The following is a 72,089-nucleotide window of genomic DNA, read 5'->3' as shown; positions in this document are numbered from 1 at the left end:
CACTCTTCAAAGAACAATCACAATCTTTGGAGACTTGACTCATGCCATCCAAGTAGGCACTTAAGTGAAGCACCTAAATTAAGCTTTCTCTGGGGCCATTGCAATCATTTAAAAAAGCCAGAAGGAAAGCCCAGGTGCATATGAACCTCAGCCACATCTGGAATTAAAATTTTACCATGTTTTTCCAGATGGATGAGACCTTATTCTTCCACCTTGTGCGTGACAAAGGTTTCATGTTCAAAGTAATTTTAACAAAATTAACATTTTTGTAAGAACAGGAATAGAATTTTCTAACTATAACCTCTTATCTGCATCAGTCTGGACCTTTCTGAATAAAAGACTTCTAGATGCTTGGATCTTTCATTTCTCTGGCAGCTCTTTTGTAGACCGCCCTTCCAACTGTGAAGCCTTCTGCATCAGAACTTGCAGTCACAATCCTGCTACTGAAACAACACGCCAAGAGAAATCTAGAATAACATCCCATGCTTCTCTTCAGGCATAACAAGCTGGGCAGCAATAAGAAGGGAATTTCGGCTTAAGGCATGTAAGACTGAGTTTGCCATTTGGGAGGAAAGTCTGGAGAACACCTAAAGGCACTCTGTGGGCCAGCATTTGCCCAGCTGTGGTTCAGAGGCATACACAAAGGAAAGCTTTTACTAAACCAGTAACTCCTCCTTCACTGATGGGTTCACTCCACATCCTCCCTTTTCTCTTCTCAGTCCCCTAGAGCTCAGTTTGGAGAACACAACTTTCCTTACATCATTAGTCAAGGAGTGGGCACGGCGTTGGAATACATTTATTCTTCTCTTTCAGCAAGTAAAACCTGGTTCCAGCCCTGGATTCTGATCAGCATGGCTAAAATTCACTGTAGTTGAGCCTTTGTGTGCACTAATGTTTGCAAAGAGGTGAATATCCTATTTTCCTGCAGGGACATTTGCAGTGATTTTTTCCTTCATATGTGAGACATGTTAGTTAATATAGCCTGAATATTTTTATTATTACTTCCATGGGAAAGCATTAACTGATTTATCTGAATAAAATTTGAGGTGGCAGCAATAAATAAACAAAATGCTCAATAAAGTCTTGTTAATTGTGACACTTGTTTCTTTTGTTCGTTTTAAAGCATTCCTTGACACTGTGTAATGTCACTGCAAGTAACACAAGCTTTGTTGTTTTTTTTTTTAATTACTGCTTAGTTAAGAAATAAGTTAGTTTGTCCCATACCTAGCAAGTTTCTTTCAGTATTATTCCACAAGAGCTGCAGAGGTCTCTAAACACCACCCATGGTCATTAGGTCACTTTTTTTCCACAGCTTTTCAGGTAGTTACTCACAAACTGATAATTGCTACCAAATAGATGCACTGCAGTGCTGGCCTGTCATTTGTTAGTACTTCCCTTCAGCTTATAGCCCTGTGGCCCTCTCTCAGGCTCTGTCTACATGCCAGTGTGCTGTAATGATAAATAACATTATCGACCTATAGGTATGCATAAAACATAAGATGGATCGCATGTTTTCCGGACTGCTCAATTTTCATGAACTGCATTTCAAGTTATTTTGGTCAGGTCCCTTAGCTCTGACACCATAGTTTTGGAGTGGGTAGAGGGGTAACATGGGCAGAAATAATTCGACAAAACTCAATAAAAATATATATTATCTCTTCTCATTACAAACTGATCAGTTACTTCAACTAATTTCCTAGACAGACAGTAGAAAACTGAATTTAAAAATTTGTCATTAAAAAACACTGTATATTGATAAGTTAAAATGTAATTTTCTTCCCTCCTCATTTCATTAAACAGGTACAGTCAGAGCACTTAAGTTTAATAATAGAAGACTTTAATTTTAAATATTTTCGACTTGATTAAACCTATTCAACTTGATTAAACCGATGCAAACCTTTCAGTTTGAAGGGGTTTGGTTTGTTTTTCCAAAATTCATAAATGATTTTAGGAGGCTAAATTCAATTTTCATTGGTAACCCAGCATTCAGAATTCTAAATCCCTTGTATTTCAAATGTAATGAGACTTCTAAGCGTGAAAGACACAAATGAAAGTTAAATTATCCCCCAGTGTCTTTAAGCACCTGGGGTTTCTTTATACATATAGCTTCTTTGCACCTAAAATATGTTTGTTTTCTGTCATACCATGGGCACATGTGTATTTACCTGTATGGGTTTATATAAGACAAGTAAATGTAAGGGTCTGCGGGTCTAAATTTATGATAGTGAAAAATATTTTTCATTTTATTATTTTCATAAGGAAAAAATGTAAATTATACCTCAATTTTACAGAAGGGGGAAAATTTAATAGAGAAAAAAATGTCCAATTTATTTTTTTCTAGTTGCAACTCAAATTAATTCCTCTCATACACAAAGCAAAAATCATTCAAAGTGTAATGATTCAGGATCAGGCCCTAATTTCTTCCCAGAATAGTTACTGACATTAATGAAATGAGAGGAAGAGAAATAACAAAAGGAGATAAAATAGATGACAAATCTTTAGATGAAATAACTGCCAAACAAGAAGAATAATTTATGTTAGAGGAGTGGGAGGTCATCTGGCCCAACTCTTCACTCACAGCAGGACCTTAACACAATATGAGTTCAATATGACATGAGGTCAGTAACACAGTTTTATATTAATTCTTTTAGAAAAATAAATTAGATGGGTCTAGGAAAGAGGTATGGACAGTCCAAGTCTTGTGTTTCTAACCACAGAGAGATAAACTGAGCCTTAAACTAACATTCAAAAGTTAACCTAAAATCTTGTACATTTTTCATTCCTTACACAAATAATTAGATTAAAAAATTATGGCCAATGCCCAAGGAAAATATATTGTTAAGAGATAATTAAAATGAAGAACAGACACATAATCTGTTATTTAAAATTTCAGCACCAACCCCAACAATATCTTCCTTGAGTATGAATAGAAAAAGTGTTGTTCATTACAAATTCATTAAGAAACTTGCACTCAGCCATTCATTCTTTGAAGATATAGTCCCTGCCCCTCATTCAGTAAAGGAATTAAAACTTCTAACAGTTTTAAAACTCAGGAAGTGTTTTGTGGAGAATTTTAGCCTTTCTTCCCTAGTCAAAAGAATCTTTTTCAATTGTTTTTTTTTTCCTGAAATCAGGGAAATTTTGTAGCTAATGTCAAATTTGGAATTCATTCAGATACTACCTTATTCCTCTCTGCAAAATCTTTGCTAATTAAAAAAAACTATGACTCCCTTTCAGCTGAAGAATCCATTAAATTTTATATACACATATATATATAAATAAATATATATATATATGTATTTATATATTTACATATCACTTTTTTATATTTTTATATATGGATATATATATTCAAGGATGAATGAATGAAAGGAGACTTGCATCTCATATTAGTCTATTAGGTAAATAGGAGCAAATGTTGTTTTTTAGCTGGGTTGCTTTCCTTCTCTTCCTCTCTCTATTTTACTGCCAAAGCCCCAGTAGAGTATGAATGCAGAATATCAGCCCATCTTCTAATATATGCAGCATAATCTTCTTAAAATGAGTTTTCACTTCAAGGAACAGAAGGGCTTAGAGATGAGCAGCATGGCTTTTTTGTATTTGGCATCTCATTATACTTAGTACCATTTTTTCCTTCTTAGAACAATTGAATATCATTAGTGAAGGAAAATTCTCCCTATATATATTATTAGGACTTTTTGTTTTGTTTTGGTTTGTTTCTTTGTTTCTTTGTTTTCTCACTTTCATGAGGCATGGAGAAGGGAGTGAGAGGAAAAATAAGGTTTTTTATTAATTCATGGAGAAAAAGAAGAAGCTTTTATATTTCACATTTCTTCATCACAACTTAATGTTTTTCCACTTTCTGGACAATTCCATCTCAGCTTAACATTAACATTAACATTAACAAATGGGAATTTACATTAATTCAGGATTTGGAATCAGGAAAGTAAAATATTGTGCATTTATTATTTTAATTTTTTTTTAATAAAATAGCCTGAAATGTCATTTGAGGAACTGAGAAATTCTTCAGCATGTTTGAATATAGATTTAATTTATCGTGGCTTCTTGGCCAAACTCAAACACAACATCAGCTTGAAATCCAGCATCCTCCCTTGGGAAACCTCAGCTGAGTTCTTTACTGATTAAAGCCAATGAAGCTGGACCAGCAGACAATTTTCCCAAATATCCATTTGCATGGATAGTTTGTACTACATTAGTGTCTAGTGGAAATACAGTGATTTAAAATGTCTGTTACATGTTTAATTACTTCTTTTAAATAGGTTGGTTGGAGAAGGTAGGAAGTGTACTCATGTCCAGCATGATATTATTAGATTACAAATATTATAAATGTAAGGATTCGATGCTGGTGAACCAATAATCAATTCTTTTGTCCTATCAAATATACAGCATCCATAATCTATGTCATGAGCTTTCCAGACCATTGACCGTCACTTAACTTGTGTCATACCCAAAAAAGACAGGAAGAAAAAGGAATAGAAAATAATAGAGGAATACTTAGGAAAAAAGCTAATTCTCAAATCCAAGGCTGTAACTCTGTGTTACAAACAGTAAGAATGGCCACACAGATTGTCTCACTTTTTGGTGGTGTCTCTGATAAAGATGAAATTAAGACACAAAGCTGTAAGACTTTAGTACCAACAACTTTTATAAATAAGAGGACACTGAAGAGAATAAGACCACTGTAGAGATCAGCACAGAAAGATCTCCTTGGCAACAGAGATTTAGCTGGTGGGACACACTATTTTTGTGCTTAATCCCTTCAACCCAATGCATAGCCTTCCTGTACTTTGGAGATCTACAAGCTGTGTGAGACCTCCTGCCATAAACCATCACCAGATGCTAAGTTATGCTAGGTTCCAGTTCAGCCCAGCTTGATTCAAATGGACAGCTGGCCCAGCAATGGCCTCAGCTTCATTTCAGAGCCTTGAACTGCTGTAATCGCTGGTCTTGGCACCCACTTTTCTGTCAGCTAGAACACATTCAGAGGGCAATAGAAACCATCCTCAAACTAACCATTTTCTGTTTAGTCCTTGTGTTTTTCATAGCCACTACAACCTGTGCCCATCCTTCCAAAATGTAAACATCTCTCAAGTTTGCTAAACTTCCTAGAGAGCATCATCTCCAGGAAATGATTCTTTAATCTGTTTTAATTCACCATTGAAAGTTGTGTATATTCCTCAGTGATCATAAATGTGGCATGCTTCCTCAGAGAAGCGAAATTCAAGTCACAGCATAAATTAAGTCACTGCATAATTTCCTACATGTGAACTAGAGTTTTCAGAGGAGCTCTAAATAATACATTTAGTACATTTAGTAGAGCTTGCTTTAGTTTATAAAACACAGGTCATTGAAACAACCATGATGCCCTAAGAGGCTTTTGTATGGACTCCAACTAAAGGTATCCCACAACTTCACATATCTGTCAGACCCATGTGGATACCTCTGAAACCCTAACACATCTCAGGTGCTACTGGGCACAATATTGTGGTTAAATGAAATTTTTGCCTGCAATGAAATTGAAATTAGCTCCCTGGAATTGTTAGAGGCCAGGATGGATGGAGCTCTGAGCAAACTGGTCTAGTGGAAGGTGTCCCTACTCACGGAACAGGATTATCTTTAAGGTACCTTGTGGTCCAAGCTATTCTATGATAGCCATGAATCCAGGGACTGTAACAAAAAACTCAGACACCTGCTGTTTCTGTAGAAAACTGAGCAAAATTTAGTCTGGAAACCCAGCCTCACTCTGAAGAACTCATGAAGGGTTTGTGTTTTTTTCCCAATGAAAGATAAATCTTACTTGAGAAACAAATTTTAATCATTTCTTCCGAGTCTTGCATTATTTACAAGGCCAGAACAACCATGCAAAAGCTTCTCATCTCTTTACCTCGTGCGCTAAATAAATATCATTAGAAAAATACTGCAGTGCTGGAGTCAGAGATTATTTTATGTGATTTAATCCAGTCAACTGTGGGACCCCATGTCCATCAGTGGGGCTGCTGCACTGGGCAGAAAGGGAGAGGTCAGCTTCTCTCTCATTGGGGAGCAGGAGAAAGCTGCAGAGGTTGATTTCTGAAGTGTAGAATAAAGAAGATAAAGTTTTTTAAAATGTGCTTCTGTCTCCAAGAATTCTCTGCATGCAGCAGAAAGGAGGAAATTGTGTTCAGGAGCTGTCAGTTGGATTGCAGTAAAAACTCTGGTAATGATGCCCTGTCCATGGAAGCTTTACCAGCCTTTCCTGTAATTGAAAGTTCTGACCTTCTCAAGCCCTTTTCTATAAAATAAATAAAACAAAATAAATACATAATCCTTCCATTTTGACTTTAGGAACAAACTGAGAATTATATCAGTTAAAATAAAATAGGCTTCATTTAAACAATACAGTAATTGCAGAATATTTCTGTCATGCCAGGAAAATAAGCTGCATGAAAATAAGCAATAGAAAAGAACAAAAAGAGAAAACAAAATACAGCATGAAACTCACTTTTAACTATTTTTTTTTTTCTTCAGTGAAATTCTGGGGATAAGAGAACTCACAACTTTTGTGGGATTAATTTAGGGAACTGCACACTAAAAATTGGTATTTGGCAGTTTTCATAAGAGGCTACAAAGATAGCAAATTAAATGGAGTCAGAGAGAGAACTAAAAAGAAGAGTAAAGAGTGAGGAGCAGAGCAATTCATGTCTGTAACTTGTATAAAATCTTCTTGGACTTATTTCAGTAGTTGCTTTATACAGTAAAGAAACAACTTCAAAGCAGTGGCCTGAAATCACAATAAAAAAAAATATATATATATATATATACATCTGAAAGGTAAGAATATAAGATGAGAATATTGGGATTTTTTTTTTATGAAAAATACCACCATTTCCACATATTCTTACTTGTTTCAGATTAGTAAAAAAGCCCCATTTTTGCTTATTTTTCCTACAATTAGCTTCAAACACATTTAGTCGTCAACCAAACTGAATGCTGTGTTTTGAGAAAGGCATATAGGGTCTTTCTGTTTAACTTTTCTTTTTCAGTGAATAACAAAAATAAAATAAAATAAATTAAAACAAACCAAATTTTTAATATAATTTTTTTTGAGTTCTTCAAACATTGCATCATCACATCACATCCTTCTGACTTTTTTTGTTTAGATGTCAATTGAGATTTTTGTGTGAGAAAACCACACTGTATTAATTTTTAGTGCCTGTGTGCTGAGATATAAAAACATTTTCTTGCTAATGAAAGACAAAACCCAAACGATGTGGATATCAGCAGAGATCTAGCACTGCTTCAACAATATCTAGTTATTTCAGGCAGGAGCCATTCCAGCAGTTAATAGATTTACATGCAGTGAGCCTATTCTCACCTCAGTCTCTATAAGTCACATGCAGTTTTAAGAGGCCAGCAATGTCAATTTATTCTACTAAATGGACTTTGTGGAGGGTTTAACTGTCACCCAGTGACACTGCTCTCTGCATTTGTTGAATGGGTAGTCTGAAACTAATGTCTGTACTGCAGGTACACCTGTAGAAAGGTTTGGTGAAGCTAAGGAAGGTCCCCAAGGTGAATTTAGATGGGTATCCAGGACCCTCATCCTGTTTGTATGTCAGTCCTGGCAAAAAATTAGTTTCCCTCAAGTGCTAAAGCTGCTCATAGGACAAGCAAAGGTGAGTGCTAAAATAAACAACAAGTTCTCAACATCACCCTCCATTAAATGGTCTGGGAAGTTTATTGCACTTTCTCTGGCTTAAAAAAACAAAGAAAATGTGGCTGAAGTCTCATTTCTTAATTTCTTATTAAGTACAGAGCTGTGCTCCTGGGTTTGAAGACTGTATTATGGGAAGAAAATCTCTGCTTTCTTCTTGGTGGTTCCAAAGGTCTTCAAAGCAGGTGTGAGAATATTGTCATTTCCTGTACATCTTTTAATAGTCCTAATTTGCTTTCTTTGCCTATTTCTGTTGGGTTTTTGTTTGTTGGTTTGGGGGGGAGGGAAGATATTTTTCTTTTTTCTTTTTCTTTTCTTTTCTTTTCTTTTCTTTTCTTTTCTTTTCTTTTCTTTTCTTTTCTTTTCTTTTCTTTTCTTTTCTTTTCTTTTCTTTTTCTTTTCTTTTCTTTTCTTTTCTTTTCTTTTCTTTTCTTTTCTTTTTTCTTTTCTTCTTTTCTTTTCTTTTCTTTCCTTTCCTTTCCTTTCCTTTCCTTTTCTTTTCTTTTCTTTTCTTCTTTTCTTTTCTTTTCTTTTCTTTTCTTTTCTTTTCTTTTCTTTCCTTTTCTTTTCTTTTCTTTTCTTTTCTTTTTCTTTTCTTTTCTTTTCTTTTCTTTTCTTTTCTTTTCTTTTCTTTTCTTTTCTTTTCTTTTCTTTTCATTTCTTTTCTTTTTTTTTCTTTTCTTTTCTTTTTTCTTTTTTTCTCCTCTCCTCTCCTCCCCTTGAGTCTCCTCGAGTCTCCTCGAGTCTCCTCTTCTCTCTCTTCTCTCTATTCTCTTCTTTCTTTCCCTTTTCTCTTTTTTTTTTTCCCCTTCCCTATGCAGACCATAAAGTTTTCAGAACAAGCACTGCATTTCTAAGCATCCTTCTAGACTTGTAGCATAATGGAGCCTCTGGGGCTTACAATAGAATGAACAATAATTGCTTTAATTCATTGTGCAAATAGAAAAGAGCTTCTCAAAATGGCTGTCAGAATAGGTTGAAGTCTATTATGTGTATTTATTTCTGTTAAGATTTGTAAATATTTAATAGGTTTGAGTTTTATCTGGGTAAAATTTAGTTATCAATTACTATGGTTTATGTGCAAAATAATGTCCACAATAAGTGTGCAGGGCAGTATTAGTCATTGTTATGAAGAATGTAAGCAAAGTAGCTGAAATAAAAGATAAGCACGAGTAAAACTTATTTTGCTTTTATTTTCCTGTACTATATGATGTAGGATTTCTCCAGCTATATAGTTCTCAAATGGGACTGTGACCCAATGTTGATACTATTTTAGAGACACTGCTTTTGGAATATGAACAAATTAGTTTGGCTAATAAGAAAAATAATTCATATTGCCTGTCCTCAGACAAATACATTTGATAACAATGGATTGTTTTTTTAATTTTTATTTTCAAAATATGCTTATTTTGTTGAGGAACCCTTATATGAAACTTATCTTTCAAAAAAAGTTATTAAAAATAGGAAAACAATAATGAAACCTTAAGTCTACAGGAGAAAAGAATAAAAAAAGTATTTTTTTTTATTTTTCTAAAAATCCCATTGTGAACTATTACAAGAATTGTTGGATATTTGTAAACGTAGCAATTCTAATGTCATTAAGATTTTAATGGGTGCAAAAATAATATTCATACTAAAATTTAGAGTTTTCCTTAAAGATTCAATTTTCTGATTTCTAAGTTACACAATGAATTCACTCAGTTAAATAATTATACTTATTTTTAAATTTTCTTATTTTACAAATTATTTAAAGGGATTTTTACTTTGTTTTAAGGTCATTTAACTATCTGAGATTTATTTCAGCATGATGCATGCACTGCGTGTATAAAGCTGTTCATTTATCCAGTGTTCATTAAGGGGAAATTAAAGATTATTTTAGAATGTGATATAGTTAAGGTTTATCCTGAACATTCCAAATGTCTTTTCATAATTTTATAACAATTTAATTTATCTATTCTTAAAAATCAATAGTATTAATCAGCAGAGATTTTATGTAGGTTTGTGGATTCAATCTCAACTTTTTTAATAAAGAAGATAGATTGAAATTGTAAAAACCTAAGTTTCAGAAAGAAATGGGTAGAGAAGGTTGAAGCAGCTTAATTTGTATTTTTTTTTCTTTGAAGCAAGATGTTTTGGCAGATTAAAATGAAACATTGAATGAAAACATTGATTTGAAATGAAAGGTTTCATTTTGAAAAGTTGATGTGAAACTTACATTTTGCATCAAATTAGTATCATGAATTGAAATGCCACACAAATTCTGCTTTAATTCAAATTCCAATTCAAAAGAAAAGGGTTAAATTGGAACTCAGCTTTTAAAAGAAACATTTTATTCTGTTCCAAACTACTGCTTTCAAAATCAGAAAGATCATCAGAATGGACAGTCCCTACATACAAGTTTGAATATAATGAAAGCTCATTTTTCAAAGGAAAAACATGCAAACAAATATTTTTCATCAGACCAGCTTAGGTCTAGCCTGATTCCTTACATATCCATCTTGGATGTGTCGGAACGAGGTTCTGTGGAGCAGAGACACATTTTTACCAGGGTTCATAAGATAATAGCGCTCCAGAGAGATGGGTTTCATAGGCAGCTACCTTGTTAAGGAGATTGTTCTTAGGGTGTCACAAAAAAGGTGAGACACCTTAGTACCAGGAGAAGTGAAAAGAAAAAAAGCCCCCAAAACCAAAAAGAAAGAAAAAACAAAACAAAACAAAGAACAGAATAAAACCAAACCAAAGCAAACAAAAACAAAAAACAAAAACAAAACCAACAAAAACCAAAATGAAAACCAAACCAAAACAAAAACCCACTAAAACAAACAACCTCTCCATACAAACAATAAACAAACAAACAGAAGATCCATGCAATAAACAACTGAAAAAAAGTGTTAGAAATTGTTCAGGTGTTGTAAAAAAAAAAGGAGTCTTTTGTAAAAAAAATGTTCAAGAATGCAAAAGAAGAATTATCAGGCTAAGTGTCTATAGAGCACCCTGCATACAGAATCAGGAATAATTGGTCTGTATTTTAGTTATCATTATTTATGTAGAATAATCTTAGATATTCCAGAAACATCATTGTACACTAAACATTTAACTAAACAAAATCATGGATGTTATTTGTATCAGATTATTCCTATTTTTATGAACATTTGCCAAGAAGGAAAAGGAAATAATGACAGACTAGGTCTGGGAGTTCCTGTGTGTTGTTATTTTAAGATATTTTGATTTGTTCTATGGTTTCAAACATGTAAGAGCTGTTTCCTGCGGAAATGTTCTCAGTAAGACATACAGCCATTTTTTTAGAAGCTACACATATCATAAGAAATATCTGTGCTTTTCTAAGTCTTTCTCTGATTGATTATAATTATAATTTCCAGACTTGTTTGAAATGAAGTTTAAAAAATAAAATATGTCAAAATAAAAGAAAAAAGTAGGCAAAACAAATAAAAGAAAAATAAACTAAAGCAAAATAAACCAAAAAACTCCACCAAAACTAAAAAAGTAAAAATAAAAATAAAAATAAATAAAAATAAAAATAATAAAAATAAATAAATAAAGATAATTATAATAATAGTAATAATAATAATAATAATAATAATAATAATAATAATAATAATAATAATAATAATAATAATAATAATAAATACCAGCCCTTTCTGCCATAACATCACAGATAACATTTAACCAATCTTTTTTCTCTAAGTTTTGTGATGTTATGATAATTAGGAAATGTAGTATAATGAAGAGGAAAATGTGATTAGTAAAGGCTGATATATTAGTCTACAGCCCACATAACAATTTTTCTAATATGTAGTACTATGCCTTTATGTTGTCCAGTTATGCCTGAGGTTGTTAGGCATAAATAAAAAGAAATTTCTTTGCCTAAAAGGAACCTGGTTTCAGAGAGTTCTCCTTCCAGATTAACTTAAATCTGTTCTGCTTTCAAATAAAATTATGGGGAAAATGCAGGAGAAATGACTTAGCCATCACTAGCCCTCTTGCAAAATGAGTTAGATGAATGGTGGTGGGCATAAATGTGGGAACAAGGCAGAAAACCTCTTTCTATGATAGCTGAGCATTTAATGACTGTAACAGGTACATTTTCCCAGGCACCTCACAGAAAGAGTGTTAGAAGTAAAAAATTACTTGATCTTAGGGATCCACCTGGAAATCAACACAGAACCTGTAGCTATTAAATTTATATTAAAAGTTATTTTTATTTTGTCCTGAGGGCACTTCTGGTCATGATTTTCAACATGGAAATCAAGAATTTGTTTGGGTTTTGGTTGTTTTCCTTTTTTTTTATTATTTCTTTTCTTCTTTTACTTTTTTCTTTGCTTTTGCTTTTATTTTAGCTAGAAGATAAGAATTTAATCTCCAAATACTTGTGTGTTGTATCCTAAAAGGAACAACTCTCACATGCTGATATACAGGAGATAGGTTTAAACTACACAATCCAAGCAGTAATGATAATACAGTCACAAAGCCATGGAAATGCTTGGCCTGAACACATTTATCTTCACTTGAGTTCCTGGCTGCATTTTGACAGTCTGCACTGAAACCTTGGCTCCTATGGGTTACTTTTCCAAAGTAATTAACTGAGAAGTACTTTGACTGTGTCTTTGCAACCTTCTGCTGCAAATTAGTGGGGCTCTTGTTGAAGATGAGTGTTTTCTATGCACTGAATTTAGCCTCTATTTATTTGCAAGAATCCTCTGTTCTCAAATGTGAGAAAAGTAGAGAAGAAATTCCACACCATGAAAGACAGGAATCCATTAATCACTCTATACTGATAGTTGCCAAGAAGAAAATTCATCTAAGGCATTCTCTTTTGCATACTGGAAAGAAAGAATGAGAGCAAGAGAAGCAAGAAGAGAAACAGAACAACTTGAAATACTAATAGAAATACACAAGCAACTTTTAAAATATTAGTGGAGAGACGAAAATTTTAAATACTAAAATATTAAAATTGATTGAGGTTGTGAAATAAGTGTATTAGTTAGTCCTCTGTGCATTAAAATTAATTTTTCATCTTCTTATCTAAGCATCCTCTCTATTGGCTTTTGCTGAACATTCTTAATATTTCATATGCTTAAGGGAAAAAAGCTGTACTCTGACATCTTAACATCTCTGAGAATGTTTAACTTTATTTCTTTTTCTTCTATGGAAAAGATTTTCAAATCACACATGAACAGGGGGAAAGAAAAAAAAAAAAAAACAAAAACAAACCAGCACAGTTTTGCTGCACCATTCTGGGCTTTATTTCCCCCATGATTGTGTATGCAAGTGCTAAGAGCTCTATTCTTCTCTACATTATTATTTTTCTCTTCTTTGTTTCCCACTATCTCACTCATGTGGCTTGCATCATGCAGTAGCCCTAGCAATGTTGAGAACATCAATAATTTGATTGTAACTGAACAATAATAAACGATGAAGCAACTTCATCTGAGCTGGAAGATCTGGCCTTAACCTCTCTCTATTTACAGCTCTGGAAGCCTTGTATTCAGGAGAATTTAAATCAGCAGAGACATGCCAGTCCCCATGTAGTGCAGCGCTGACATAAACATAGCTAAACTGCTGCTATTAGGAGATAAGTTCTTATTTTGTAGCCCCACAAACAAAAGGTTTTAGTATATCATCATTGGTGCTAAAAGCAGCATAGGCAAATGGCCCTGGATAAGGCAAACAAGTGCTTAAATCACTACAGCTTGGTCTCTGCCAGGAAATTAAATATGTAAAACCTTCAATATTACGGTCCTTATATTCACATGCTGAGGCTGTACCATGTGATACAGCAGAGTTTTATGCCCTAAGGGCCACTCTCAGCACAGCAGTTCTACCAGTGGAGCTGTAATTTTGTACCTTTCAGCATAAACTTATATGCAGATCTGTGTGTCCTCCTGAAATTGTCCTATTCCCAGTGCCCTGGTCTTGCCTTTGGACTGGTGTGGCTGAATCATGGATACAGGCAATTTCAGCTGGACCTTCAGACATTTGTGCATAGTCTTTATTGCGAGTATTAGAAGTCTTGACTCTTACGGCATTGATTTGATATGATATTGATTGATATTGAAATAATGTTGCCTGCTCCCATCCCAGAGGGAAAAGCCCAAACCCAATGAAAAAAAAACAAACCCAAAACAACCAACCAAATAAACAAAACAAAACAACAATAAAAAGTAGAAACAAACAAGCAAGCAAAAAAAACCCCCACAAAAATCACAAACAAACAAAAAACCCAAATCAAATACACCAAGACCCCTGAATAATGAATATTTAACTTGCCCATTTGTCCTTTCATTGCCAGCAATTCCTTCATGGAAGCACCCACTACTATGTGTGAAACCCAGACTTCCTGGAAGAAGTGGCAAGGTGAACTGAGCTTAGGAGAGATCATTTTGATAGAACTAGGTTTATACGAAAAAAGGCTTGGATACTTCTCACTTGATTTTACCTGTAGAATTTAGTATTTATGGAAAAGAAATTGACATCTTAACCTCCCTCTGCAATTGATGGAGAGAGATGAACATCTCCATATCTTTGGAGCCATAGGCCACTGCTTAAAAGCAGGTGAATCCAGCCTCTCTGTCCATTGAGATTTTTCCTTTTTTGTACAATTACTCCACAAGATTTGCACACATTCCCCCAACTCTCCTGCTTCCTTTTCCCCTTCTCCCCACATCAGAATTTTACTATACCATGGACAATTTCATATTAGATATTTTGCTATATTCTTCTCCTTGACCAACAGTCAACAGTGACAATCTTTTCCTGTGGGCATTTCATCTGAAGTAATCTGTGTCATACCACAGTTACAGGATAGCAGGATTTTTAGGAGGAATGGGGACTCTTCTAGTCTGTTTTTAAATATGCCCAGAAGACACTGGACACATCTTACTGAAGTTCTTGACAGTTCAAATTCAGATTGCTTCTATACACTTCTAAAAAACAACACCATACTAAATTCAGCCCATGCTTAGGATTGAATGCTACCTGGATTTGGAAGTACAAATCTACCACAGCTGCTGTACATAAAAGGGCTATCTTTACAATTCAATTGGGAAAAGCCAAACATGTAATATGACATACACCAAAATACTGTGAAATCTATTTTTATATAACACATGAGATCTCTAAATCTACCCTCACAAGCTCAAAAAACTTACAAAAGTCTGTTTTTTTTAGCCTAAATATTATCAGACTCCTACTCCTTTAGCCTAAATATTATCAGATTCCTACTCCTCTGTATGGCCTATGCACATGTGTAGAGGAGGAATGGTTTCTTTCTCCTCTTAAATTATGTCTCTCAGACTGTGGCTCAAGCACAGTACTTCATAGTTAGAATCTCTTGATTTTAGAAACTAAGTTACAGTTAGATTCATCATGATCTAACAATTTTTATAACATGTGAGAATTAGTCAGTTTAAAGAGACCAGAGTTCCAGAAAGGATCTAGATTAAAGTTTACTGTAAACTGGTGTCTAAAAAAGCAAGTTTCTCGCCAATGATGACAGAGTACACTAGGGAGATCAACCTCATCTATGGATGAATTATAAAACTCAAGACTGGTGGAAAATGCAGGGGTTTTATCCATATTCTAACTCTCTAAACCCTGTGAATTGAGCAGCCTGCTTCATTTCAGGTTCTGTTTACATTTTGTCTTCCTTTTCTTTCATTGTTTATAAGGCACACATTTTGATTAACCCAATTTTTAAGAGCTTCTTTTGAAGGCATCTACACTCAATCTCTATATCTGTGAAGAAGGAAAGAAATGAATGGTACAGAATAAACATATTTTTATTTTCCTCTGTTTTACGCCTGTTCCAGACAACATTGGATCTTTCAATGCTGGAAATACTGCTGAATTGTTTAAAACTGAAAGGGTCTGTGGAACTGTGTGAGTTTTTTAGATGGTCTCCATTAGATCCCAAATAAATCCTGAAACTGCAGCATGAAATGTAGAGGGTATAGAAGCCTCAGTGAGCACATCATGCAAACAAACACACCAGCCACAACATGCCTCTACCTATGGTTACTTGATGGGTAAACTAATTTTTCCCCAGAGTCTTTCTGGGCTGCATTGATTGTATCACTTTCAATATCTCTTCCTTGGTTGCAGATGACTCCAGAGATTTCTCTCTCTAAGTTGCCTAGCTTTGTCAATTCCTATTTATCTAGGTATTCTTTTACCTTTTTCCTGGACAGCAAAGGTTTGTGATTGATAGTAAGTCACATAAAAGACCCAGAAACTATTGCTAACCCTTCTTCCTTGTGTTACCAATGCCTCCCTTGGGTCCACAGAGGAGTGCTATCAAACAGCTTGACTAGTTGGCAGGTACCATCTATACCCACCAATTACTTAGCATTCTCATTTCCTTCCTAGAAGAGGCTTTATTTAGAGTATAGCTCCTTTATCTTTGTTTCTTCCTGCAACTTATCCCCTTTATGTATCAGGGGAAATTGAAAAGCCTCTCTTAGTGTCTAGGGAACAGAACAGTGGCAATTTAACCATTGGAGGCTACCTTGCTTTTCATATTCTTGGAAATTCATATATGAACCCTGCCTGTTGCACCCATTTGGTTCCAACACCTTTCATTTTCTGACTTTTACACTGCAATACTCAAAAATCCTACGCAGGATCAACAGATAAAGTATCCCTTAATTTCAGTCAAAGTTTAGAGTTGTTGCTAGCAGATCTTTTCATTAGCCATGTTTATGTTTAATCCTCTGGTGCATTCAATCATTCCAAAAAATTCCAATTTTGGATCAGGTCTAATAATAATAAGCCAGTAAAATATTAACAAAAAAAATAATAAAAAAAAGGAACTTCTTGTGGTATACACAAAATTTCAACTAAACAGCTCAAACTCATTCTGCAAAATTTGATTATCTAGAAGACATAGAAAATCACAGACCATAGTATAAGCTGAGGTGGAAGCAGTGCATGAGGGTCATTGAATCCAGCTCCTGGACACCATAAGAGTCACACCATGTCCCTGAGTATACTGCCCAAACTCTTCTTGAACTCTATCAGCGCTGTGACCATTGTGACCACTGCTCTGGAGAACCTGTTCCAGGGCCACCCACCCTCTGGGTGGGAAAACTTTTTCCAATATCCAGTCTAGACCTCCCCTGACACAGCTTCAGGACATTCCCTGGGGTCTTCTCACGGGGTACCACAGGGAAGAGATCTGTGCCTGCTCCCTTCCCTTCCCTTCCCTTCCCTTCCCTTCCCTTCCCTTCCCTTCCCTTCCCTTCCCTTCCCTTCCCTTCCCTTCCCTTCCCTTCCCTTCCCTTCCCTTCCCTTCCCTTCCCTTCCCTTCCCTTCCCTTCCCTTCCCTTCCCTTCCCTTCCCTTCCCTTCCCGCACCTTCCCCTCCCTTCCCGCACCTTCCCTTCCCTTCCCCTCCCGCCCCCCTCCCCTCCCTTCCCTTCCCTTCCCTTCCCTTCCCTTCCCTTCCCTTCCCTTCCCTTCCCTTCCCTTCCCTTCCCTTCCCTTCCCTTCCCTTCCCTTCCCTTCCCTTCCCTTCCCTTCCCTTCCCTTCCCTTCCCTTCCCGCACCTTCCCTTCCCGCACCTTCCCTTCCCGCACCTTCCCTTCCCGCACCTTCCCTTCCCGCACCTTCCCTTCCCTTCCCTTCCCTTCCCGCACCTTCCCTTCCCTTCCCGCACCTCCCCTTCCCGCACCTTCCCTTCCCGCACCTTCCCTCACCTTCCCTTCCCCTCCCTTCCCTTCTCTTCCCTTCCCTTCCCGCACCTTCCCTTCCCTTCCCTTCCTTCCCTTCCCTTCCCTTCCCTTCCCTTCCCTTCCCTTCCCTTCCTTCCCTTCCTTCCCCTTCCCTTCCCTTCCCTTCCCTTCCTTCCCCTTCCCTTCCCTTCCCTTCCCCTTCCTTCCCTTCCCTTCCCTTCCCTTCCCTTCCCTTTCCCTTCCCTTCCCTTCCCTTCCCTTCCCCTTCCCTTCCCTTCCCTTCCCTTCCCTTCCCTTCCCTTCCCCTTCCTTCCCTTCCCTTCGCTTCCCTTCCCCTTCCCTTCCCTTCCCTTCCCTTCCCTTCCCTTCCCTAACCTTACCTTTCCTTTCCTTCCCGCACCTTCCCGCACCTTCCCGCACCTTCTCTTCCCTTCCCTTCCAGCACCTTCCCTTCCCGCACCTTCCCTTCCCCTACCTTCCCTTCGCCCCCCTTCCCTTCCCGTCCCATCCCTTCCCTTCACTTCCCTTCCCTTCCCTTCCCTTCCCTAACCTTCCGTTTCCTTCCCTTCCCTTCCCTTCCCTTCCCTTCCCTTCCTTCCCTTCCCTTCCCTTCCCTTCCCTTCCCTTCCCCTTCCCTTCCCTTCCCTTCCCTTCCCTTCCCCTTTCCCTTCCCTTCCCTTCCCTTCCCTTCCCTTCCCTTCCCTTCCCTTCCCCTTTCCCTTCCCTTCCCTTCCCTTCCCCTTCCCTTCCCTTCCCTTCCCTTCCCTTCCCTTCCCTTCCCTTCCCTGCCCTTCCCTGCCCTTCCCTGCCCTTCCCTGCCCTTCCCTGCCCTTCCCTGCCCTTCCCTGCCCTTCCCTGCCCTTCCCTTCCCTTCCCTGCCCTTCCCTGCCCTTCCCTTCCCTGCCCTGCCCTGCCCTGCCCCATTTCCCCTCCCCCTTTCTCCTTTCCCCTTTCCCCTTTCTGCCTGCCCTGACCTTCTTCCTCTTTTTCTACCATACAGTGAAGACATAAACAAAATATCCAGGATAACTTATTGGGTACTTCTCATCACTGGCAAGCTGTCCAGTGAAACATGAATTTGTGACAGAGAAAAAACTGTCGATCACTAACCAGCTACTGCTGTCACTCAACAAGTCTTCAATACTTTGAATCCTATTGACCTCTGAGAACCCTGTGCATGAAATAATGCCGTAGATTGGATTTGATTAGATTATTTCCCCCCATCAAATTTCACTCAAGACCCAAATCTAAAATATATTCTTCCTCCTGAAACAAAAGAACAGATTTATTAAGAGCAAGAGGAATGGTATGCTCAAAATATGATATTGTACCTTCACTGGCTGAACTGTGTATATGCATCTGAGCTTCTGGTAGTCTGAACATTTGTGATAGAACAAAATAGACAGAATAGAATAAGTAGGTAGAATAAAATAATGGAATCATCAAGGCTGGAAAAGACTTCCAGGATCATAAAGTCCACCCTGTGACAAAATATGACCTTCTTCAACAAAACTATAGTACTGAGTGCTATGACCAGCATTTCTTAAACAAGTTCAGGGGTGGTGTCTCCGTCAGTTTCCTGGGAAGCCCATTCCAATTCTTCACCACCTTTCAGTGAAAAAATTCTTCCTGATGTCAAACTTGAACCTCCCCTGATCCAGAGTGAGTCTATGTCCTCTTGCCTTCTCTCTGGTTATTCCTTCAGATAGTTGAAAAGAGTGATATGCTGCCTCTGAGCCCCCTTTTCCCCAGGCTGAACAACCCCAGGTCCCTCAGCCACACTTTTTATTATGATATATTTATTATGATATAGGTCCTGTTTTTGACACATCACATTAAGCACAGTTCCAAACTGAGGGTTCTTGCCTTTCCATTAATAAAATGAAGCTGGATCTGATGCACATTGTTGTTGACTTTTAAGAAATCAGCATCATTGATGTGATGTTTATACAAACAGTTCTGTCTCCAGATGCAAAAAGCAAGAGAAAATCCACCTTGAGGACCCTATCATGGTTTAGGCAGGATCTAAATATCAGAATGTTTCACAAAGTAAATCATAACCTTGTTTTGTTGTGGTAGATAGGTGCAGCAAACAATACTATCTAAGCCCATGAAATTCAAATCAGAAAATACAGCTATTGGTCTTTTAGAATCCCCAGTAAAAGCTCAACATTAGTGCCTACCTGAGGTACACCTGGGACATTGCTCTCAGTCTTAGTAAGCTTTTGATAGAAATGCAAGTGCATGAGGAATAATCAGTGGTAAACAGTTTGGAGGAGGGGTGACAATGCAACACAAGATTATGATTTACAGGAAAAGAATTTTTTTACTTCTCTGATTGAAGGATGTCTATTTGCATTTGTGTTTTGATATAAATTTATTGTGATAGCTGGAAGTGGAGATAATAGAAAAATATTTTTTCTAGTTTGTTAACTAATGAAAAACACAATTCAGGATAAAGATAGTTCATTGTAATCTTTGATGAACCAGGAGTGTCTCTATTTCTCTCCTTCCTTTCTTCCTTCCTTCCGTCTGCACTTCCTTCCACACTTCGTTCCACACTTCCTTCCGCACTTCCTTCCTTCCTTTTTGTTTAAATTTCAGAAACAAGAGGAACAGACTAGAAGGGGGTTTGCATCCAGCTCTTTTAGAGCTGTTCTTGACAGAACCAGAGGACATAACCTCAAGCTGCACCAGGGGAAGTTCATATTGGACATCAGGAAGAATTTTGTCACTGAAAGGGTGGTCAGGGATTGGAATGGGCTGCCCAGGGAAGTAATGGAGTCACCACCCCTCATTTTGTTCAAGTAACAACTGGGTGTGGCACTCAGTGCTATGTTTTCATTGACAAAGTGATCAGACACAGGTTAGACTCCAGGATCCTGGAGGTCCTTGCCAGCCTAAATGACTCTGTGATTCCACAATTCTGTGGCACATTGCTCTGTTTCATCCAGCTCTCTAACATGTAATTGAGGTGCCCAAGAGCCTTTACGAATCAGGGCCACAGCTGAATAAGGAGTACTGAAAAACTTGTTCTTCAGAGCACAGAGCACTGTGTTCTGGTACAGCCGTTTGCAAGGATTTCTACAGCAACTCCAAATTTGTTACACCATTTCTAAAATTTAAGGATTGCATCTGGAAAAGCATGCTCAAGGAACTTATCTAGGGCATCATAATCTTAAAAGTTAACTTTACTGTGTCCAATGAATGAAATACTGAACAGCAGGCATATTATTTTTAAAAGGGACATAAAACAATAGCGAAGCACTGCCTGATTATATTACAGCATCTATCTTCTCATGTATCAGCAAAAAACTAGCACTGAAGTATACCTAATTATCATATTTACAGTGGTACAGGTAGTAAAACAGTTATGTTTTGCATTGCTCAGGATGTTCAGGTCTGAAATAGATAAACTATGTGGGAGATTAGTAATAGGTAATTATTCTCTACTTACATATTCAGCTTCATATTTCTAAATTAAGGTAAGTGGAAAAAGCTTATAAAATATTCAGGGCTCTTTTATCTTTCCTCCTCCCTCTTATTAGAAACTGTGCATGAATTTGCATAGAATAAACTGAGCCCATAAATCATAGCAGAAACTGCAAGAATGCTCTTTGTAAGTTATAATTTAAGGTTAACTGTAGCACATTTTGCTTACTGTATTATTAATGACTTTAGTTCACTCATGACAAGATTACATATTAAAAATTGTTGGTAGACAAAACTCCAGTTCATAATCAATTTGCTTCTTAATCTTAGAAAGCCACTCACCATGTTTTCATACTTCCAAAGGAGAAACCATCAGGAGTAAAACCTACCAAGCAACGTTACATTGGCCCTGTTCTTCAGTAGCTCTGATGTATTGGTCAAGAAGTTTAGGTTCAGAGCCTCACATGGAGCTTGAATTGTGTGCCTGTGACACATCGCAGATTGGAAATAACCTACTGTCTCTGTGGGCTGCAACTTATGGCAGTGCCCACATGGAAAATTCCAGCATAAACACCTGGAGAACTTCAGAATAGGGTGTTTAATATGCTACTTCTGTTTGTCATCCTAATCGTCTCTGCTGAAAAGGCATTAACCAGATATTCTCAGGACCACATTCATGTACATTACAGGTATTCTCACTCTAAGTTCTCTTCTACCTGCTAAGAGAAATCACTGCTACCTAGACAAAATAATTCAATATTCACTACTATCTTACCACTAAATGTCCTGCTGAAATCTAGGAAGTATTGTGTTCAATGCTTCTTGTGCTTGAACATTATTGATGATTGTCAGATATTTACAAGACTTGGACCACCCCAAACATGCATCTGAGACTAAAGCCTACATAAGAGCCCTCTTTTCCTTTCATACATTGTGGAACCATGTTAAAGGAATTTTGTAGCATTAATTTGCTACTTTAGGTTCTTCTTGGTTTTCATTAGCTGCTTACTTTTGCTTACAACTGATGACTAAAATTTCTGTATTTGACCTTCAGGGAATCAAAGAGGTAATTGCTAATGATTATATCCATCTTTTTCCTAGATCAAATGAAATAGCAGTCTACAAATAGACTAAAATAAAAAATATAATGAACACAAAAAATAGTTTCATACCTATATAATCTTGTTATTCTTATATAGGACTAACTTTCAGTTAATAGGATCTTTGACATAGGATAATTTGTCTCACATTTTGTGTAGGGTTTATTATTGTTGTTCTTTTATTATGTTACTGTCGTGTGGTTGTTATTTACTATGCCTTGTTAAGTAAACCATTTACAGTGACTTAATACTTCAGTCATGACAATAGCCTAACCAAGCTTTTAGCAACGCCATGATTTGTCCTTGATACCATCCAAAATAAGAGCTTCCTGACATTAATCAAAATGCTATTCTTGTCCTTTGAATTTACCGGAACTATTCACTTTGTTCAGTAAACCTGAAAGCAAAGGAAAAATTCCATTTTTCCTTTGAACAGAGTTTCAATATCAAATTAATATTAACACTTTATGTCCTAGAAATCAAATAGTCTTCTTGTCACTTTAATATCAGAGGCTTGTCTTAGGAAAATGCACACTCTAATAATAATGATATTTATCATAACATTTATGTATACAGTCCTAAAAAAATAGGAATGGGTGCTTAAACTTCCTCTCATTATTTTGATTCTCTTTTTCTTCTTTTTTAGTAAAGAACCAGTTATTTAGGTGAAATTTCTTTCCCAAGTACATTTTTGAAAACAAATGTTTCAAAGATTGCATTTTGATATTGCCAAACTGAAAATTTCCTACAAGAAATTGTTTTTATTCAAAATCAGGTGAAATATTGCAGAGCACTACTGAAGGTCAAGACAAAATATTAATGCGTAAATTGATAGACATAGGACCTTTTTGTCTGTATATCTTAAATTGGGATAAGACCTCTCAAAATGCTGACTTCTTAACGTTACTCAAGACAGGAAATATTTCAATATTTTTCTGTTTTTCTTTTTTTTTTTTAATATAACTCAATAAATATAGAACATCTATTATTTATCCAGACTAATCCTTCCTTACAAAAATCAGTTTATATAATTTAGTTGGTTGAGTTTTCCAATGGCTTTAATCATTTATTCCCACAAAATTTCTTTATTTTCTGATATCAAGAAACAAAGTAACCTAATCATATGTCAGTTGTCTTCCAAATTCATAGTCCTTTAAAGCAAACATAAGATTTTCAGTCATACACTGAAGTTTCAATAAAATAAATAAATAAAGAAGTGAAAGCTTTCATCAATTACACAGGAAAACATAATATAACATCCCACTAAAATAAAATCATCACTGACCTGCAGACAAGTTGTTTAATGTTTGTAACACAGAAACCGGACATCAAAGAATCAATTACACTGCAAGAAGATTGGAAATTTTAATATCTTTAATGTCGACATTCAGAGGCAATAAAATGGTCTCGTGAATAAGATGTGTTCTTCATACTATACAAATTGAGTTGCAAGATTTTTTTATTTTTTTTAGTTACCCTTTTTTCCAGAAAACAGATTTATTTGACAGGCATGTGCTTGGTTTGCTTAATAAGATAACATATTTCTATATCTTTTTTTTTTTTTTTTAACACCGAAAGTGTGATGAAAGGTGAAATTCCAAAGCGTCCTGATGGTAAATCATCATTATTTTTGCAAAGTGATAAATTTTACTTGTTCCTGATTAGCCCTCATTGCACCTCACATTAATGGTAACCTCTCTGCAATCACTGTTCTGTAAAGTCAAGACAGATAAACAATCTTTCATAGTACTAATTAGAATGAGGTATTTTTAAAATATTCTAGCTCTAATATACAGGCAAACACTGGTGCATCTTGAATTGCACATTAACCCCAGGATGTGGTGGGTTGTTTTCAGAGAGATGCTGTCTTTTGAGGTAGAATGTGAACAAAATTAACATAAAATGGGAATAAGGCAAACTGCATTCTTTCACATACAAAGTATAACTCATTTCTAAAGAGTAAACTGAGATAGGATTGCGTTTATGATGGAATATGTGCATAAGAGTAATGTTGATCTATGTCAAATAAAAACACAGAAAATGGTAGAAATTTGCTTTCCAGACCTATTTATTAAATTGCTCCATAAACTAAACTCTCTTGCATCTGTTGCAAGATTGCAAGATTATTAAAGAAGAAATACATTGCTAAAGCTTTCTTAGTACTGTGAGGAATGAAAGATTTCCTTCTTTTTTTCCCCTTTCCTGCCCATAGAAAAATTCCCACCTTGGTCAAAATTTCAGTATTTTAATTATAAATCTAAAAGTAATTATATAATGTCGTTTTCTATGATCTTGCAGCTCTTTAAAATACAAATATATGTTTAAGATATTTTTACTGAAAAATATTGATAAGATGTTAATAAAAAATAGTTTCTAACATAAAAATAATATTTTTAAATAAGTCTATCAGAACTTCATTTCTCTCTATTCCACACTAATGTCACTATGATTAATTGTGTGATAATAATGCGTAATAATATAAGCACAAATCACACAGTGTATAATAAAGGTCCTATATTATTGAATAGTTCATCTGAACACTTACAGTCTGGAGAAAAAGAAAGATCTGCGTTCTCTTTTCTTTAATAAAGTGTTCAATGATCGAGGTTTTGGGCTCAAACCTAGGCAGAGAGATATGCAGAATGAACTGACTGACTGAATGAACTTCAGCAGTCCAAAAAGGCCACACTGTTTTATTCTTGCATTAATAATTGATCCACAAGCTCACCTGTGACTTAATAAGCTGAGGAAACTTTGGAAATAGGCATAGCTAAAGTGGTTGGTTAATATAAGAAATATTTCAAGCTTTCTTCCAGCACTGAATGCAGCTTGCAATCAATCTTTAGTTTCTGAGGTGTGTCTTCCCATTACTTTCATGAATATGGGCCTCTGAGGGTTCTTGTTTACTAGGAAAAAAATCCAAAAACCTGAAATGTGATAACAGAGCCAGTTGTCAGGAATCTTACCAGGATGAATGACACATTGCCAATCACACTTTTTGGAAAGTCCATGGCAGAACCCTAATGGGCTATACACATACCAGCGGTTTCCCTATATATGGGGAATATTTATTAAATCTATATTTCATGCATATACACTCGCCTCCTTGTTTGTCAAAGTGGATTTACGAGTGATGGTTTATTCATTCTGGAGAATTTAGGCTTTGGAGAGGAAAATGAGTTGAAAAACCTCTTTAGCATTACAGGAAAATATAAATTTAAGACCTTCAGAGCAGTTGCAGTGGTATATATCCTGCCTTTGGTCTTCTTTTCTCAAGTGAATTTACTGTGGCCCATTACGTGACAGTTGTAGCAACCAAATTACAGTAGCTCTCCATTAAACAACAAAGCTATGATTGGTAGTGTACTTTACATTCTCAAGGCAGTTTTCTGACCCCCTAAGTGGATAATTGTCAGTTATTGCTTTTAAACTGTGAGCCTTGCATGACTTTATTAAAAGTTTCTGAGATTCAAAGCCCTATGACGCTAACAGCAATATATACAGGAGGGGTGTGTGCACCACTCCATTATAGGGAGGAACAAAACATAGGGAAGGTTGGGAACATGTGTCAGTCTTTTGATAAAGTCATACATGTTCCTTCTTCCTCAAGTACCTCAGCCACCAGATATCTGTGGAAGGGGCAAAATTTTGCCTGGAAAATCTTGTTGATATTATTCCTCTTTTTCCTCCAAAAATTTTGCCAACCAGCAAGTAACACTTGCCTATTCTTAAGCAGCTGGTTTGAATTGTGCATACATATAATTAACTGGGACATAAGAGATCTGAAGATGGAAACAAGGGAGACAATTTATCAGATAACTTCATCCTGAGAAGATAAAATATCAGTGATATGTCCGCAAATATAATTATAAATAGAAATTGGTGAAATGCAGGAACATCTTATGCTGTAAACTGATTCTAGGCCAGTTACTAGCTTTGACTATATAGCCCACTGTGTGATCTCCAAATCCATTGAGTGAATGAGTATTTTCCAGTAGTCATGAAGGAGTTCTTGTGCTTCTCCTTTTTCTTATTTAAGATGTTAACTAAAATACACTCATTTTCTGTTTAATTTATCTTTCTTTCTTTGCTATATGTTACTATTGTTTCTGTGCTAGAAACAATTCACTTTGCAGTCCCTTTTTGTGCTCTCTTTTCTTCCTTTTGCAATATTTTACTGCCAGGTGCCTTGGCCATTGCAACTATTTTACAAAGAAGCTTTCCAAACCATGGTCCCTTACGAGAAGAGAGCTGACATTGTTGTAGGTGTTTGCCATTCAGGACTTCAGCAAAACCAGAAAGACAACTTGCTGATGTAAAGTTCCCAACTGAGACTGAAGGAGATTTCATATGGACTATTCATGTCCTGGCCACTCTAAGCTATCCCACTGTGAATTACAAAATCCCAGAGTGGGTCAGGTTGAAAAGGATGGCAGTAGGTCATCTGGTCCCTCTTCCCTGTTTAAGCAGGGTCATCCTAGAACACAGGGCACAGGGTTCTGCCCAGAGGATTCTGGAATACCCCCGGTGAGGGATATTCCCTCTCTGGACACCCTGCTCAAGTGACCTGAACAGTAAAGAAGTCCTTCCTCATGCTTGGGTGGATCTTCTTGTGTATCAATTTCTGCTGTTCCCTTTTGTCCCATTGCTGAGCCCCACAGAGCAGAGCCTGGTCCATTGTCTAACACCTTCCTGAAGACCCTGATAGACGTGGATGAGGTTCCTTCTCAGTCTTCTCGAGGCTGAACAGCCCCAGCTCCCTCAGCCTTTCCTCCTAAGAGGGATGCTCCAGCCCCTTCATTATCTTTGTTACCCTCCAGTGGACCCATTCCAAGAGTTCCACCTCTGTCTTGTCCCAGGGAGCCTGGGACTAGACACAGTGTTATGAGTTTTAACACACTCATTTGAATAAAACAAGCTGGTTTTCCCTCAATCCCTTTCAGGGCTCTCTTTGAAATCAATGTTGAATTCTAATTATCCAAGTGTATGCTTTTCTTCTCCCAGATGTAATGAGAAGATGGGGTCATCTTCATTCCTCTCACTTTTTCTTTTTTTTTTTTTTGTAAGAAACATCTTTTATACATCATATAAATCATTATTCTTCAACTACAAGAAACTGTCAACCCCTGCTGTTACCTAAGAATATGTGGAACTCATTTACTGCTCAGCTGTGGTCAGAAGTTGCATCAGGGAGACATGCACAATCATAAAATTATACAATCATGGAGCTTGGAGATTACCTGAGCAGTTCAGCTCAAGGCAAGCACAGTTAAAACAGAATATTCCAGGAACTGTTTGTCAAAGTTTTAAGTATCTAGATGGACATAGCTCAGCAGACATTTCTTTTAAGCATGGGGTTAGAATTTATCCTTGCATCTACTCAGAATTTTCTATGCTCCAGCTCCTCTCCATTGCCTTTCCACCTTCCCATGTGGTCGTGCACCTTCAAGGACAGTCTGGCTCCATTTTCTTTATAGCCTCCCACCATGCAGTTGTGGATGACCATGTCTACAGATCTCCCTTTAACCTTCTCTTAAGCCTGAGAAACCACAGGTCTACAAAACTTCCATCCTCATAGGTAACTATTATCAATAAAATTGGAATAGACATAATAGCAGGGAGTCAGCAAGAGAGGCAGAAGAAAGGCTATTTTTTTTTTTTTTTAATCCAAGTTTCTTCCATCTAATATAGTCCTTAAAAGAAGAGACAATATATAGTGTTTGGGTTGTAGGGCTTTAATCAATACTTGACTGCACAGGAATGTGATGAAAAAAAAATGCAATTATTTTTGAGTGCTATATAACAAATTTGAACAGTATGACTGCTTTTACTATTGAAATATCCTGTGTACCAGAAATTTTTATTCAATAGAACTGTTTTGGCATGGTGAGATCATATAATGTTAGACATAGATCCAGAAACAGTGACTTTAGAATATCCAGTTTCAGAAACTACTTTTTACAGACTTGCAAGGAACATGTTACATTTCAGGAAAACAGCAGGCCTATTGAACTGATAGAGAATTCAATTCTCTCTGAAAATTACTATCTTATCTTTTAAAAGTCCAGACTTTGTCAGTGTTTATTTGGCGAATCTTCTGGAGAAAGATATTTTTGTATATAGGTATTTTGAAAGTTATTTGCGTGACAGCTGAAAGAACATAAAGACAGAATAAAAAGAAGATGTAAATATTGTCATGTAGGCAATCAGGAAATAATGATTCAGTATTTCACACAATGTAAAAATGAACCAATGAAACCATTATGAAGCCAACTGAAAACAATTTTTAAAAGCATGTCATTCTGTTATGAAATTCACTGCCATGTTATGGGGTGGTAGCTAAAGCCAAAAATATATACAAAAATTTGTGAAAAATAAAGACATTACTGCCTATTAATTTAGTCTGCTTGGGAAGCTTGTCAGAAGAATGCTAGAAACTGAAATGCTATAGCAGGAAAATATTAGTTCTGTACTTGCCCTGTCTTCAGCATTCTTTTTATTTTGACTTTTTTCTGCTGGTCATTTTCAGAGACCTGATACCAGGCAAGAAGGGCCCTCAACGTCATGCAGGGATGACAATAAGTCCATAATAATACCTCTGATATGACTAATTGAAAGACTGCCACCTCTGGAATTTGCTAGGACAATATTGTAGTCTGGCTTGCAGTCTGCAACCATGCAGGCCATTTGCTGTCCTGCAGACTCCTCGGGAAGGGTGAGGCATGGTGATAAACAGCAATGTATACTTGAAGGAAACACCACACCACAGCAGTATTCTACTAACAACCACTTACAGACTTGGACAAGCCTGTGCCATATTCTCTCCCAGTCATCATGACATTAAGGGAATTCTTCCCTCGAACACCCTTAGATAACAGTGAAAAGCACTGAAAAATATTCTGTGGTGTGGGATTTTTATGTCCAGATTAAGACAGGGGAAAAAGGAGGGAAAATGCAGAGCTCACCTTATATTGACATCAGAAAACTGGGACTTCATTTACTCATTTAACTCATGCGGCTTGGTGTGTATCGCTCACTGATTCTGAATCGTATGCATGTATAAAACACTTGCACATTTAGAACCCTGGTAAGTCTGATGAAAAAATGCAGAAAACCCAGGAAAGTCAAATTTTTGAGCGAAAACGTGGTGCTGACAATATGTTCTAACCCAGGTCACAGACCCAATCCCCTTAAAGGCCACTTACTTAAAATTTGGTCATTATGGGTCCCTTACAACTCATGAATATTCTGTGGAGTCCAGGAAGTTTCTATCCCTGTTAGCCACAAAAAAATGTGGCCTCAGTTCTCTTCATAGCAGGCAAGATCAAAATAAGTACTACGTGGATTTGAATGCTATGGGTTTCCTATCTAAAATGTGGATTTTAAAAAAGAAAATTAACCTTGCCAAGCATCATTACATGACAGAGTTACCAAGAAACTCTCCAGAGTCCAACATTCATGATTTATGAACCTATCTGAGTTCAGACACCTGGAAAATAAAAAGCATCGTGGTTAGGTCTTGTACAGTTTGCTAGTACATTAGTTATAATATTGTTGTCATTGAGAACCACATGTGTGGTTCCACTGCATAACTATGCAGTGGAAATAATACTTATTTCTACCAGCAAGTTTAATTTAGATTGTATATATTGGTAAAATCTCATTAATTATATCAGAGAAAAAGGTGGGACCAAACTCTGGCATAACTCTTTGGCTAAGGAAGGTTATATTTCAATGTAAGAAGTTTAATTTGATAGCAAACCAAAAGTCTACCAAATCCAGAACACTGGAATACTTTCAGTAAGAATATGTGCAGAAGTCAGGTCTGGATTGAAACTATTTATTTATTCAAGTTTTTAATGCATTTACATTTGGATGTAACTCATCTACTGTCTCTTCTGTGAAAATGTATCATAAGAAAATTATTCTGATGCAGATGAACCTCACTGAAAATCTTAATTTTTTTAGGTTTATATTTTGCTTAGGTTTTATATTTAATTTGATTTTGTACCCATCTTCACTTTCCCTATAGATTTTTAACCATTGTCTATGGTGATGCTTGCAGTGTTTCCTGAGGAGTTCAAACTGGTACACTTGCTGACAAAGAAATATTGCCCTTGATTTCTGTGGTGGAGAAGGGTTTGTGCAAATCTAAATAAGTACCCTTTTTTGCTATGCAGAAATTTCAGAAATTGCATGAGATGTAAATTTGGAAATGTTACTCATTTGCAGACTAGCACCTGCTGTGTTTTCAATATACAGGTCAGGAGTTCACAGCAAACCCCACAGAATTACTGAGTACTCAAGCTTTTGAATCTCATCAGAGCACACAAGCACATAAGTGATCATTGTTGCTTTAAAGAGTTGTTCACAAAACATTGCAAAGATGATACACATTTTAGAAAAAGCAGCAGTTTTGTTGATTATCCATCATTTGCATCACAATCATGGACAAATTTCACACCTCCATTCATCGTTGACTTTTAGTGTAATATTTTGCACCAGTTATTTAAGTTCTGGGAACATTATCTGGGAAATGAATTTGACCTATGAGCAATGGTTGTAAAGAAAGGAAAAACAGAGTTGATGACAGCAGTCATGATTTTCTGAAACAATTTTCAACCTTATATTTGAGGAAACCAATAGGAGCTGTGACTGCTCATAGTATGTTAAACTGTGTTCAAGCAAAATTTACGTTCAGAGGACTCACAGTGTTTTTGAGATTGTGGGCTACAAACCTCCCTGTGTGCTCAGCTTGCAGATGCTCTGAGCTTATTTCAGCCCTAACAAAAGAACCCTGGAACTCGTTCTCAAGCTATAGCAGTTTACACTTTTAGCCTGACTATATCTAGTTCAATCCTTAAATGTCAGCCAAGATGGCAGCTATTACATAAGTGGGGATTGAAACAAAGACCTTTTAGAAGCAAAAGCATAGTCTTTGCAATGCTGAATAAATCAAGCTTTTTGGAGAACCTTGAATATACATAATTATACAGTGATCCATATAATTATTTGGCAACATGCTAGAGGGGAAAAGTACATTCCCAATTGCATGTTTGTCCCTTTATAACAAGGTGGAGATTAAACTTTGTAAAAAATTCTCTGCTCTTTTCCTTTTCTTCATTACAGCCATAGTTTTTATGATCGACCTTGGTTATGTCTCCCACTTTTTCTACAAATTATCTCTAGAGAATTCTCAGTAATTTCATAAAATACCCTTCCTTTCCAATATAGAAAATTTTGCTATGTATTTTCTATTCCAAATGTCGTTGTCTAGCACTCAATGAATTTTACTTATGAAAAATGACTCAGATATATTTTCTTGTGTTAGAAATATAACACTAAATTAATGGAAGCTTGCACTGTGATAAGTCTCTTGCACGAAAGAGATCAGTTCTCAATAGAACAGGGCTCTAGATGAGATGATCCATTTAAGCCAGGTGTTAACAGAGCAGCATAAACCTATGCAGACTGATTAATTTTCTATCAAATTACAAATCTCAGTCTCAATTTGTAATGAGGTTCAATTCATTTATTTTGTGTATGTGGGCAATTCTAACCTGGTTCTTCATATATTTAGGACAGTAAGTGTTGGGTTGAATGAGTCATTCAGTTTCCTTTCAGATGTAAAATTTACTTACTTTTTAAAAAATTATTTGGTATAGTCTCTTTCACAGAGAGAGATATTTTGAGTATCTCTGTAATCCATATATGTGGGGCTTTGTCCCCAACATAATATTATGTTTAGATCTAACTCTAACTTCTGTACATATAAAGACAAATCAAGAGAGATCTTAAGTGCACAGAATGGTTTGAGTTGGAGGAGGCTTTAAAGATCATCTTGTTCCATCCCGCTGACATGGGCAAAAAACCAGGTTGCTCAGAGCTCCATCTAACCTGGCCGTGAACAATTACAGAGATGGAGCATGAACATTTCTGGGCAGCACATCTGTGCCTCACCACCCTCACAGTAATGATTTTCTTAATACCTAATCTTAACCTACTCTTTTTCAGTTTAAAGCCACTGTTCTGTCACTCAATGCCCTTGTAGAAAGTCCCTCTTCAGCTCAATTGCAGCCCTTTTTAGGAGCTGAATAGCAATATAAGGTCTCACCAGAACCTTCCCTTCTCCAGGCTGAACATGCTCTGTCAGCCAGTCAGTCTCCACAGCACCACAGAGGTGCTCAAGCACTCTGAGAATCTTTGTGGCCTCCTCTAGGCTCATTTATAGAGGTTCACACCACTCTCATTTTGGGATCCCCTCCCTCTAAAACAACAATAAACAACCAGCCACACTTCCTGATTGCATTTGCAAACCTGCCAAGAGGGTGCTCAATTTCACTATCCTTGTGATAGTGATATCTGTCTTTGACAGAGCTGAAAAGTAATAATGGTCAGACATTATAATAACATCATAATAACAGACATAATAACATCAGATCCTGAGGAAAGCCCCTGAAACTATTGTCCCCCTTTTTGTGGAAGAGAAAATTACAGACCCTGTGCACTCTTTAAGTTGAAATGATACAAAGCTCAGCAATAATTCTTTTGCTAGTGGAAGCAGATTTGTTTAATTTTTTTTATGACCTAAACCAGTAGATAAAGAAATCTCTTTCATATTTCTTTTTACATGTTATCTGGAGAACAGGAGAACTGCTTTCATCAGCTTTGCATGCATTTAAACATCAGCCCTTCCTTTAAACACTCTGAAAAGGTCTGTCTTTCATCCATTTAATTCCATTGCATTAAGGGCTCCTGAGTATCCACAGCAAAATGGAAAATGAGATTTTTCAAGAAACCCAGTTATTCACACAGGTCTTCCAGCTTGGTCTTAGCTCTCTGTGGTTACTTCTTCATTGCTAGGGAAAGACATGATTTACAGAGAGAAATGTTTACTCAGTCCTAATCATAAGTGTGGGTCAATGACTAAGGTCCTCAAATAAATCAATAGTGCTGGAATAGGCAAGCACCCCCTTCTAGGCCACAGATACTTCAGGACACTGAAAGTAAGGATGAAGGAGCCCTTATTGGATACCTTTCCAGCATGAAAAATCAAATGCAATTTGTCCAGATTAGTGGGCTTAGTCTCTTTCTGATTATCTGGTGCCACAAATATGTGACCCATGCCTATGCCTCTGATTTTTAATAAACACGTTTACTGGGTCCAATAGTTTGGCAATTTGTACAGAAAATTAGATGTAATTTGCCCTGAATGCCACTGGTTTCTCAGATAGTTCAAAAAAATGCCAGGCAGTTCAGCAAATAACTACAACAGCTCTGCAACTGAATCAGGCTGGAGACCAGGTTTCCTTGATGAAGTTTTCTGCTGTCTGTTTCAAATACAGGCCCTCCCCTGCTTTCAATTTCCATAACCTTCTGTATAGCCTCTCCAGCCTTCCTCCACATTCCTTTTCCAAATCCTAGTACTTCCTACTCTTCCTTAGAAACCCTCAGTGTAAATGGACTGATGTAATGACAAATGAGCTTGTTTTTCTCATCAAAGTCCAGGATTTTGGTGCAGATTCTCACACAAGTGTTACCATGAAGGGCTACATCTGCTGCTCAGACCTGTGCGTCTGCCCTAGCATTTGCAGAGGTAACCATGGATTTAGCATACTTGTGACCTTCAGTGATCTGTCCTGAAAGCCTAATCAAGAGATGGAAGAGAGATGGAAGTAGTGAGGGTTATTTTAGGGTTTTTTTGGGGTTTTTTTTTTGTTTGTTTTGTTGGGGTTTTTTTGCTGTTCATCATTTGGCAGTACCCACCTCCACTTTGTTGCCCAGTGAGGGACACAGATGGCTGCTGCCTGTTCCAGTTAGCTTGAATAGCCAGTAGGAGCCTTTGGGGCTCTTAAAAAACGCTCCCTCTAGACTAGTCTCAGCCCCATCTCTGAAACAAAATTAAATACAATTTTGAAATATTATATGGAAAGTTTTTCCTAAGGAATGTCATGTTCAGTCAGGAAACCTTTTTCTCCCACTCTTGTCTATATTTTTTTTTTATTTCCCTTTTCTTCCTCCTCCCTCACAACCTCTTTTCTGCCCCCTCAGCCCCCCTTTCTTTCTGTTTCTCTTCTTCCTTTGCCATCTGCTCCTGGCTTTCATTTTTTGGTTTCCCTCTTCTCTGGCAATACAAATATCTCCCCACCCACTCCAAGAGCACTGTTGTGCAAAATGGGTTTTGTTTCTCTGGGCAGTGTTGCAGCAGCTTTTTGCTGCAGTTTAAACATAAATTACAACAATAATATAAACACTTAGGTTTAAAACTAAAAAAATTATATCACAGAATAGGCATATTTTAATGTGAAATAATAATAGAGCTAAAGTCTCCTTAAAATGGTGCTTTATGGAATAGGAACCCCAGAGGATTTCTGTGGAACTGAATAGATGGGGAAGAAACAAAAAAAGACATCACACCCCTTTTCTTTGTTTTTGGTTTGTTGGGGTTTTTTTGGGTGTTTTTTTTCCCCTGTAATTACCAATAACCCACTATTAGGCTTCAAGGACAAGAATAACTCAGGCTGTCCAGATATCACATCAGAACTAGTCTTTTCCTCCCCGGCAGCAGTTTGGAAAGATGATTCCTCACGGCACCTGAAGTCTATAATTGTCAGATCACTCATTCCCATGGAGAAGTCCAGGCAGGTGGTATCTGCTCTGTGATTATTTCTCTTTATTTATTTATTTTTATTTTTTTTTACTTGGTTTCTTCACTATCCCCAAATGTCAGATGTGTTACAGAGGAATACTTGTATTTTGGGGAGGGGAAAAATAAGAATATTGGAATGGGTTAACTCTATCTAAGCTGGTTCAAGCAATGCCAGCTTTGGCGTTTAAATTCTCATTTCCAAATGGAGGCTTTTGCGGGTTTTGTGATGTGTAGAGGCCCTAGGTGGGAGATGGGTCCCCATGTGTGAGGTGCTGTACAAACACATTAAATTCCCTGACTAGAAGATCTTACAGTGTAAGTAAAGAAGACCAAGGAGAGGCTGGAGGGTAGAGGCTGAATGAGCACAATCTTTGTTTTACAGCAAACAGCTAAATTAAATGGTGTCCCCAGTGGGCTGAAAGAAATCTGAGGTAGAAATGGACATTGAACATCGATTACCTGGACCTCAGTGTTTTGCTCATAAAGCAGTTTAGTCTTCAGGTAAAATTTGGCCTCAGGTTTGATCTTTCAATAACATTCTTTACTTTCTTATCATTTTCAGAAGCAATGGGCTTTCACACTGATGCATTGTAAGGTAGATCAGGCACAAAGGAAGAGCAATTCGCTGCCCATTCATATGCAGCCATCTCTTGTGCAGAGCACAGCAGGTATATAACAGCTACTTAGCCACACTACAGAGAATAAAGAAGACAGTGTTTAGCAGATACCTGGGTGGAATGACTAGCAGGTGGGGTCTAACCTTCATTCTTGAACAGAAGTGTTATCAGATTTTTAATGATCATAGAGCAAGCAGAGGATATACACAGATTCCCTCTCTCTTTTTCTCTGTGTGCATCTGTGTGTGGGTATAAGATCACGTCTGTCTCTTGCAGTTGGGCCATGCCTAGGAGAGTAGAATAAGTCATCTCCTAATAGAGGATAGTAAAAGCCTCCTTAAGATCAAAAGATAACTGTCTGTGCCTTTTCTTTCACCAGCTTTTTTTTTTTTTTTTCCTTTCAAAACGGAAAAAAAGAGGGGGTTCTGTTCTCAGCTTTACTGTTCAAGATGGGTGATTTGTCTCGTAATTGTGTTCGTTGACTGCAGCAGATGGATTCATTACTAGGGCTGGTCAGAAATCTTTCAACACAATGTGTTTTTGTGTGTGTGTGAAAATGATGAATCATCAAAACTGAAACTTTTCATGAAGATATGGCAGTGCAGAGAAAACTTTTCTCACAGAAGTTTTCTCAGCTCCCCACTGGAGCTTGTGATTAAAAACAGAGCAAGCAAAATCTTCTCATCTTGGGGTAGCCCAGAAGATAGGATGTGTGGGCACTGTGGTTTTGAGTTTCTCGTCTGATTTTTCTGAACTTTTTCTTTTCTCATCTGTTAGTTACTTTACCATCAAATTATTCAGCACATTTCCTTATATATATATGTGTATAGATAAAGAAACATAAATGGAGTATTAGGGTTTTAACAAGCAAAACTGAGGAAAAGATGATTGTCTGCAGAACATGGTTAAGTGAATGCAGGTCATGTCCCCTATTAAAGCCACCATATGCCTTTTTTTGAAACAGAAAGCATTTGAAATCTTCAGTGGGAACAGCTTGCTCATTACAGGCCCTTCTTCTCAAATCCACCATATCCGGTTCAGTTTTGTTTCGGTAGAAATTACCAACATAATCCAGAGGGACTAATGCTCAAGGAAAAGTCTTGAAGGCAAAGTCACTTAGCTCATGACCACAGCTGAGGAGCAACATTTTACAATGAAAGGAGGTCATGAGCCTAGTTATCTACTCATGTTTATACCCCGTAAAGACTTTTCCCCTCAGAGTGTTTGTTTAGCTTGTATATAAACTATTGCTGATTGTACTGCTGCCTTTGGGATCCAATCTTATGCATGACTTACCCTGTGCATAAAGAAGTTTGTCTTGGACCTCCTTAGCAAATGTTCAGTCTAGACTCTAATCAGCACAGAGAGAGAGAGACACTTCCAACAGGAGCTACAGCCAGCAAGAGGCCTATTTGGAAGACAGAAAGGATACCAAATGCGTCTTTTAAATAGGGCAAGGCAGCTTGCTAATGGGCAGGAATTTGGCTCTGAGGTTTCAGCTTATGACAGCCATGTAAATGACAATCCCGCTGTAGCAATGGGAAGAGAAAATCAATACCACTGCCCTATCAGTGGGAACAATAATAGGGAACAAATAAAGGACCACTGCGGAGGAAAACATTAGACTGGGATTTATCTGAAGCAGAGGAGGAAGGAAGAGAAGGGAAATATGTCAAAATTTGTTTCCTAAAAATAGCATGGAAGTCAATAAAAAGGCATCTCAGTAATGGCATAAGAGCAAGAAGATGACAATGAAGTTGTCACCAAAGGTGAGATAAAGCTCACCAAAGCAAAAAAATAGTCCCAAATTATTGCAAAGGTCTATTTTATCTATCCATTAGCAGCTCTACCTGTTCCCTCGAGCTTTTCTTCCAGATCAGTCTAGAGCAGTTGAGCATTTTCCATTTCTAGACTTTCTGCAGTGATTTGCTTCTTACTTAAAGATATTTTCACTGTAAGAAAAAGCAACCATGAAACATATAGCCATGTAATCTCATTGCAGGACATCTGACATGTCCCATATTTTCTCTGGACAATCCATTATGTATAAGGAGTAGTAAATCCATTGTTTAAGTTGGTTACCCCGTTGAAGTTCACGAAGGTCTATCGGTCTATTACCATGTGTAAGGTGAATAAAAATACACTAAAATTTGTTATTTTGAATTGCAGATAAGAGTTTACCCCCATCCAGTTATCTTCTGCTCCTTTGTACTTGTTTCTTGAGATTTGAAGAAATGTATATTCACTCCATCATGGAAGTTGTGGTTCCTCTTGTTAATCCTTTAGACCAGTTTTTTCAAAACTGTTTTAAATTCAAATAACATCCTAAAAAACATATGAGATATCTTACACAGACTTCTCATCTTAAAAAAAAAACAAATTGGTTAAATTGTGCATGTTTGATTATGGCTCCCTCACAACACTTTCTTTGTTCTCTTGCTTACCTGCATGTACATATTTATATGGTGCAATGGTAAAGAAAGTGAGGTTTTCATGGCCCATTGAAGTTTTATAAATCAGATCAGATTCTTTCTGAAACACCTACTTTATCTTTTACTCTAAAGTAAAAGTATTCTAAACTCTAAAGTTAAGCATTACTTAAGAAAAGGGTACTCTAAAGCACAGGATTCATCACCCCTCCTTTTTCTATATGTTATAGCTATATATGTTTCTATAGCTATATCTAAATTTAAATGTTGTGAGGATTTTGGCTTTCATCCACGCTATCTTTGTTCTATCCCATTTACAGTTAAGGGTGCCATTTAAAGCTTGATTCTCTTCCATCATTTTATGTACTTATTTTGGCAGAAACTTATTAGTATACTCTGTCAGGACAAAACTTTGCACTATTTGATCACTCCTTATTTGCATTTTTAATAGTCCCCATTAGACAGCCTCCGAACTAATTAGCCAAGCATCTGTAATAGAAAACTCCTGTTTCCTATTTTCAGAACTAAGAAACTAATAGCTGAAGCCCTACTAGAACAATTAAGTAATAAGAAAAATACTGTGTTAAGGTTGGCACTAGAGTAGTTGCCATAAATCACTACAATAATGACTTTCAGCTCACAATGTTTAAGTAGATAAAAAATTAGCCCACAGAGTATTTCTATGGTCTACAAAATAGACATGTCCCAGATTAAAAAATGAAAGGAAAAAAATGTATATAATATATAGAGAATCATTCAGGCTTTGTTAACTGGAAGGGAGAGGGGGGCATTTAGTCTGTAATTGGAAAAACCTGCCAATTTTCATTGTGTATATATAACTTTAAAAATTATGGCTTAAATATCAGTGAAAATTATTAAATGTAGGTTTTCTAGCCTTATCTTTAAAAACCTTGAAGTGCTTTGTTCCCTTTGATTTCAACACAGACATTTGGTGCCTAAATCACTTCAAAGTCACAGATCTTAGGACTGTGAGTCAGTAGCCCAAACACTGATCTCTTGCATTAGATATCACAAATTATCCCACCCCCATTCAGCCATGCTGGAAAATAGATTACGTGCATTAGGCATCCATATTCAGGCAACTGATTTTTGCCTGAAGTAATTTCCGCTGCTTTTCAGAACTTTATTCAGCACTTCCTTTTTTCTATCATTCAGAATGACAGAAGAGGTTAAAAAAAAGGGGGGTTTTTGTTTGTTTCAATATCGCTATCAACTTTTTTCTTAAAACAGTAGAATGTGCAATACATTGTTTTGCCAAAACAGTCTTTTGCAAATGTAACCATTCTGAGACACTACTTCAGAAAGACAATCACTAGAATGGAGAAGTTCCAAATAAAGGATTGAATCACTAAGGATGGCAAGTAGCCAAAAGAAAAGTCAAAGTTATTTTGTTGTGAGCTTTCAAATAACTTTCCGTTCCCTACTGGAATTTTAAAATTCCCAATAATTAACAAAAATAGAAATGACACAATTAAACAATAACAGATGTTCTAAATTCTCCATCAGTGTGTGAAACTGTTGGTTTCTTCACTGAGAGGGCAGTAACCCAGTGGAGCAGGTTCCCAGGGAAGTGGTCACATCACCAAGCCAGCCAGAGTTCCAGAAGCATCTGATTTTTGTTTTGCAATCCAGACCCCTCAAAAGGGCTGTTGGTATTTTAAAGTGTTTGCATTTTTTCACTATCTTTATGTCCTCCAAAATTCTTTACCATTATCTAACAATGTCAAACACTTAATTTATAGCATTAAATTTATATCAAAGGTCATACTTTCTGTTTTCATTTTTAGAAAATAAATTGAAAAAATCTTAAATAGTATGTCCTCTGCAAAAATAAATGGGGGAAAATAGTATTTTCTAAAAATCTATAACAATCTTTTAGTTTTTATTTTTAACTTCTACTAACTGAATTATTGATTTACCCAAGCAGCCTAAGATTAGATTTTTCTACAATAAGCATGAGAATGGTAAAATTTAGTTCCTGTAAAGACATAGTATCTTGATTTACTTACATCCCTTACTACTTTGAATTCAGTTAACATCGTAATGAAACCAGTAATATGCTTAAAGCGATGGAACTAAATAATGATGTATTTGTAAAAATAATGAAACTACCTGATTACTTTAAGCTAAGAATATGTACATTTAAAGATATGCTTCTATTATGTAGCTAAGTGCCAGCAAGAGACAAAAAAAAAAAAAAATCCTTAAATATCTTTTATTCTAGAAATAGAATCACCATATTAACTACAGCTCTGAATTGACTTACCCTTAAAAAGTACCTTAGGACTTATTTTTCACCTAAGTTTACTTTAATTTGTTTTTCTTCCTTGATCTCTTTGTAAATTACAAGATTCCTCAAAAGAAACAAGTATGAAAAGTCATTTAAAGAAGTTCAGGTTTCAGAATACAGGATAACATTGTTAATCCCCTCATCTTCAAAAACAATCCCTGAAGGAATTTTGAACACAGTTCCGTACTAGATTTAAAAAAAAAAAAAAAAAAAAGAAAAAAGAGAGAGAATTCTTTTGTTTATTTGTTTGTTTTTTAATTAGGAATGACTTTTATTTCTGTCTGAACTGCTTATTCTGAAAATCATATTAGAAAAATAGTACAACTTCAGTCCTGGTTTATAGTTCTTGGCTATGCCAGTGCTGCACCCTTGCATATATATTCAGGTTTATGCACAAAACTTGCCTGTTGGACTCTGTTTTAGTCTGCTCTTCACATGCACCCTGCTCTTAAACACCTCTGCTCAGGCTTTCAGCATTAAGTTATTTTGGGACTCTTTTTGGGTACGTCTGCATCAACATGAAGCAAACTTCGCTGGCCTGTGCCAGCCACTGTGGCACTGAAATAAATACGAATGTGGATGTACTAAAGTAATTCTGAAGAGTGACTAGAGCCAAAATTTGAGCTTGGTTTTGGAGAGGAAAGGCTGTTGAACTAGCACATTGTGGCTGCCCATTACACCGCCTGCTAGGAGACAATAACTTTCCCAAAACTTGCCTGATGCAGCCAAAAAAACAATGACACAGAAGCAGACGTGTTTGTTTCTTACCAGCAGGGATCGTATTGCTGCAAGCTCCGCAGTGTTTTGGACCCTAGCTCTACTCGTCAAACCATTGCTCTTGCTCCTCGCCAAGCAGCTTACAGAAGGCAATTAAGTATTGCATAGGCATTTGACTGTAAACAATTATGGAACTTAATATCCTGTAGCTCAGAGGGGGGAAAAAATGCCTCCTACACTGGCTGAGCTGATAATCAATGACTTTGACAATGGAGAACTCCATCTCTGAAAGACATATGAAGCTATTTCAACAATCACCCCATCACTATATTCCACCAAAAACTGTCTTCAGTTGGGAGATTATTTCTTTTACAGGGTCTGGCAGTAAATGAGATCTAAATGCCAGGAAAGAACTGGCACAGACTTTTGACTGTTCAGCTTGACCACTGAAGTCTATGCACATTCAGAAAGGCATGTCATGCTGTGTGCTTTTTTGAAAGCCGGTGATGAGAGCTGAGCTGCGGTGGGAGGCCGGAGAGTGAGTGATGCTGTATTATTTGGAGAGCCCATGCAGCTGAATTGTGCTACGCAGCGTGCCAGAGATGGGATCCAGACAGCAAGCTTTGGGCAACACGGAAGCCTGATATCAAGAAACAGGAGCCTCAAAAAGCAGACCAGCAATCTGCAGAGTTTTGGTAACAACACCAAGTTCACGCTGAGAGCTTTGTTGGGGAAAGCAGTGATGTGTCATTTGACGCAAGCTATTCAGTCAAAACATAAAAAAAATCTCTTCATTAAACGTCAAGATGTCTTTGAAGCTCACAGCAGAGGTTTCTTTGCTGTGACAAGTGATCTCCTGGGTCAGACCAGATGCATTATTTAGTTTCCACAAACCTAATATATAACATTATATAACCTAACTATAAATGTTATAGTTACCAGATAGGAATTTCTGTAGGTATTTCTTACAGCATTTCAAAATGTTATTCTTATCACTTGTCCACAGACACCCATCTTTCATATAAACCCAATGATCAAGCGTAATCTCTGTGGAGAAAAGAAAGCTCTGTCATCACCTTAGGGGTGAAAAATCCTGTGTTGCTTTTACGTAGAAATTATAAATAAAGCTTTAATACTGGAAGGATGGTATTATTCCTTCCTTCAGATGAGTAAAGGGATCCATGATGATATCTTAGACATTCATGTAGACCCAAATTTACCTTTAAATAAGTCTAAATTCCCATGGCTAACATGATAAACTCACTACAGGGTGATCCAACCCATCCTAAGCCAGATATGTTCCTAATATGAAATGAGTCACATTTTCTTCATTTATTCTCATGATCTATAAAAGAATCAATCAATAAATAAACAAACAAACAAATAAATGAAGAGGCCAGATGCTTAAAGCTGAGGGAGGTGAATAACCTCCAAAGTGATTAATAGAAGGTCTTGAGAGATCATTGAACAAACAAACATTAATAACTGGGGTCTGTGGACTGGCAGAAAGGAAAGCCAATGCCAGTACCTGAGCAGAAGCTTGAGATGTAGGCTCCTGATGAGATCTGTGCTCCCCAAAAATGAGCAACACTGACATTCACTTCAGCAAGGACAATTTTCATGCAGACCTCTCATCTTCCTGACCTAACCTATTAGGAGCTAAACAGATATTCACAGCAAATCACCAAGAGTAAGAAAAAAGTTCTTGGGGTGAGAATTCAGGGTCATTTAGGAGCAGGAATCAGCACAGGGAGGAGATCAGGGCAGAACATTATATGTGGCACAGAGGGTGGGCCATGAAGGCAGGGACCCAAGCTATGGGAATACACTTTGACCTCCAATGTATAGCGGTGAACTTCTCTAGCCTCTTCCACCATCTGCCTCTCATGCAGCTGCCTGGATCACAGACATCTATGACTTTTGTGAAACAAACTCCCTCAATGTCTCCTTCCTCTCTAGAGCCACCAAATGTCCTTTCCACAGCTCCAATCCTGCACAGCAAGACCAAGATAATTCTTTCAAGGAAATCCCTCAGGAGCACTTTACCAGGTCCCTTAAAGATGTTTAATGTTTGCGCCACTTTCTTGCTCCTTTCTAGTGAGTGTGCTGTGTCACCAGGCAGGACCAAGTATTTACAGACAGAAAAGACAAGAGGAATGTCTGTACCTATAAAATTTGTCTGGTGAGATTCCCTGCCTCCGCCTCCAGCTTCATGCTGGAACTCAGCCCAGTCTGGGAGTGTCACAGTACAGGATCCTGACACTGACTCCTGTGGAAAGTCAAGAGTTCTTTCTTTGGCTGTCAGCTCCTTCTCCTAATACCACCTGGAATCTCTGTATTCAGCTAGGCTTTAGCCCTCCTTGTCTACCCTGCCCTGACAGCTGCTCAGATCTGAGAGTCTGGCCAGCTCTGAAGGAGATGCACATGAAAGACCCACAAACAGACTCTGTAAACTGTTTCTGCAGTTGCAGAAATGGTCTCATAGAACATAGTTTTCTGTAGATAAGATTGTTAGAAGAAATGTGTACAGTAGGAGGAGTGATGGCTCTTGAATGGGCTGCAGTTGTCACATGGTGAAATTTTGTGTGTCATTCTCCCCTCCTGAGTAACCAGTGACAGGACACGGGGAAAATGGGCTGAAGTTGCACCAGGGAAGTGTTAGATTAAATTAAGAAAAAAATCTTCACCAAAAGTGTTGTCAAGCAATGGAACAGGCTGCCCATGGAAGTGGGGTGACCAGCTCCAGAGATGTTTAAAAGATGTGTAAATGTGGCATAATGGTTTCTTGGTGGATATAGCACTGTAGCATTAATGGTTGGACTCTTGAAGGTCTTTTCCAGCCTAAATATTTCTATAATTCCATAGCAAAAAGGGTCAGATGGATATAGAAACATCTTAACAGTAAAAAATGATAATAAATGGTGCACATTATGTTGCTCTAATAGCTTATTTAAAAGACTGTTTACAAACTCCCCCTTTTCCCAGTCAATTTGAAGGCATGGACAAAGTGCTAAAAATTGTTTTAAAAGTACTAGCCATTTCAGAACCTATTTTGCCTCTTACAGCAGTGGTCCAGATACACTTGCAAAATGTGTATTGCTTTTGGGATGAACTTAACAGCATTTTATATTTGGAAAACTATTATACACCCACCAGGTTTGACTGCAATGGTTCATCCACATGTGGATGAGGACTTTCTGAGAATCACTAACAAGTTAAGAGAAAGAGTGGGATTTCTGTATGACAAGAGAAAAAAATACTTTTCTGGGAATTGGTAGGAAAATATAATTTTAACTTTCTTGGTTCTGGATGATTGTGACTTGTTCATGGGCTGCAGCGAGGCTTAAGGAAAAAAAAAAGGTGATTCACTGAAAGTCTAATGGAGCAATAATAACAGCGAGAAGAAACATGCTGTCTTCATTATTCCTTTATTAAGATTCACCTAGTACACCTGATAACATTAAGTAGCTGCCAATAAGATGTGAATTAGCATCCACATCTCTGGAAACCACAGTATCTCCTTTAAATGTTCTCTGTTCCAAATGGAGGAAAAATCATACATGTCCTTTTCAGAAAGATGTAAATCTTTTAAAGCATCTGTACATGACAGTACTTGGAGTTAATTCCTGGCTTGGATCACCACGAGTTCCTAGTCACAATCTCCTAATTGATTTAGCTCGGCAATCAAGTTGTGGAATAGGAAGGTACAATCGTTAAAAAATTGAAGTTTGAGAGATATGAGAGTCTACATGGATATGTAACATAGACTCTTTGGTGGCCTCCATAAAAGTGAAACCACATGAACTATTCTGCCCAGTCCTGTAGTGAGGGTTTATCATTCCCCAACCAATTTATAGTCAAACCAGTCTTACTGAAAGTGTGTTTTTTTTTTTTTTTTTTTTTTTTTTTTTTGTGGAGTGTAACATTTCTGGAAATTATTCATTAGATGGGCATTTCTAAAATTATTTTTATTAACTTTTTTTTTTTTAATGGACAAATTGCAAAGCAAAGAAAGGATATAAGACGAAAGGAAATGAGGAGTAGAAAATCTCTTTTTGCCCTCTGATTGCCCTCTGATGAAGGGCAGTCTGCTTTGGAAGGTTGTCATAACCACGAAGGTCACATGCACATTTCACACAGGAAAGAGTTAGAATAAATAATGGAGTAGGACCAACATAGTCAGAATTGAAGAAGTTTCCAAGTTGATCATGGCTGGATCCTGATGGTAAAAGATGAAAATATAGTTTAGATGTTCAGGAGGAATGGTTTTAGGACCACAATAAGATTAGTTTTAATTCCTGGTGTAAAATTAAGCAAAGGACTTTATCAAGTCCATATAACAAGTTCTTGAAATAAAAACCTTGCTCAAATCCTGATCTAGCAGAAAATGCCATAGAACAGAATTACACTGACCTCAGTCAGCTACATTTCTGCTCCAAGATTAGAAAATCAAAGTTGCATTTACTGGACGGAAAATTCTATCCTGAGCACTGCGATCTTGTAAAAGACTTGAAAGAGAAAATGAGAATCAGTCATAGCTCATCAGCAGAATATGGGATCCAATGAGATGTTATGTTGCAGAGGACCAATATGATCCTTATACACAAAAATGAAAATATATCGGATGGGAGAAAGGAATCTTTTTATTAGTTTGTACTTGGCATTGATATGACCATTATAGGAAAACTGTCCGGTCTTTGTACCTGCAGCTGAGAAAAGATATTGAAAAAAGATTGGAAAGGGTTCAGAAGAGTTCCACAGGAATTATTACAAGTTTGAAAACACTGTGCAAGGAAGTACTGCATGCTCTATTTAATTTTTCAAAGGGAAGATAAAGGCGTAACTAGACATGGTCTATAAATATCCCCTGAAAGAATAAAAATGTGATAATATAAGTTTCTTCAGTCTTAGAAGGAAAAACTTGAAAAGATACAGTGGTTGAGGATTGAAACTTGGCAAACTGATTCTGGAAAGAAATATCCATTTTTAGCAAAATTTATAAGAAACAGTAGAACTACGGACAAAGAACTAAAGTAGGTTTTTCATCTCCTAGCACTTTAAAATAAGGAAATAAAGTTTTTAAAGTGCATGTAGAATGTACTGTACAAGAACAGATCACAGAAATAATACTGGAATTTCTTCATGGAAGTAATGTCTTTATCTGAAGTGCAGTTAAAATTTCAAATTTAATTAACTTATTTTAATATCAAATAGAAATTGGATGTTTTATCTAAGATGGTTATGCAAAAAGACTTTCCTCCTATCCAGTGGATAAAAACTAACACCTTTATATGGCTGTTCACTTTTGCTAGACAGGGATGTTTGGTTAGATGAATCACCCTCAAAATGTACCTCTTTCTGCTGGTTAGAAGGAGGTTATGGGTAAGGTTATGGGTAAGTGTTGTCTAACAAACACAGGTATTTACATTTAGTCTTACCATTAGTCTACTTTCAATTCAAAACCAGAACTGGTATTTCTAGTGGATAACTCAGCTCATCCTAAGGAGAATTAAGCAGGACCTAGGAGCTGCTCGCTAAAAATACCTGTTTATTGTATTAACTTGAAAGCACTATTATTCTGGCTGCAGATCCTGTAGTGTTTTAGAGTTACATTTGTATGTGATGGATCCCATCCTTAGTTAATACAATATCTCATGGCCTATAGGCTGAAAGGAAATGCTGTGAATAATTAAGCATTCAGATATAATGATGATATAGTCAATTTTACAATATTTGTGAAGATTTTTAGCTGGAACTTCAAGAAACAGGGCTGGTCTCCCTACCTCATTTAAATTTTGCTGAGTAACTGACATTTTCTTACAGCAGCTCTCTTTTTCATTGAGGGGAGCTTTATTTTAAAGGACCAGGTCATGACTTTGGGTTATATTACTTTACAGCAGGCAATCTCAGTTCTACCCAGAACACCTTATGTGTCTGAGGTCGGACTTGTAGACATCTCATTAGCATCTTCTTATTTTAAAGATATGAAAGTCCCATAGGTAAAGTGAGGCTTGGTGTGGGTGAAAGGTGGAAAATCAGGAAACTTAATAAAGATTTGGCAATCACGTTATTGTCTCACACCTTTCACTCTGTTAACCCAGGAGCAGCCTTTGATACCATAAATTATATACCTATTTTTGACTGAAAGGAACTACATGATGAGTTGTGAGACTTAAAAATCTAGTCAACATTAGAGGAAGTGTCTGAATGATAGACAGAGAGACAAAGTCTAATCTTTGTAATTCCCTGATGAAACATACACTGAGGCTTAACCTAATCTCTGAAGGAATGACAGCAAAAAGAAGGTGAAAGACCAATTAGCTTTCTCCCATACTAATCCTGGTTAGAGCAGCTTATTCTTTTTTTACACTTGTGGAGACATTCCTTGTCATTTTCCACGATGGAAAATCAAAATTGTGCTGGCCATACCTTTTCTTCAGAATAATCTCACTGCCACAGAATATCAGTTCTTGTTATCTACAGAATTGTATGTATGTATTGTTATGTATGTATGTATGAATGTATTGTTATGCCAGAATTGAAAGATTTCTGATCCCAGTGGAAGATTTGGTAGTGATAAGTCAAGAAGATAAGCCAGGCATGAAAATTAACCCTGGATAGAATGATTTTAAGTTGATTCTATTCAAATTAAATGAAAGGATGAAAGCAGGTTTGTAACTAAGGTTTTGAGTGGTAAAGGACAAAAGGAAATTAGGCAGAAAAGTCAGCTGGGTGGAACAGGTCCAGAGCATGAATATAAAGAAGGTCCATATATTTTCTTTTTCCAACATAGGAAAACTACTGAGAATTTCTACCACAAGAAAAAATTACACTTGAATAAAATGTAACTAGTCTGTACTGAATGAAAAATTGTAACAGAATAATCAGTGAGGAAAAAGAAAAACTAATAAACATTAGAAGTCAAAAACATTTACAGACATAGCAAAATTATTTTGGACATTGAAAGGCCAATATTCTTGAAGTTGTTCAAGACTCATTAGCAAGAAAACAATATATACAAAATAAAAGAGATAAAGATTAAGGCAAAAATTATAATGCTTCAATAATGAATATATACTTTAGTTGTCAAGGGAAATTAAAATATTCAAGCAGCATTACATAAAAGAAGTAGAACAAATATAAAATCATAACCGTTTAAATATATTTCAGCCATACATTTTACCAATTCAGCCTAACTCTGTGAAGACAGTAATATTTCCTGGTTTCAAAAATGATAAAATGACATAAGATAAAAATCAACCTAACAAACACAAAAAACCCAGTTCTATAAACCACATCAGAACAAAACCTTGAAGAAAAGAGAACAATCCACTGTATCTGAATCTTCAAAATCTTATGACAGATTTGTGCTTGATTTATGATTATCACAGTCTGACATAAGCAATTTTAATATGAATGGTTTGCTTACTTTCCAGTGAAAGGAACTTGTGACATTTACATCTTTTCTTGAGGTTCGCCAGACAACTTTTTTTTTAACTTTATATTTGCCATATATAACTCCTTGTATTGGAAATTTATTAAAAGAACACCAAAACTGTTTTAAATAGAAAAGTTATTTAACCATGAATATTAGGAAGCTTCTATACTGTTTGATAAGAAACAACAATTTACATAGGTGTTTTTTAATCTTTTGCATGTGCTGAACACTAACTAAATAACAAAGAACTGCCTTGGTCAATGCAATATATTTCAGTTAAAAAACCTTAAAAATTAATTATATTGCCAAAAATCTATAATCCATTATTCATCACTGAAAAAGGCAAGCAAGCAAGGCCTGACAAACAAAGTGTCCTTTATTTGTGAGAAGAACCAGTGCATCATGGCATTCATGTGATCACAAGAAGGTCTTCAAGCTGGGGACAGACTAGGAAAGAATGCCAGCATGCAATACCCAAACAATACAAAATGCCTGTAGGAATAAAAGTAACATCACAGACTTAGATTATTTATGGTTTGAAGTTAAAAACATCTCACTGAAATGACATTTTTAACATATATAATATTAATTCATTAAAAAAAAATAAATTACAATTAAGAAGCTTGAAAGGAAAATTTTCCAGTGGAGCAGTTTGTTGTTATTTTTTCAAATAATAAATCAGTATTCTTTTGGAGGTTGAAAGGTGGTAGTAGTAAGCTCATCCTCCCCTAGACCAGATGTCTGGAACTTTCTGGTGCCCTGGCCTTACTACTGCAGCAAATACAAAAACCTTGGAGATTTATATAATAAAAAAATCTATGATGAAAATTTCTTTCAGATTTGCTTCTTTAGGTTTCAACTGCATACTTAGGCACACATGTAAATTTGACATACACAGGCATTGACTTAAGATACAGTTTGCTATCTTGCCTATTTGGTTCCTTAGGCAGCAGTCTCAGAAGGTAAAATTCTCAGAGACAAATTTAGTATGTGTTAAGACTTCCCAAAGTCTACATCTGAAAACAGCCTCACTGCTGTTGTTCCCTACACCAGAAAAGTCAGTCACCTGTAAGAGTTTTAACAGTTTGCCTCTGTTTTCCCACTAGAAATTGCCACTAGATCAGCGTCACAGAACTGGGATGGCAGTGAGAACAACACAGGTAAGAAGGCAGTCAGGATATTTATTGATAGCACAAAATCATGTGGATGAAACTGTGGTAGCTGTGTACAGATTGCTGGCACTGGTTGGAGCAGACTGGTGTGGAACCACAGAGCAGAAATACATGTCTGTTGGGAAAAACCTCTGGTAGAACCTTGCTCCACCTCTGCTCAAAGCCAAACCAACTTAGATCATGTTTCTTAACATCTTGTCCAGCAAATATTTGAATATCTACAAGGATGGAATATCAAAATCTTGTTGAACATCTAGTGAGAATCTATGAGGGAGAAAAAATTTAGAAGAAAGTTAATAGAAAAAAATTAATGGGCAAGAGGAAGACCATTAGAATTCTTACTCTCTATTGTAGATCTTGATTCTACTATTATTCTTGGTTTAAAATGACATATTATTTGAAATATGCAAGACATGCCCAGAGATTCACCTCAAGAGTATACCTACCAGGTTTTCTCTCACTGTATGTGCTCTCTTCAGAGAAGACAGATCACCATTCAAACATCAGGACTTATGATGGTGTGCCTAGTCTGGCAGGAATAGACCATAATTTTCTTAGTAGGAGTCCATATGATGATGTGATATGGATTTGTGATCTGAACACTGTTGATAACCCACTAACTATTTGTGTGTTGATGAGCAGTGCTGGTACAGCTTCAAGGCTGTTTCTTTTCTGCCATGCTACAAGAGGTAGCCTAGAGATGGGCATGGAGTTGTAGGGGGAAACAGGCAAGACAACGGACCTGAATGGGCCAAAAGAATTTAATGTCATGCTCCACATTTCAAAGCTGAAGTGTGGAGGGAAGTGTCTTCCAAGGTCACTGTTGCTCAGAAATATTGGAAGGTGATGATTGATTGCCTTTACATCAGTGCTGCTTGAGTTTTATTTCCCTCTTTTCTTCACTTATTAAAGTATCTTTAGTTAAAACTAACTAAAAGTTAAGAGGAGCTCTGTCTCACTGTCTGTCTGTTCTGCAGACACCACAGTCCAGGAGCAGGATGCAGGGGAGTGATGTTTTCTTTCAATACAAACTGCAGCTTCTGCTTTTCCCCCTTCGCTCTCAGAGCCAGTCTTAAAAGTGTTGAACTTAATATGTAACATAAACCAGGTGACTGGGGATACCAGTATCATAAAGTTACCCCAGGACAAGCTCAAACAATGAATTTTCTCACTCTTGTTCTTCTTGTGTTCTCCCCTGTCCCAGCACAGGGGTAGGACTGAGTAAGCAGCTATGTGGGGGCTTAGATTCTCTGAAAATCCTCTACAAATGGTGAGGAGAGAACAGCAGCATGAAAAAAAAAATCTTTTTTTCCCCCTTCCCCTTCTATATAAATATTTTTGAACAATCATAGCCCTACTTGCTCAGCTAAGTTTTACCACTTCCTCCATATAATATTATTTATTTTCATTTTTTGACTGACACCTTAATCATGTCAAGGATCTCACACAGAGTGATGCACTTTTCTATTCACATGTGTAACTATTTGAGTTTATAAATTTGCTTCTTTGTGCCTAAATTTTGTACAGCAATTTCTTTAAGGAGGAAAAAGTGAAGAGCTGATGTTATATATGAAAGAGACAGGTAGTGTTTCACTCAAGGGAACACCTCCACTAACAATTATAATTCATAAAACAAAAATCCTGAGTATGACACTAGCTAATTTAGTCTGATATAAAACAGACCCTATGTTTTCTTTCATTTATATTTTTATGATATGTAATGTCTTTATAATTTTTACCACTCACATCAAAGCTGCCAACTGCTGAGTGTCTAAATAAGTAGCATGTGAAGAAAATGAGTGAAATGCTAAATGTCCCATTACGTCCATGGAGAATATCCTTGCATTTGGAGTCAGGAATCTTAAAATTGAGACGACAAATGAATGGTTTTCACTCCAATGGAGTGAGGGTTTTGGCAGTAGCAATTCTATTATTCTCTGCGTCTGAATAGAAAGAGAAAAACAGAGACAGAGAAAGGAATGAATAAAACCAAACCCATAGAAACCTATTGCAATACCTCAACTCTAGGACTGAATTACAATTACATAAAAAAAACCAGAAAAAATAATCTGGTAGAATCTGAAATATCCAGAAATATGCTGCCTCAAAGGTCTGGAATTATTTTGTGTGTACTTGGGTGGACCAAGGAGTGGGGAGATGGGCAGATGAGAATTTTTGCCATTTCTATTATCCAAATAAGGGGCATTTATCTGTTAGTGCCTACACATGTCTGCCTTAGGCACTTTAGCCATGATTGTTAAAGGAAATAATGCTCAAAAGGACTCTCATCTCACCAGATTAGAGAGATATTAGGACTCTCTCTGGTCCAGTCTTAGTTCATAGCGACTAACAAATTGCTAAAAAACAGAAGTATTTTAGGAGTTAGAACTGCCCACTCCCAGTAACTCCAGGTGTACCTACCCTTTCTAGAGGCTTAGTGAATTCCCCAGCACAGACACAAATATATTTTGCTGCTTGACCCTAATGACCAGAAATGTTCCTGGTCCCATTTAATTTCTCGGTATAGATATATTCTTAATGATTGTCATAAATTAGATGCTAAGAATAAAGTAAAATTGCCTAGACATAATTATCTACTGTCATTTGAAATGCCCTTGGGTGTCCCTTTTGGTTGCCATTTCAAAAGAATAGAAGGATTTTACCTACCTATAGATGGTGTCACATCTGCCAACCCCACAGTATCTCCAATGATATTGCACACTTAAATGTTCAGGCAACTAGACTGAGTAATAAGGGTAGGTTTCAGCGCCAAATTCAGATGCACACATATTGGCACTGATGGCACTTTTTTTCTTGTTGCAGTCAATGAAAATTCAGTCAGTGTACTGGAAAATTTTAGGGAAAAAAATCTGTTTAAAAAAAAAAAAATAAAAATAAAAATAAAAAATTGTCTATTCTGTGGGAGGGCATCCATACAGACCACAATTCCCTATGTGGCTAATGCAGAACCACCAGTAATGCTGTCACTACTAATCAAAGACCAAAGAGGTAGTGGAAGAAATAATTTTCAGAGAAGGGAAACAAGCCCAGATTTCCACCTAAGCTCTCAAAACAGTTCCATCTTTTGTTCTAGTTGAAAAGACTTTCTTCTCTATGAGACAAAGTCAGCATTAAGCTGTCAATCTGTGATTGAAGTGATTTAGGCCTGTTACACAGTCGCACTGTGGGGATGAATGCTACGAAAAGAAGGCAAGAAGAAAGAACTGTTTTTTCTCCTAGCACATAAGTGAGTATCTCACCACAAAACCTGGAGAAAATCCATGGGTGCATTATGTTATAACAAGTAACTATCCAGTGGTTGAAAAAAATTAAGTCTTAAATTATGATTCATGAAGTAAAACTAGGAAGTGATGTTGTGTTAGGATACACCGGTATATTATGTCTTGTACAGTGTATCTTAATGTGAATTGACACAAGAAAACACTCATTGATTTATGACACTAATTTTAGGACATGATGTTTTTTGGTTTTGCTTCTGCTCTTGTTTTTACTATTATTGTTACTGTTATTGTTATACTATCCTTGATCTATTACTGCCTTTTTTCACACCAAGATTTGACAGGTGGATAATGAATATTGTCTTTGTGCCATTACTATGATTAGATGTGGATAGCAGTTGTTCTCCTATTGACTCATTTCTGCTATTGACAAGCTAATTCTGATTTTTTTTTAGTTTATCAAGATGTATTGTCAGCTGAAGTGTGTGTGTCTTATGGTTAGCAAGCTGATCTTTTACTAAAACTGTAGGATCCAGACCATTAGTTCATCAGTCAATGCATATGGCACTTTTTATTCTGTGAAATTATGCACTATGTTAGCATTCTAAGCCATCAGTTGTTATCAAGGATGAGTGAGCCCATGCAAAGAAAACATCTTGGAATAATCATGCCATCTTCAACCAACCGCTGGTCTGCATAGTCAAAGCAAAATCAAGCCATGCCATATCACTGTTTTTAGCCATGTGTTCATTGCCTAATCCAGGCAAATCTCCTGGGTTCCCTCCACAGTGTCTCCACAGAGCCTTTCTTCCCATTTTTAACAGTCATTTGTCTTTTGCTGATGTGATCTAATTTTCTGTAGCAGTCTGTGTCTCTCCAATGAATGCAGTAAGAACCTGTTTAAAAGTTTCAGAGTGATCATAGGAGTTGTCATGTTGGGAGTGACCTCAGGCAGCCATCCTGTCTGAATTCTTGTTCAAAGGAGAGTCAGACCAGGCTTCTTAGGACTTCCACAGAAATCTTTGGTGAGGATTGCACAGCCTCCCTGCACAACCAAGTCTCCTGTCAACCTTAAGACTGCTCTCAATGTCACACAGAATGAGAGATATGTAAGAGGTTTCTCTTGGCATTTATATCTAAATGTGTAATTGACCATTTCTAAAAATAAGACATTTCAGTGAGCCACTCAAGTTTCATTGGTTTGAATATTTTTTTTTTTTTTTTTTTTAAAGTTGTGGGGTGCTCTTTTCAGTATTGACTATGTTAACAGAGGATATACTACTGCTGAAGTTCAGCTTCCACGTAAAGCACATTTAGGGCAAAGAAAAGTCTTATTAAAGTGCATAGTAAAATATATAGTGAGCCAAGAGTTTTCAGTTTACAGGGCAAATTATTGTCCCTGTAAATGAAAAAGTAACCTCCAGTGGGCAATAATGCCTGAAGCTGAATTATATCCACTTTTTCATCCCATAAGTCAATAGCTTTCCACTATAAACATCAGCTCTAGTCAATATGATATGCTGCATACTGATATATTGACTAATGGTACTATTAAAAGCTCACAAAATGTCAGCAGCTGGGAATTTCTCATGCATATAGTTCTGCATTTCAGTAGATAAGGGTGCTCTGTGTAACTTATAAATCCATGCCCAGTTGGGAACAGCCTTTGTAATACTTCCCTTTGTGTTATCCTAAAGGATGCACAACTTCCCCAGTGTCTCCATTCCCACAATTTTTTTTTTGCCTTTTTTTTTGTAAGATAGACTTTCTGATTCTGTCAAAGAAGCCATCCAGAACATTCTCTGTTGCAAGGTAACCAAAAGATGCAACATATAATTATTGTTTCTCTTATACATATAAAACACAACATTGCGTGAGAGTATTCTTTTTTTTTCTGATACAGTGAAGACACTCACATCTCCTTTGCTGACAGAGTGTCTCTGGAGAATGAATTAGATGGCAGGTAAATGAAAGGTAACCCCCTAAGTTTGCAAGTTGCATTTGTTTAAGCTGTAATGCTTAAGGCCAAAAGTATATTTTGGACTTTGTGAAGAGCTTGCAGGAGCTGTTGGCCCAGAGAACACCTAGAGATCATTATCACCAACCATTCATTAATCCCTAATACGTGCCTTGTGTCAAGGTGATCTATCTGACTCAGGTAGAACAGAAATTAAATTTATAGCAAAATAATTTGCATTTACTTTGATCTGAAAAATTCTAGAGAAGTAAAATATTTTCTACGTTTTTGTCTTTTCTGGGTTTTGAAGGTTTTCTTAAATTAAAGAAAGGTATGGTATGCAGAGAAGCCAATTGAATTGACAAGAGAATCCTTATATACACATGAATCAGGTGTTTACAGCACTTAGTAGGTTTTTTTTGAGAATGTGAGGGTATTTTTTACAACTACAATTGCATTAACAGAGTGCATAAATTAGGAATGAAAATGAACATGCATTTGTGAATCTGGTCTGGAGTGTCTGACAGTTTGTCAATCCCCACTCCAACAAGGTGCAGTCTTGTTAGCCAAACACATCATTTGAATTTTGTTCTGCAATAGAGATGCCACTTTTGATCCCACTAGTGGCCATTCACCACAGGTGTCATCTGACATCATTTGTTGACTGTCTAAAGTCTTTCAGCATTAAGACCAGAAACCGAGAGAATAGTGATGTAACAGAAACCAAAAAATTAATGATGTTGGTTTTGTTATTAACTAGATGTGTTTTTCAAGAGAACTAGCTAAAAGGTGTAAACCAATAATGTCATTCTCATGAAAAAAAATTGAGCTCATTTCTCATTTTGAGAATATATTTCTTTTCTCTGATTGTTTCTATTGCAGGTTGGAAAGCATTTCTGTGTGTGGTTTTAGCTCTGTCACTTTTCCTGCAAGCAGGTCATTTTTCCCTTTCATGGAAAACATATTTTTCAATAGCATTTATTTATTAGAGTACAAGATTTTCATGCAAGCTGTGGACCTAAGAGCATGTACAATTTTAGAAGCCTACATACACCATGTCTATTCTGACAAACCTGTGTTAGGAGATCTTTATCCTGTGCTTCTTGTGCATTGACAAATTAACTTTAACAGACACCCAAGAGGGAATAGCAGCTCACCACAGAAGTTTTAAATTGGATGATCAGTGTCTTGGAATGTTTAACAGAAATAGCAGCAGTCAGGAAAAAAAGGTTTTATCCCTATGACAGATTCAGCATTTTTGGTACCCCACTTGCTGGGCATGGTTCAGCATGGAAATGCATGGCCATGGAGGATTTTGGGAAACACCATTTACTCTCTCAGTACTTGGCTGACAGAGAATAATGAAAAGATGGAGAATAAGAATGATAAATCCTACTAAGTGCTCTGCAGACTTTTTCTAAATTCAAATTCATTCTGGTTTAGTTGAACATTTATAAACCACTGATTTTTGCCTTTTTTTGGTTTTGATTTGAAATGCATTTATTTAATTTCTGAAAATTTAAAATATTTATGAAAATATATTATCTCAGTTTCTTAAAAAAATCATATTAATTATAAATCCAGTTCTTTATCAAAAGGATATTAGGTAGAATTTTTTCATTCTAACCTATAAATAGCCATGATTTATAGTGATGCATTTAACCTCACTTTATTAGTTGGGAAAATAGGTGTAATGATAATTATTGCTATTCTCACAGGAGCAGTGAGCATGAATGGACACTCTTTAAGTATGCTAAGATGTGAAATGACAGATAATAGTCAGATAGATAATAGTCCAAAGTATCTTTTCTTTGGGTTTCACCTGCCAAAGGCAAATGTAGCTACGGGAATTAATAGACACAATATCTCATTTTGGTATCAAACTTTTCTTATCAGCAGGGTTTATAAAATAATTATCATAGACTTTAATTTTATTACCCAAGAAATATATTAAAAATGTAGATCTTTTATAATTTCTTCAATTAACAGTAGACACTTCTTGATTACTTTCTAATTAAATAATTTCACTCCAAGACTTGGTAATTACAACAAGAAGTTATTAAAATTAGAAAACATTTGCTAACTCAGTACTTTTGATTATTAAGCCTTTATCATTTAATATCGCCAAATAGTCTATGAAGATATATGAGGCTGGAAACTGAATTTAATGTATTCAGCTATGATAATTAACCACAGGTGTTCCAAACAATGCAATGCCTCTTCCCTGTCATATAGTTTCCTATGAAATCTATTGTTTTTGTCACTGAACTTATTTTTCATTTTATTAAGGTATCTGTCTATTGACAATGTATTATTGTTCCTATTACAGGGAAGAATACTCTTGATACTGTTCCATTCATCTGGAAGATATAGCAATGAATAGTATAATTTATATTAATCAGTTTCTATGTAGGATAAAACACTTTATACATATTTACACATAATAACCAAGCATGGTGCGTCTCTGCATGTACAGGAAAAGGAGTCAAAAGTTAAAAAAACAATGTTCTTAATAAGAATAAGAGCGAATTGGGCATAGTCTGAAGAGCTGAGATGACCCAGAATTGTCTCAAAGTGTGGGTCTCTACTAGCAAATGGGGAGAAAACTTGGTTCTACAAAAATTGATATAATTTCCTACTGGAAACAGAGAAACAAGGAAAAAATCTTGGGTTTTCAAGGCTACTCACATCTTTCTTGATGAATTCTTCTCAATGAAAGGAATTTGTAAAAAGAAAACTCCTATTTTGACCATCACTCAAATTGGTTGCAGTTAAACATTTGTATCCTTAAGCTGGTATTCTGATGGAAATGTTATATGAAGGACTTATCCACACATAAAGAGTTAAGACTTCGATTAATCCTGCTAATTTGTGAAGCATCTAAGGGCTTTTAAGTTGGAATACAGTTCCCTTCAGGTGCCTGTCTAGTCAATGAAGAGAGATAAGTCCCTTCACCAGTTAACTGAGATCACAGGAAGGCTGAATTAACCTCTAGAGAAATTAAGCTCCTGCTTTTAGCATCACAGAGTATTTTGTATGATTATAGCCAATCAGGTGTTATGGAACAATGAATCTAGGCCTTTGTGAGTGTCCTCCAAAGAATTTGGTTAGACAGTCTGGACAGGTCCTTTATTTTTAATGTTTTTGGATTTTTTTTTTCCACCCCTATAGACAGAAAAAAATTGAATCTGCTTGCGCTCAAAATTAAGATTCCTCCAGGATTTTAGGAAGTTCATTTTTTCCATTCTGTCATCTACTGTCTGGTAAGGAAAGTTGTCAGAGAAATTAAGTAGCAGCAAATTTGGAATCCGTCACTTAAAAAAAAAAAGAAAAAAAAAAAAGAAAAAAAAGGCATTAATAGATGCTTTTGTTTAATAGAATTTTGATACAAATCTCTGACTGAATACAATCTCAACCAACCCGCCTTTTTAAAAATATCTGAGACTCTAAGTGTCATTGATTTAAGTTTCTCTAATTCATAGAATATCAGGAAGTATTATCTGCCTTTTCTTATGGACATCAATAAAGAATCATAAGGCTTAATTAATGTGGATTATTTTAAGAACCTTAAATTAAAAGTGATACACAAGTGACAAAGCACTGCCATTAATGTTTATGTTCAATGCTTTGCAACCTTGCCAGATGGCTTTATTTATTTTTCCATTTACTTGTTTTTATAGGGAATTAGTCACAGAAAAGAAAGTAAATAAATGTTGATACTATAGTAATTTTTACATGTCAAAGATTCCACATTGTTTCATCTGATGACCAGAATACCTAAATGACCTGGCCATTGCACACCATCCTTATGATGTCTGATTCTCAACAATCATCTTTACAGCCTCACCTAAACCTGGATTCCTCTATCTCTGTAACAGATGTCTGCAAACCTGGTTGAGTTGTTTCCCTTCTTTATTGTTCAGTATTAATTCCAGATCATTTATAAGCTGTTCTACAGCACAGCTTTGATAACTCCAGCAGAGCTGTGTGCTACTCATGCTAGGAAGTAACTGGGTGTTTCTATCAACTGCTCATGAGAACCCACAGAAATTCATGTTCTATTTTTTGCTTACTTATGCATCGTCATCTCCAATCTTGCCCAAAACAAACAAACAAACAAAAAAAGAAAAAAAATATTTGAAAGCATGACAACTGAAGAACAAAAAATTATTTGTGAAATTTTTTTAAAAGAAAATCCAGTGATGCTTTCATACTTTATCTTTTTTTTTTCTCCCCATGACATCCCATTTGACACATATTTTATGGGTTTTTCTTCTTTATGAAAAAACAGAGAGCTTTCCCTGCCCTTCACATTTTAGAGATTTTTCATAACAGCAATATATTGCCAAATAAAAATGGCAACACCTTATTTGTACCTTTCTGGCTACAAGGATATTGACCTGCTGGAGTAAGTCCAGAGGAAGCCAAAATGATTAGAAGAATGGAGCTATGCTCCCATGTGGAAAGACAGAGAGCTCCAGGTTTGTTCAGCCTTAAAGAAAAGGCTTTGGGGTAACCTAATTGCAGCCTTTCAGTACCCGAAGGGAGTCTACAAGGAAGATGGAAAATGACTTTTTGCAGGAGCATGGAGTGAGAGGACAGGCGGGAATAGATTCAAACTGAATGAGAGCAGGTGTAGCTTGGATGCCATAAAGAAATTCTTCCCTAAGCATAGTGAGGAACTGGCACAGGTTGCCCAGAGAAGCTTTGGATGTTCCATCCCTGGCAGTGCTTAAGGCCAGGCTGGATGGGCCCTTGACCAGTCTGGTCTAGCAGAAGTGAGGATGGAATCTGATGATCTTTAAGGTCCCTTCCAACCTAAACTTTTCTATGATTTTATACTTCTATGTTTCTGAAACTAAATCCTTCCTCTTTAATCTGAAACATTGCTGAATTTACAGAGTGAACTTTTCTTATAAAATATAGGTGACAGTCTGCCCTTGGTGCCTTTGCACCTGAAAATTCAAGACACATTTGATATTTTTGAAAGAAGATATGAACTTGTGCTTGAAAGCAAATCCTCACTTACCTATACATAGGCATCTAGGACTTACAACTTAGTTGAAACTTGATGGGGGAGGCAGAGCTGGACAACCACACTCTTATCAATGACCCAGCAATCCCCTCAAGTCCCACAGATCCCTACAGCTACTTCAAGAGAAGGATGTCTGGATCATTCAGCAGTGCAAAAATCTTGCTATCTCTCCACTTTAACTGTCTCACTACTAAAAGCCAACCTTTTTGAGAACAGCTTCCTTGGGCTGTGATTGTGATCTTACTGAGATGTACTTGTGTCTTGCAGAGGGAGGAGTCCATTGATTTCAACATTTTCAGACATTTTGGAAGATCTTGCTGGCCATTCACCTTCAGAGCACTTGTTTGAATTAGGGCTTTATAGTTTCACCAGAAGATTGAGATTTTAGCCCAGAAAAAAATAATAAACATCATCATGAAATGGTTTTTACGCACCATCAAACTCATAGAAGCACTGAATCAAGAAATTATAGGTGGGGAAAAAGCAGTAATTGTCTTGACGAGACAATAATTAAGAGAAGAACTTTCCAACTACCTCCTCTGAAGGAACTGCTTGCTCGCCCTTTGGAGATATAAGACGTGGAGTCAAAGGTTGGACTCAATAATTTTGGATGTCTTTTGCAACCTAAATTTTGCAATTCTATGAAAATGAAAAAAAAATAAAATAACAAAGCAAACTTAGATCAGGCACAAGGAGAAATCTCTGCTTACTTATACGTGTGACATTGATTCTTGACAACCATCCATCTACACGAAGTTGAACTGTGTTACCTTTGTTTCAAGGAACTGAAAGATTTTAAGTGATCTTAAAGAACTTAAGTGTCTCTTGCTTAAAAATTTCAAGTACCTGCTAAGTTGCTCTTAATGTGTCTCACCTGCCTACAAATACTCAGATGCTCCCTTGTATGATTATTGGAGCTAAGAGAAAATTTTTCAGCATTTGTTGACATTTCTGTCAGAAATGACTGATTTATTGAAATGAAAACTTTTCTCACAAACTCAGCATATTTAGTGAATCTAAGTTATGTCAGGAAAAAGTCACAGCTGCCCCACAAAATTCAATATTTCAATAATGATGGGATACTTAGGTTCAAATGTCCTGTCTGCTTATTTCCAACAACAGACTTTTTCTCCCACATCACAGGAGGGATTCACACACTGTATAACTGCATTAGTCCTTCTAGGTGATTGTACTTTAGGAGCTGAAAATATTCATCAGCTGGAATGCTTGGCTGTTTCTTATCCAGTTCTTGTCATGAGTGACTCTCAGGACAGAACTTCTAAACCATTTGGCAGTCAGTTGTTCTGATATGACATGCTGAAAAAAGGAACAATAAGAAAATTTGTGGGCTAAGTTCTGACCTCAGGCTCTATCTTTAACACCACCAGAAAAATCAATCTAATTTCTCCAAATTTACACAAATGTAATTGACAAGAGAACGCAGCCTTTTATCTCTCCACATATCATCACTCAGAACTCCCCTAGTGCTAGCGCCACCACACTGCTACTGAGGCTAGATATCAGGGTGAAATGAATTTCCTCACGATTTATTATATGATCCCTGCTGAAATACATTTCCCTGACAAGGGCATGGAGCTTCCTTTCAGAGCCAGAGATCTCAGTCGTGCTGCTGTGGATGAAAGTGATGACACTTTCATCAGTCTAAATTATTTGATACAATTTAATTAGTCTAATCAAAAGGCTCAGCAGTTCTTGTAACTCTGCTCAAGAAAGAGGAAAGGGAAAAAATCAGTGCTTTGTTTACTTCCAGTGCTGCTCCCGACGCATGAAGACACACCAAAATAACTGCTGTTTATTTTACAAGATGGAAAAAATATTGAACGCCCTCTGGTCATAGAAGCCATTTTCTTTTGGGATTACAAGTGCAGAGATGAATTAGGTACACTTAGGATCAATATCTGTTTCTCTTCTCGGCTCAAGATGGGATTTGTCAAAATTCGAGAGCAGCTTCTATTGAGTGTCAGCTACAAATCCTTCCAGTACTGAGTCATATACTCATTGAAAGTTGAAATATAAATGGCAAAGGGCCTTTTCAGCTACAATGTCCGAGGTCAGAATGGTAGATCACCTTTCTTCCTTCTTTTTAATGAGCTTTGGTTTGATGAAGTGACCTTGCAGGTCTGGAATCTAAGGACGTAACGCGTCTTTACAAGCTCTGGCTGTGTTGAGGTCCATGTAGCACGGCTCTGGGAAGCAAAAAGCACAACACAGCATAATGGAGCATTGGTAAGTGAAAGATATGGCTCATGCTGAGAAGATTTTAATTGAATCTTGAATGTGATCTGAATGTGAGGGGGAGAAATAGCCATGGCTACCAGGTTTCAGCATGGTCAACGAGTGTTAATTGGCTGCATGCCGTTTCTTGACATTACGTATGAAAAATGGGGGTGTGCTGCACTGCTGAGAAAGTGTGTGGGAAAGGGACACCCTCACTTTGAGAAAAAGTGGGATCCTAGGGCACAGCCCAGAAATCCAAGGACCTCAAAAACATCACCTGTTTGGAAACTGAAATAGCCTCTGAAGACAGAACCAAGATGAAGAATCAAACAGGCTGTTCCTTCAATAATCAATTTTGCTTTTTGGAAAAATATATCTTTTCTGGAGGAACAAAACAATCCCAGGTTCCAGGTGAACAGAAAGTGAATCTTGCCATTTGGACTTTTGACCAAGGTATAAGTAGCAAAATCCAAGGAAATACAATATAGACCCAAGTTTAAAAAGCTAAAACAAAACAAAACAAAACAAAACAAAACAAAACAAAGTAAAATGAAATGAAATGAAATGAAATGAAATGAAATTAAATTAAATTAAATTAAATTAAATTAAATTAAAAAATTACTCAATTCCTCAGGAGTTTGAAAAGTTTCCTAATTTATTTTGCTTTCTTTGGGATGTATGCTCAGTACTGACTTTATATAAATGACTTTTGGCTTTAAATATCTTATATGAAGGTGATCAGCTTCTATATGGAGGGTGAATGTACTAAATAATAGTTCATTTTACAGACATAATTATTTTAAGGGCATATGTGACCATCAGATTTTGTATCCTGGTGTTCTGTGTAGTGCCATAAAATTCATCCCACATTCTGTCTGTAGATGAGGAGACAGAAAGATATTTCCTTGTAGGATCACTTTGCATGACTGAAGCCAATGCTGAGCCATCTTTTTCATTTAGGAAGACAGGATTCATACCTGGGCTATCTGTGGGTCATAAGTCTCTCTCTTTTCAAAGGAGGCTGAATTTGCAGAAAATGTGCTACATTGGTGCACCTCTGGCAAAAACATTGAGTCTGTGTCTTATGTACGCATTATTACCTTAAAGAAATTAGTTAGGGAATTTGGATTGAAGGAGCTGATTCTTTTTGTTAAGTGGAAAAAGTACTGTATAATTAATATTGAAGCCAGTAACAAAGCAAAACTAGGCTTCTCATACTTGAAAGTTCACTGGCTGGAAAAATTAGCCTACTCTCCCTCTCGCTTACTATCCCTCTTTTCCTCTGTCTTTTTTTTTTTTTAATTATAAGTTCCTGAAGCACTCGATAATACCCTTTAATCTCCTTTAATAACTACCCTATCCTAGATTTTTCTAAGCATCTTTTTGCACAGCATCCACAAATCCAAGAATGAATTGCTGTTAAGATTGAGTGACTGACTGATCTCTGAGCTCTGCCAATTTACTGATCCATGGCTTGCTCCTGTGGTTTCTCGGGATCACTATGGAACCCACTGAAGGGTGGGAGGGGAATGGGGACAGGTATTTATTCTCTCCTGTAGAGCCACCACCTGCACTCAGCTCATCTGACTCAGCCTTCTGAGTTGGCAATAGCACTTTAAGGAGTCCACTGAAGTGAAAGGCAGGTTGACCTTGCAATGTCCAGCAATAGCAGAGTAATTTTTGCATCTCCATAAAGGTGTAGAATGAGACGGAGGCGGAATGATAAAAATAACTGATTTTATGGCCCTGGAGTTCAATGACTGCAATTTGTCTCCCTATTTTTCAAGGGGGAAAGAAAAAAAAAAAAGAAAGGAAGAAAATAAAAAGGAAGAAAATTAAAAAAAAAAATAAAAGAAAAAAGAAAGAGACTCGAGGAGAGGAGTCTCGAGGAGAGGAGACTCAAGGAGAAGAGACTCGAGGAGAGGGAGAAGAGAGGGTGAGGAAAGGGAGAGGAGAGGGAGAGGAGAGGAGAAAATGTACATTATTGGTTTTAATACATTTTGACTCTACATTTCATTGACCCAAATTAGTCAATACCTATTGTTGGTCACATTTCACTATTTCCTTATCTCTTACATTTCTTGTACCATTTCCTTAGGTGTTTTGTAAGACAGACATTTTCTTGTAAGGACCTCACTAAATTTTCCTCAACAAATTTTTGGTTACTCTGTTTACCAGTTGTAATCTTCTTATGAAAACAGCTGAAACAGAACTCTAAGAAAAAAAGATCCATATACAAAATTCTGTCCATAACTGTACTATACTTCTAAGTTGCCAGGAATCCTGTAATCTACAACATTTTTGATTCTGATTCAATACTGAGTTCTGCCTGAAAAATGCAGCAGTAAAATGGGTGCATATAGAATGCAAGTAGTTAATACCTGCCATAAACTTTGATTTGCAAAAATGTGTGACAGGTGGCTCAAGACAGTAGAGAAGCAGGCATGCTAAAATCATTATATATAGCCAGAAATTATGATATATGCAGATGGTCCAAATAGGTGGACTTTCTTCAATTTCCTGCTTATGATCTCTGATAAAAAGAGCTTTGTTTAAAGCATTGAGTGAATAATAGGAGAATACAGATGTAACAGAGAATATCTGAGCTAACAAATCCTGTTCACTGATGCCAAATGTAGTTACACCTGATAATACAATCTGTATATTTATTATGTCCCACTTTGAAATTAGTCCATTTTTCAAAATAATTTCTTCTGTTATTATTATACTATTCAAGAATATTTTTTTCTTGTTGTTAGAGTATTTTATAGGATGATTTAAAACATCTGTGGTCAGTGGATCAATTTTTATCTTTTTTAAATTGTTTTTCCTAGGCAAAGGTTGTAGTTGTTTTGTTTATTTAGGAGTTTCAAACTTTGCTCTAGCCATAAATTCAGTTCACATTTACCTACAGAAAGGTAGCTAAATACATAAAAATATACCCAGACAGAAAACAAGCAAACAAAAAAACACACCCAAAACTGTTCCCATATTGTCTTAAAAAATTACAAAGTCGTGGTAGAACATGAGGTTTATAAATCACAACTCTGGTCATGTGTCACTTCATTCTCTGCCAGATTGCTTGTCTGGTTAAGTCAAATGATATTTGGCACTGGAATATTCAGCATCTGTACTTTCAATTATATGTTATGAAGCTAAGTTAGTTGCCAAACATTTTTTTTTTTTCCTGTAGTCCATAAAATATTAGAAGTATGTCTGAAAATTATATCTAGATTTACAGGTGCTAAGTGAAAAGTAAACCACATAAGAATGTGAACAGCTCTTTAGTAAATAGACAAAGTTAGCGTGCTTGGTAACCAGAACCAAAAAGAAGAAAACAAAAATGGATTAGTGTATCTCAAGTGTTTGACCAATCCCAACACAGACTCAGAAATAAATTAGTCGGTGTAGTTCTGGCTTGGAATAAATCTGTCTTGAGCTGTGTCCAGATTATTAAAACAGGGAGTTTAAGCCAGTCATGCAACTGACAAAGAATTATGATGTCTATTTAGAGATATTTAAAAGAGGTGTCAAATTAGGAGGTTCCAAATTAGGAACTTCATCAGGTTAAGTTTTCTCTGGGGTCAATGGAAGAGGAAAAGATGTTCCACAGACTCACTTAGCACACGTGAAATGTGAGACACCTGCAACCAATGGATATTTTTTACAGTTTGATCAGAACAGGATCAAACCAAGGATAACAACTATTCTTTTTATTTGACCACCTAAAATAAGGTAAAGAAGAAACCAAAGCATATGGATGGCGCTTTTTGTTTTACTCTTGGTTTTTTTTTTTAGGAAATATACTTTTTATTATTTTTATTATTTTTATTTATTTATTTTTAAAATATAGGTATGTACAAATATTTAAACCCCCCCCTCAGAACAGCATCTTATAAATAAATAAATAAAGAGATCCTTACTGTTTCAATAAGAACTGATGTTCAGCAAAACTGAAATTTAGAAAAAAGTCTACATGTAGCTGAAACCTTGCACTACAATAATAGAGAAATAAGAATTATTTTAATTTTTCATCAGTGAATTTTGTTTCTTCTTCTGATTTTTTTTTTCTGAGGCAAAAAAAAGTGTTTCAGGATCTTGAAAAACTTCAGAGGTTTGGAAAAGGTCAGATCAAACAAAAAAAATTTCCAAAAATAGTCAGAAAACTCAAGGAACCAAGCAAAGAGGCATGAGGTTTTCAGATGAAGAAAGAAATTAAATCAACTAAAGCAAAAAACCATCTTAATATCTTAAACAAAATCCTGAAGGTTAATTAAAGAAGGTTGTATCACAATTAAGAGGCTTAAAATACATATGCCACAGTTTCATGAGTTTTGTGAAGTAAGTGATTATGGATAATTAATGACAAAGAAAACTGATTGGATTCAAAACTTAAGCTTTTCCTTTAATATTACCCAGAAATGGCCAATTTTTTTATGGAAGAAAAAATTTCAACTCGTTTATGTATACTTGATAATTACATTTCAAGGAAGTTCTCAGGACATCAACCTATGTGAACCACAATGAGAACAGAGGTTCAGTGTCAAAGGAACATAATTTCAACACATAAAATTAAAAAAATATTCTTAGCATGAAGAAACAATGACTTGGTTTACTTGCTTTAATTCTCAGCTATCTTAATAGAAATGTCTAGCAATCTTAAAAGGTATATGAGTGGTTAGTACAAGATTACCTCATTGAACAGGAGGACAAAGCTGGTTTGTCTTTTAACATGCATTCTGATGATAGCCCATAGACATTTTGTAACGCATTTCTCAATTCTGGGAGATTTCCCCATCTTGAAAAGCAGTCACCTTATCTTACATTATTAGGACTAAGACCAAGCAGTAGTTGCCTGTAGTTCTGCTAATCTGTATTGTTGGCTTCAGATAGTTTTAATATTTACTAATATTGAAAAACTGATTACTAAGAGTAAGGGGCTTAGAACTATAATATCTATAATAAAGTTGTGGATTCCTTTACAATGTGTTAGTTCTAGGACAATCAGTATCATTTGAGAAACAGAGGAATTATATGAGTAAAAAATAATTAATTTAGATTTTTACGTAAGTGGCAGGCATGGGATCCACTGACTTGCACACTAGACTAAAAGAAAAGAGACAGATTTATTTCCTTACTTTTATTGTTGTGTGTTAATGGACAAGCTGCTTCACTGGCTCAGTTCTCTCTCTGGTTGATTATATTCAGACTGGCATTCTTCAAGGACATGCATCAATTCTGTATCTGCACAATGCCACCCTGAAACCAGTCATGGGCTTTTAGAAGTGACTGAAATATAGATAGTAAGAAAAAAAAGGAGACTTAAATCTCAGCTGTAGTGGAGTGGGTTTAATGTTCTGCAATGCTTGGTTGCTTTATTATTAATTAACAAACAGCAGCACTATGTTCTTTCTTTCTTTTCCCCTCCTTGATATGAGTTGCAGTATGAAGGCAGCTCCTACCCAAACCACTTTTTAATTTCATGCTATAAATTGGGGTTTTTACGCTAGTTAGCAAAAAATAAACAAAGACTTTCTGAATTATTGAAATGGAATTTCTGAAGGAAAGAGCAACAAATAATTACACTTCTATATCACTAATTATTATTGGTAGCTTGAACAAAATTATGTTTCTGGCCTATAGAATTTCTAATCAGTAAAGTCACAGCATCATAATATGATCTCTTCAAACAGATTTATTTTTCAGATGACTGGTTCCTAATGCCATTTTGGTATTGCACAATTCTGCTGTTGGTTATATTTGTCTCCTGTCTATAAATATACTGTTTACTTTTATTACAAATTATTATTTGTAGCACAGTAATGAATAGAAACTATAGTCTCAGGTTAAGAGTGCAGTGAACCAGGAATTATCATAAAGGGAGTTTAAATACTGTCCCTGATGCAGATGTTACAATTTAAAAAAATTATATAACATTTAAATATACTACAAGCCCTTGTTTCTAGCCATGTTTACCTATTACACTTCTTCCACATGTTTGTGACTGTCAGAGGAAAATAATCAAAGCAAGAAATTTGGGCTTGGGGCATTTTTGCACTTAACAACGAAGTAAAGAAATTACACCTGGGAGGCCTCTAGTTAATGATGCAAACATGGTTTCATGGTTACCTTTAGACAGTCAAGGCCTTTAATTTAAAAATCTGCATACCATAGGTCTTAGCTAAATGTGAGTGAATCAACATTAAAGGAGCATGTAATATTCTCATTTATGTCTGCCACTTAGATGTAAACAGAAAAATATCAAAGATTCATATAAAAATCATCCTTCATATTAAAGATTAATGGGATTTGTAAGAGTTGGTCAAAAAGTTAAATGTTGTTCGTGTCTCTTAATAATGTAGTTCACCCCATTTTAGTTGCAACTAAAAAGTCAAAGTTTGCCACTTGGAAATTAAAAGATTTTCCTCAATTCTACTTGAAAAGAAAGTTGCATCTTAAGTAAGGACCTCTGTTTTGAATGGAGAGATGAGTGTAACATGAAGCCACTGAGACAAATAAATAGGGAAATGGGATGTCTATATAATAAATTTTGAGATGGTAAATGATGATAGTAAAGTGGGAAGACTAGCTAATAATTTTTGATATGATGAAAGACATTATGCCTTGGAATGACAAATATTTTGAATGCAAGATCTGTGTACTTAGACATTTAATAAAATTATAAGGTCTCTTTTTTTTTTCTTATTTTTCTTTTTTCTTTTTTTTTTTCTCCCACTCAGAACTGTTTAAAAAAAGGAGAGCTAACACCACATTAACACTCGGGTCAAGTGATGAGTCACGGATAGGTGGTAAGATATGGGCATATTAGCAGGTTGTATCCTTTTAATCACACCTGATGAGCCTGTGGTTCACCTCAGTGAAAGCTGGTACAAAGGCAAAAAAGATAACACAGATTGAAAGGCTCAGGCTGATGATTAAAAAAATATTCATTTCAACCAAAGGCCACATATGTGAATAAGAAATCCCCTCAGAATGTTGGAGATTAGGAGACTTTTAAAAAAGTTTTGTACAAGCTGGGAGAGTGAATGCAGTTGGTCACTCACAGAGACAATGCACTGGCCAAGCTGAATACTGCTTCAATCCAATCCTTTTATCTCTGTGTTTGTGTGGCTTGAGGCTGTGTGGGGTGAATGAGTGAAGCAGAAGAAAGCTGGATGTGTATTGGTCAAAAAAAAGCCTCTTTTAGTGAGAGGTGCTGGATATGGAAATGGATGCACTGCTATGCTCAGCATGAAGGAATACCACCAAGTGCTTCATGTCTCAAAACCTGTGGCACAGAGCTCTCACCAGGTGGAAAAACCATCACTTGCAGCAGTGCAGTGGATGCTATAAATACAGACTGCAAACTCAGAACCCTTTCTGAAGAGCCTCATCAGAAAGGGAAGCAAATGCTGCCAGCTGTTCCCATACAAATGACTGTACCTGGCTGGGCTACAGTATACTAAACAACTGCAGAAAGCAACAAATCACCAGTCTGTTTGTGACAGGTCATCCCAGCTAAATCAAGTTGTCATTTATTTTTTGACTTGCTCTTGCCCCAGGATCAGTAGCTGTTTCTTTCAGGTTGAGACTGGAGCAATTTGAAAGTGCAAAAGCCTATTAGAAAAACTGGCATGAAGGGTTAGTTATAGCAGCGGCGGTTGCACTTTGTCATCTGTAGTTAACCCTTTTGCCCCAGGGCTTTAGAGACTTTCTGTATGGTTCACAGGTCATTCAGAAGCTTTGCTGCAAGTAAGCATTTAAAGGTGAAACCTGGGAGCCCAGCTGTCATAAAGGCATGGGGGGGCGGGGGTGGCTGTTGTGTGGCAGAGGGGAATTGTTCATCCAGACAATATTTTAAATGGAAACGAGCTCCCTGTGGGGAGAAAGCAGGAGGGGGGTGGGAAGTAAATTTGTCTCTTGTGTTTGGTAGCAAAAGATGCCAATCACTTAGGGAAAGTAGGCACTTTCAAGCAGTGTTTTACTTGTTTCAGTTGGAATTCCTGCATTACTGCTGCCTACCTTTTGTAGACTTACACAAACCAGAGACCTCTACTGAATCCCAAGCTCAGTTGTATCAGGGTCTATGACCAAAAAAACATTAAAAAATGCAGAAATTATTTACATGAAGTTCTCCACATTTCTTCACAAACAATAGTATGTAAGAGGAAGAGAAATGGATTGTTCTGTAAGGAAACCAAACAACTCTTCTGTGGAGAGGATGTTTCGATTAGATATGAGGAAGAAATTCTTTACTGTGAGGGTGGTGAGGCACTGGCACAGATTGCCAGAGAAGCTGTGGATGTCCCATTCCTGAAAGTGTTCAAAACCAGTTTGGATGGGGTGCTCAACAACCTGATCTTGTGAAAGATATCCCTGCCCATGGCAGGAGGTTTGGAACTAGATGATCTTCAAGGTCCCTTCCAACCCAAAATGTTCTGGGATTCTATGATCCTATGGTGCAGACACATATCCAGAAAACCATTATGTGACCTCTGTATAGAGCCAAGCACTTAAGGGAGAGGTCATTGAAACTGTGGCTGCAGTGTTTGGACTTAAACTAGGCTTTCTGCAAAAGACACTTCATACCAATGGCAATATTAGGAGAAAAATTTCCAATCGTTTTCTTATTACTGCACTAAAAATGCCCAGTCAGACATGCTGGGCATGGAAGTGGTTTAAAAAAGGAAGCTTTAGGAAGGAAGGATGTGTTTTCTGTATGTGATGTTTTATCCACTGGACTGGCATAGATACACAGAGATGCAATGCCAGCCCCCCTCAAAAGAAAAGAAAAAGGAGAAAAGGTGATTTTTGCCTAGACTTGTCAAGATATGTGTATTTGAGATGCATTACAAGACTGAAAAAGTAGTTTCAACTACCACACTAATTGTTTATTCAGATATTTTTTCAAAAACACTTGTTGGGAGGGCTTACCTTAAGAGTGCTAATTTGCTATTCTCTGCTAAGGGATGCAGCCATTTCAAAAGACTGCATGGCAGTAATCACTAACATTGTCAGAATAACTACAAATTTGCCCATGATCTGTGTTGTGGGATTTTCTGCCTTTTTTTTTTTTTTTTCTTTTTCCTCAGGCTTCTTTGCTACACAGAAATACGTACAGTTCTGCCCTACTCTGCCAGCCTCAGATATTGGTAATATCTTGAATATCCTAATCTAAGTAAAGCATTTCCCTTTCTCTCTTCTATTTCCAAGAGATCATGAATACCTATACTGAGGCAGTCCAAGTGTCTAAACAGTTCCCCTTATGGCCTCTGTACAAATTTGCTGTAGCTTTTCTCATATCTTTTTACATGCTTTTCTTAAATTCCTTAGGCATCTTAAGTTTACTTTCAAAATAAAACAAGGCTGACAGATTTGAACTCATCTCTGATATCATGAGGAAGCAACAGGAGATAGAAAAGAACCTCTGACAATTCAGAACAAAGATATTTTTTGTTGCAAGCTTGGTAATGGTGTGAGCTCAACCTTAGTCTCTGCTGAATTGTTAAAATGTGAAAGGCAACTTAGCTAAATGGGCAGTGAATGAGGGGAGCTGGATGTACCGTACAAGCAAAGTGAAAACTATCAATCACGATCTATTACTTCACTCTTGGTATTTGAGCAGTGTTTCAGATGTTCTGGAGAGATTAGCACAGAGTAAGTAAATGCCAAAATGGAAACTGTCTACACATATCCATCCAGTGTGTCAGCCAAGCTAATCACAGTGTGCTTTATAGACTGACCGCTTCGGTCCCAGCTCTATCAGGGATCTCTCAGACATAAATTTATCAAGGTAGATGAATCTGACTTGTCTCAGTAGAAAGTTCCATATCCTTCAAGTAAGTCGTCATGTAGATAAGGAATGAAGATATCTGACTCAGAGATTTGACCTTCTAAATAGGCAAAGTAAATTAGAAGCTATGAAGATTTCCTGCAATCATTTCCTGGATTATGTCTTGATTTCTAATACTTCATGGATCACAGGTCGAGAAGAACTGAGCTAGCTTAACATGAAAGCTGTCATCTAAAGCAAAACATAAGCCATGAGCCCACTCTCTGAATTTCACATATGATTAGAGGGGATATCCTCAGGCCTCAAAGCCAGTTCCTAGTCATTTTACAGAATCTTTTTAGTAAACTGTTCCTCATTCCTCATATTAATTTGTAGCTTTGAAGAATACTTTGCTTGAGAAAATGGGACCTCTCTTCTGGATAAATCAGTGCAAATACCAATTCAACAAAACAGATTCTCACTCCACCCAGTTCCAAAGGACTAAAATGGCACCTGATTGCTCTGGGCTCTTTCAGAGCAATGGTCCTTCAATCTCTCCAAATGGAGGAATGGTCAGCCAC

This window comes from Pseudopodoces humilis, chromosome 4 (assembly GCF_049639895.1).
Source record: "Pseudopodoces humilis isolate 2021_Gansu_Grassland_sample_001 chromosome 4, ASM4963989v1, whole genome shotgun sequence".
Taxonomy (NCBI): domain Eukaryota; kingdom Metazoa; phylum Chordata; class Aves; order Passeriformes; family Paridae; genus Pseudopodoces; species Pseudopodoces humilis.
Note: the sequence above shows the minus strand (reverse complement) of the source record.